The sequence below is a fragment of the Varanus komodoensis genome, unplaced genomic scaffold (assembly GCF_004798865.1).
Source record: "Varanus komodoensis strain SLA01 unplaced genomic scaffold, ASM479886v1 scaffold20_3, whole genome shotgun sequence".
Classification (NCBI taxonomy): domain Eukaryota; kingdom Metazoa; phylum Chordata; class Lepidosauria; order Squamata; family Varanidae; genus Varanus; species Varanus komodoensis.
Genome location: NW_025335588.1, coordinates 744,881 through 811,035, shown reverse-complemented (window position 1 = coordinate 811,035; position 66,155 = coordinate 744,881). Strand labels below are relative to the sequence as shown.

General features: G+C 56.1%; 5 protein-coding genes across 8 annotated transcripts in view; 4 read left to right on the top strand and 1 right to left on the bottom strand.

The window, feature by feature from the left end:
* WDR81 (WD repeat domain 81) overlaps positions 1-9,067 on the top strand; it is a 14,521-nt gene extending 5,454 nt beyond the window's left edge. The window contains exons 3-11 of the mRNA XM_044430557.1: positions 301-408; positions 559-749; positions 1,720-1,910; positions 2,008-2,167; positions 3,174-3,306; positions 4,099-4,785; positions 5,468-5,613; positions 6,166-6,345; positions 7,973-9,067. Coding sequence (XP_044286492.1) covers positions 301-408; positions 559-749; positions 1,720-1,910; positions 2,008-2,167; positions 3,174-3,306; positions 4,099-4,785; positions 5,468-5,613; positions 6,166-6,345; positions 7,973-8,293 — 2,117 coding nt within the window. The 3' untranslated portion in view covers positions 8,294-9,067. The remainder of the gene's footprint in view (positions 1-300; positions 409-558; positions 750-1,719; positions 1,911-2,007; positions 2,168-3,173; positions 3,307-4,098; positions 4,786-5,467; positions 5,614-6,165; positions 6,346-7,972) is intronic.
* A 793-nt stretch (positions 9,068-9,860) lies between these two features.
* Positions 9,861-18,184, top strand: SERPINF2 (serpin family F member 2). Of its 3 annotated transcripts, none has more exons than XM_044430561.1 (9): positions 9,861-9,876; positions 11,291-11,380; positions 11,796-11,852; positions 12,679-13,099; positions 13,810-13,953; positions 14,850-15,053; positions 15,646-15,785; positions 16,238-16,442; positions 17,673-18,184. In XM_044430561.1, the coding sequence occupies exons 2-9, from the start codon at positions 11,324-11,326 to the stop codon at positions 18,008-18,010; spliced, it is 1,566 nt and encodes a 521-aa protein (XP_044286496.1). In that variant the 5' UTR covers positions 9,861-9,876; positions 11,291-11,323; the 3' UTR covers positions 18,011-18,184. The 3 variants fall into 3 exon arrangements, with proteins under 3 accessions (XP_044286496.1, XP_044286495.1, XP_044286494.1); XM_044430560.1 differs by lacking the exon at positions 9,861-9,876 and adding an exon at positions 10,400-10,512 and having other exon boundaries at positions 11,294-11,380; XM_044430559.1 differs by lacking the exon at positions 9,861-9,876 and adding an exon at positions 10,400-10,512.
* Positions 18,185-19,831: 1,647 nt separating this feature from the next.
* Positions 19,832-27,547, top strand: SERPINF1 (serpin family F member 1). The gene is made up of 8 exons (XM_044430610.1): positions 19,832-19,925; positions 22,908-23,002; positions 23,641-23,833; positions 23,918-24,073; positions 24,640-24,843; positions 25,175-25,317; positions 26,467-26,677; positions 27,167-27,547. The coding sequence occupies exons 2-8, from the start codon at positions 22,916-22,918 to the stop codon at positions 27,424-27,426; spliced, it is 1,254 nt and encodes a 417-aa protein (XP_044286545.1). The 5' UTR covers positions 19,832-19,925; positions 22,908-22,915; the 3' UTR covers positions 27,427-27,547.
* SMYD4 (SET and MYND domain containing 4) lies at positions 27,527-37,699 on the bottom strand. Of its 2 annotated transcripts, none has more exons than XM_044430608.1 (12): positions 37,316-37,699; positions 36,239-36,339; positions 36,017-36,151; positions 35,742-35,886; positions 35,117-35,206; positions 33,052-34,177; positions 32,598-32,780; positions 31,758-31,933; positions 30,818-30,953; positions 29,935-30,051; positions 29,394-29,517; positions 27,527-28,766 (listed from the first exon to the last, which is right to left on the bottom strand). In XM_044430608.1, exons 3-12 carry the CDS (start codon positions 36,148-36,150, stop codon positions 28,604-28,606), a joined length of 2,394 nt encoding a protein of 797 aa, XP_044286543.1. In that variant the 5' UTR covers position 36,151; positions 36,239-36,339; positions 37,316-37,699; the 3' UTR covers positions 27,527-28,603. The 2 variants fall into 2 exon arrangements, with proteins under 2 accessions (XP_044286543.1, XP_044286544.1); XM_044430609.1 differs by having other exon boundaries at positions 37,457-37,699.
* Positions 37,700-37,979: 280 nt separating this feature from the next.
* Positions 37,980-62,518, top strand: RPA1 (replication protein A1). Its single transcript, XM_044430605.1, has 17 exons — positions 37,980-38,056; positions 39,570-39,617; positions 40,886-40,964; positions 41,887-41,995; positions 44,281-44,369; positions 45,837-45,932; positions 46,895-47,024; positions 47,828-47,930; positions 49,978-50,046; positions 50,666-50,858; positions 51,759-51,898; positions 52,793-52,941; positions 55,839-55,971; positions 56,923-57,099; positions 59,130-59,237; positions 60,956-61,042; positions 61,516-62,518. The coding sequence occupies exons 1-17, from the start codon at positions 38,024-38,026 to the stop codon at positions 61,624-61,626; spliced, it is 1,854 nt and encodes a 617-aa protein (XP_044286540.1). The 5' UTR covers positions 37,980-38,023; the 3' UTR covers positions 61,627-62,518.
* Positions 62,519-66,155: the final 3,637 nt, after the last annotated feature.

Below are 66,155 nucleotides of genomic sequence, written 5' to 3'. Positions count from 1 at the left end.
AGGGCGAGTTTTAGTGATACGATCCAGACATTCCCTCTGCACTGGATGTGGATTCCAGCCAGGGAGTGGCCCGTGGAGCCTCCAGCCCCAGGAAGCCGCCTGGGGAAGGGAGTGGGGGGCGCAGTGCCTGCCGCCAGGACGCTGTACAGGGGGTGGGAAGAGGGACTTGGCCTGGCCCGCGGTGGGCCTGCCCCGGGGGGAACGGAGCAGGGTGGACTCCGCAGTGCGGGGCTGGGAGAGGCTGCATCTCCCTGGGGTGCGGCCAGGGTGCTGGCTTATCTCGGTGCCTCTGCTCTCCAGACACGGCCTGCAAGATGGTGCGGTGGCTGTCGGCCAAGCTGGGCCCCACCACCACCTCCCGCTACGTCGCCAGGAACCTTCTCCGGCTGCTGACTTCCTGCTACATTGGTAATGCCCGACTCTTTGGGGAGACGGGGTGGGAGAGGGCAGGGGACTGGGGTGGGCGTGTGGGCCAGGCCTCCTGAGGGGCCCGGAGGCAAGAAAAGCCAGCGAGGCCCCCCACCGCCCCAGGGCTCAACCTTGCTGCTTCTCTGGCAGGTCCCAGCAGGCAGCAGTTGGTGGCCGGCGCGGAAGAGACCAGTCCTCTGACCTCTGCGGCCATTTACCAGAAGCGACTGGTGCTGGGCGACGTGGTGTCCGAACCGGTGCTGGCCTGCCTCATCCATGTGGCACACCTGTATGGGGAGCCAGTCCTGACCTACCTGTACTTGCCCTACGTCAGCTACCTGGTCAGTGTCCCAGCACCCCTGAGCCGGCGAGGCCCGGCGAGCGGGGAGGAGGGCCCTCTCTCAGCTCTTCCTAGGGTAGCTCACGCCTCCAACTACTCAGCCCCTTGCCGTGCCCCCACTGCAGCATAGTTCTCAAACTCACTCCCCCAAGTTTCTAGGCCTCATGGCTGCCAGGAGATAGACAAAGGCCTGGCCAAGTCCCAGGAGCCAAAATGGGGGCTTCCTACAGCTACCGGAGCAGAGGGAGCAAGACGGTGTGAGCTACGATCACAGGACTTGGCCTCTGTTGGCACATGATGCGCGTCGTTCTTGGAAAGCGGAGTGTGCCTGCCTGTTCTCCAGGGCTCCACCTCTCCGGAAAGGGCCTCCTCAGGAGCTGGCCCGCCAGGCCACAAGGGCAGTCCTCCTCCTGCCCCCGTGTCGGACCAGCTGGTTCCCCACTCCTGTCCCCGTCGTCCAAATCCCAGCTGGTCGAGGGCCCCATGCCCCCAGTGGCCAGGGAAACCCGCTGGCACTCCTGTGGGAGGGCAGAGGGAGGAGGCAGAGGCCGGTCGGCCGGGGGCTTCCACCCCGTGCCTGCATTTCCCGGCTGCAGGAAGGGCCTTCGGCTTGTCACGCGATGTCAGCTGAACGGGGAGTTTCATTTCCTCCAGTGGACGCTTCCTCTCAAGAGAGAGAGAGGCTGACTCAATGTTCCTCCCAAGGCTTCTCGGAGGACTGCCTCCCTCCTGCTCTGGGCACAATCCCAGCAGACGAAGCCTCTTCACCGGCCCCCACGCCTCTGTATGGAGAAGCATTTATGCTCCTCTGGTTCAGCCTTATTGATGCTGATGGACGGCCAGCTCTCGGGGTTTCAGGCGGGGGGCGTCCTCAGCCCCACCTGGAGATGCGACCAGGGCTTGAATAAGCACTTCTCGCAGCGCGAGGATGCCGACACCGAGACACGTGTCGTCTCTCCCCATTGCTTTAGGTGGCTCCCAGCAGCGGGCCGGCTGCCGGCCGGCTCAACAGCCGCGAGGAGGCTGGCCTGCTGGCTGCAGTGACGCTCACGCAGCAGATCGCCATCTATCTCTCCGACACCACTCTGATGGACATCCTCCCCAAGATCAGCCAGGAGGTCTTGCTGCCCGTTCTGGGGTTCCTCACTTCTCCCTCCATCAGGTGAATTTGGGGGGGGTGCGGGATCCCATGGCAGCCTGCCTTGGGGCTTGGTCACGAGTGGGGCAGGCAGGTGGGTGACCCTGGTGTCTCCCTCCAGCTTCCCCAGCGGGGTCCAGGCCCGGGTCGTCTTGTGCCTCAAGACCATCAGCCTCATGGCACTGGTGTGCTTGCGGATCGGCTCTGAGATGGCGCAGCAGCACCTCAGCAACACCCTCAGGATGTTCTTTGAGACGTTTTCGTTGTCGCCGCCGGAGCAGGTGAGCGGCAGAAGCGAAGATTGGGGGGGGGGGGGGCTTCTTTGCTTCATGTAACTGGGCGCCTGAAGGGCGGGGGGCTCAGATCCATGCCGGATCACTGGGTTGGATGGAGAAGGACGGTCTCTGGCTCCCACGTGGCATCTGGCCGATCCAAGGCACTTGCTTTGGGTAAAGACGTTTTGTTCCTTTGCTGGGCCAAAGGCAGCCGAGCGATCCTGGGGCCTCTCTGTGGGCTGTTATGGAGAATGGTGGCGGCGGCGGCGGCGGCCGTGCGGGCTGGGGAGAGATCAGCAGCCAGCTGCGAGCGTGCAAGTGGCGTCAGGCCCTCGTTCTTGTAAGAGACAGACCGAAGGAGCATTTTGGAGGTTGAGCTGGGCCAGAAACGCCTCTTCAGAAATGCCCTGTGCACAACGGTTGTGCGGAGGTGGATTCACGCAGAGTCCTCACCTGGAGTCCTGTGTCCTGTTCTGGGCACCCAAGTTTTCAAAAGGTGCAGAAATGTTGGAAAGGTACTGAGGAGGGCAACAAGGTGGATTCAGGGACTGGAGGCAAAGCCCTGCGAAGAAAGATTGAGAGGACTGGGCCTGTTCGGCCTCAAGAAGGGGAGAGATGATAGCACTAAGCAAGTACCTCAAAGGCGGAAGAAGGCCAAGCTCTCCTCTTGTTCATTCTGGAATGCAATTCGCAGAATAACTGACTTAAGTTTAAAAAAAACAGATTTAAACTGAACACCAGGAAGAATTTGCTCACTGTCAGAGCAATACGATAATGGAACCTATCAGCTGGCGGGGTTGTGGCCCTTCCTTACTCTAGACATTCAGAAACCATCTGGACAGCTCTCTAAAGGGGATGGTGCAGTTTAGTGTCCTGCAACAGCTGCGGGTTGCCACGACGGCCTCCTGACCGTTTCCAGCGCTCCCATGCTGCGACTGCGAGCGTAGCAGAGGGTTCTAGGCGACTGACTCCCTCCCTCCTTCCCTTCCTCCCTCCTTTGCTGCTCATCCAGGGCACAATGCCGGAGCCGCCTGCCCTCCAGACAAAGTCGCTGCCTCCAGACCCCTCTGCTCTTCTGGAACTGCAGAAGGTTTTCACTCCAGAGATGGCTTACATCACCTTCGTCCCCTTCTCCTGCTTGCTAGGTATGATATGGCTGCCTCCATTCTGCCCACTTCCAGTCCCTTCTCTTCCCTGACCTTGCCTGATGAATTAGTTTCTGGTCTCTGCCAGAATAGGGAAGCTCCACAAATCCCTTTAGCTAACATGTCAGCCTCCAGGGAGGCTCCACTAACACTTAGGATGCCTGTTGGTTTTCCCAAGCCCTGCAGCTTGCTCCGGGTTAAGCCACTTTTACCTTTGCTACTTGTTTTTCTGCCACTCAGACAGAGAGACAGAGAGAGACAGAGAGAGACAGAGAGACAGAGAGAGAGAGAGAGAGAGAGAGAGAGAGAGAGAGAGATTAATTGGCTTTTATTCTGGTAAGCCTCCTTGAGAACAGGATGGCAGGACAGCATATCGGTGCCTTAAATAGATAGATTTTTCCTCCTCCTTGGATTCATCTAATCCCCTTTAAAGGCCAGCTAAGCTTGTGGCACTTGTCATCGCGTGTAGCAATGAGCCCCATAAATTATGATGTCTGCGGTGAAGAATTCATTTTGGCCTCTCCTGACTCCTGCTCATCCGCTTCTCTGGGTGACCTCGAGTGCGAACATTTTGTGGGGGGACACGTCCCTTGGCCCGTGCTCTTCCCATCACACCTGCCTTCAGGAATTTGCCATGATATTTCTCTCCCAGGTTGTCTCTTTAAGCTCACAAGCCCCCGCACGTCTCGCCTTTCTGGTGCCCGGACCCTGCCTGGGCAGGGAAAGCCACGGGCCTCGGCTGGGGACAGCCTGTTCCTCCAACAGCCGCCCCTTCCCTTCTCTTCCCTGCAGGTGACGTCATCCATAGCATCATCCCGAATCATGCCTTGGTGGGGCGGCTGGCGAACCTCCACCTGGACAGCATGAACAACCGGGGCCTGGCCTCATACAGCCAGGGGGCAGCTGGGCCCGGCCCAGCCGTGTCTGAGCAGGATGCCCCAGGCACAGCGGCTGCCGTCGGCCCGGGCGAGGACACCCCCTCGGGCACCTTTGGGAGCGTGCTGGTGGGCAACCGCATCCAGGTTCCCGCGGAAGCCCGGCAGGAGGCATCGTGCGGCCCCAGCAGCTCCTGCCCCACCGCAAGCAGCCCGGGGGAGAACCCGCTGAGGCAGGAGCTGCGGCGGAGCGCCCACCTGCTCTGCGGCAACTGGCTGGCCTACTGGCAGTACGAGATCGGGGTGAGCCAGCACGACCCCCGCTTCCACTTCCACCAGATCAAGCTGCAGAGCTTTGTGGGCCACACGGGGGCCATCAAGTGCGTGGCCCCCCTGAGCGGGGAGGACTTCTTCATCAGTGGAAGCAAGGACAAGACCGTCCGCCTCTGGCCCCTCTACAACCGGGGCGACGGCACCCACGAGACGGAGCCACGTCTGACCTACACCCAGCACAAGAGGTCTGTCTTCTACGTCGGCACTCTGGAAGGCCCCCAGCACGTGGTCAGCGCGGACGGAGCAGTCCACCTCTGGGACCCCTTCACAGGTAAGGCTGCAGAAGGGGGGAGCGAGAGGAGAAGGCTGCCCCCTCCCACAGAGGAGCCACGAGGGGCCCCCCGTTCTGCGGCAGAGGCTTTTGAGAACGCTCCCTTGCCGTGCGTGACTGCACAGGGAGCTCTGATGGGGTCCGGAGTGCGGCTGTCTCAGCTCCCAAAGGAGGTCCGAGGAAGTTCGTTCCGTGGCCACCTCGGAGCAAGGCAGCGCAGCACTGGACCCGGCCCGACCTGGCCTCCAACTCTGAGAGCCAGGCAGCTGCTGCGAGTGCATGTGCTAGGCGAGGTGGCGGGGGGGCGGCCAGGAACGTGGCCATGGAGCTCCCTGGGAGACTTTGGGCCGGTTGCAGACTCTGCCCATCCTGCCTCACAGAGTTCTTGTTGTGAGGATAAAATGGAGCTAGACGAGCCGCCCAGGGCTCCTAACGAGAGGGAAAGGGCTGGATATAAATGCAGCAGCAGCAGCAGCAACCTGCTCTGCACGGTTCCACTGAGCTGCTGTGATTAACAGCCGACGGCAGCCTCGGCCTCTGCTTCCCGCTGGCTGCGCCGGCATCCTCCAGACACTGCAGTCCCACCCCACCAGACACAGCCAGCAGCTCCCTCGCCCTCGCCTTCCGCTGGAGCCCGAGGCGAGCCCACAGCTCTCCCATCGGCTCTGCTCTCCCCTTGCAGGCCAGCCCGTCCGCACATTCGAGGCGCTGGACTGCAAAGTGCCCATCACAGCCGTGAGCACCATGCCAGCCCCGCACGGAAGCATCTGCATGGCCAGTGCCGACTCGGTGCTGCGCTTCATCGACCATCGCAAGCCGGGGCTGCAGGTACCGTACCGGGCGGCTCCTGCCTCAGCGTTGCCACCTGGCTCGCCTGCGACGGGTGGGGGGGGTGTCATGCTGCGCTTTGGCACTTGTGGCGCCGGGCGCGCACACGGGGGTCGCGGTTCAGCTCCCGACATCTTCAGGCAGGGCGAGGCGAGATGCCTGCCTGCAACCGCGGGGAGCCGTCGCTGCCAGTCAGTGCCAGATGGACCATGCCTCTGACTCCGTAAACGTAAGAATACAGGGCACTACCGTATATGAAGCGCCACGAAGACTGGAGCCCTGCTTTCTCTTTAGAGGACGGGCTTAAGCTTGGCATGCATAAAGTCCTGTTTGCTCTCCGGTTCTACGCAGGAGAACTCCTACCTGACGCTGCCAGTCGGTGCAATCAGTACCAAGTTAAACGGACCATGGTTCTGGCTCGGCATAAGGCAGTGTCTTATTTAGATCCCTTTGCTCAGAACCGTGTCACTACAGAGCTAGTCGGAGCAGAGGCCCGGCCCCGGCCCTTCAGCCTCCCGGGATGTCCCAACCATGCCCGTTTTGCATCTGCAGCATGAATTCCGGCTGGCCAGTGGGCCAAATGCCGGCCTCATCCGTTGCCTGGCTGTCAGTCCGAGTGGGCGAAGCGTGGTGGCCGGCTTCTCCTCTGGATTCATGGTCCTGCTGGATACCAGGACGGGCCTGGTCCTGAGGGGGTGGCCCGCACACGAAGGAGACATCCTACAAATCAAGGTAAGGCGCTTGTCGGGATGTCTGTGCCACCTCATCTCGCAGGCTTGTCCAGCAAATTGATCTTTAGCCGGATTTAAATGGTGGCAGAACGATTTAGATGCCTGCATCCTCCCAGAGTAGCACAGGCAAAGCTGCCTGCCAGAGCCACCAGAGTTCCCTTCTTGGTTCTTCAGTAAGAACAGGCGTTGGGGCGCCTGAAGCCTCCTTTGAAACCGATCAGGTTGATGCTGGGCCTTCAAAGCGTTTCCAGCCCCTTTTGCTAGGACTGGAGGACTCTGGATGTGTTGGACTCAGACTCCCAAAGGCCACGCTCGCTGAGAAGGACGAGTCTTGCCATTCAACGTATCTAGAGGGCACGGGTCAGAGGCGGCTAATTTACAAGCTAAAACCTGACACGGAAGAATGATGTTGCCGCGGCCGGTCTGTGTGCACACGTGGCTGGTGCAGCCTGGATAGCACTCGGTGAGCTGGGAAACCTGGGAGGACAAAATGTCACCCCCACGCCCCCCAAGCAGCTTGCGTGTAACAAGTGCCCAGAAGGTTGGTTTTATGGTGGTGGAGAGAAGCTTTGCAACCTGCAAGCAGGATCTTGCCTGATCTGAGGAGGTGATCCGGTCACCAACTGGCCGGTACGGCATGGGTGGGTTTGGGGATTTGGCGTGCAGCCCCCGCTTTCCTGGCAAGGTTTGCTCTGTAAGCCAGGCAGAAGGGCAAAGGTCGATGTACTGGCTGGACAGGATGTGTGTACAGCACTCTTCTCCGCATCTGGCGCTGGCAGGCTGCATGCGGAGCCTCGTCCTAATAAGTAACCCGTGCCCTTTTGGTCTGCCCCCGGAAGCGGTGACGGGCTGCTCCGGTCCATCGCCAGCCCCACCGCAGGGCGCTTAGCAGTCCTGCTGCTGACAGGAAGGCCCTGGCCAGAGCTCAGGGCCCAGCTGTCAGCATCTCCTGCCACAGCTCCGGGTTGCCAGCTTGGAAAGAGCCTGGCCCTGGGCGAGGTCCCTGCCTCCTGTGCCGCTGAGGCAGCGAGAGGCCCGCGTGCGGTGGGGCCGTGCCACTTTTCCCGGGAAATGCCGAGGGCGGCCGAAAAGGCGGCATTCGATAATGACGCACGGTGCCTGAATGCACCATGCAGCGGCCCTGGGCTAGCTGTGGCTTCACGTCAGTTAGCACATGCCCTGTGAACTTGTCTTTCGGCTCGGAGCATGACCCGGATGATGGAGAAGAGCCTGAGGCAAGCGCTAAGTGCCTTTCCCCCACCACTTTATAGGCTCACCCATTCACAAAGGCGGTCTGGAGGCAGCGTCTGGGCTCCGGCACCCCTCCAGAAGGTGGTGCGCTGGTTGGTGTTGGGCCTCAGAGCCCAGGAGAGCCGGGGGCTCGTCGCCACCAGGCCAGAAGCACCTGGCTGACTGTGCGCCAGCCCCTCGCTGACAGCTTGACCTGCGTCAGAGGTCTTCATGAGCCACCCCGGCTCCTCACATGAAGCAAAAAGCTGGCGTGTGGTTGTGCTGCTGCTTAGCCGCTGCTCCCCCGCCTTGGCTCCTGAGGGGGCCACTGGTGGGGCGACCGTTTGGGACGGGACGGGAAAGCACTGGGCTCCCCTGCCGCTTTCTTCTCCCCACAGGCCACAGAAGGCAACGTGCTCATCAGCTCCTCCTCCGACCACTCGCTGGCCATTTGGAAGGAGCTGGAGCAGAAGCCGCTGCAGACATACAAGTCGGCCTCCGAGCCGATCCACGCCTTTGACCTCTACGGCCACGAGGTGGTGGCCGGCACCGTGGGCAACAAGATCAGCGTCTATGCCCTGCAGGAGCCGCTGACCCCCAGCGTCACCAAGCTGAGCTCGGAGAACTTCCGGGGGACCCTCACCAGCCTGGCCGTCCTTCCGACCAAGTGCCACCTGCTGCTAGGCTCAGACAACAGCACCATCCGGCTCTTGGCATAGCCGTGCCCTTCAGACTCCGTGCGCTTGCTTCCAGGGCCGTGGCTGAGCTGGTGGCCACTGGCCCCCTTCCGAGGAACGGGGGAACGGGTATGGCCGGGGAAGGGGGAGAAGCCACCTTCCTGGCTCCCCCACTCTGCACAGGCTGCTGGGCAGTCATAGTCCTGAACCGCTACTGACACCTTATGTGCCTGACTTTCTTTGGGAAGTGGAGTGCTTCCCAAAGACTTCTCTTGGGGAGGGGGCTCCCTCTTCCCCACCACATGGCATTCCTGTTCTCTCCTGTCTCTCCCACCCCACACCCTGGCTGGTGGAGAACAATCCCTTGGGTGCTGCCTCCGTCTCCCGCTGAAGGTCTGTCTTCGCCTCTTCCTCTCCTGACCATCGCAACTCATGGCACCCTCTCCTTGCGGCCCATGGCGGCCGAGTCCTCGGTCCAGGAAATGGAGAGGGCCTCGCTCACAGTCAAAATGTCCCTCCCCAGGACATCCATTTTCTGCCAGAGTTCCAGCCAGGTCCACTTTGTTACTGGTTAAGACAGTCTTCAGTTCTGGCCAGCTCTTAAGTCCCACCCCGGATGGGGGGTGGGGGTGGGGGTTGCATAGGCTGTGGGCAGATTTCTGCCTTCGGCTCGCCCAAGGAGTCTGGGGGCACTACACCTCTGTAAGCACTTCACTTTCTTTCCCTGAGGTTGAGGACAAGGGGCAAGCCCTCCCTCCCGATTAGCTAATTGCAATAGACAGTATATCTATCTCCTAATAAATGCTCTGGAGCTCATGAAAGACTTTTCTCTGTGGGTGCAGATGGGAACTACGGGTGTGTGGCTCTTGCCCTGAGTCTGGGCAGATTTTGTGTGGCGTTGTGTGGTGTGCGTGTGCATGGAGCAAGCGGTAGTGCTGGATCCTACAAGCTTTCGAGGCTGTGCCTGTGTGCCCGGGAGTGGGGAAGTGGCGCATTACAAGGGCACGGTGGACTTCCTGGTCCCCAGATCCTTTTTATTCAACGCTGCCTGAAAAGGGATTTAATGAAAAGGGCAGACTCTACCGTGAAGCAGGAACACAGTTCCATCAAACGGACTTTTAACTGATTGGGACTTGCCTGGCTACTTATTAATTCCCTTGGTGAAGCAGTTCCATTTCTACAGCCACGCTGCAGTAGAAACTTGCCTTTCTTTTAAAAGTTTCTTTTATGTTTATTTTAAATATTCTAGCCCACCTTTGGTATTCAGGGTGGCTTACAAGGAAACAAGTCAATTTATTCGAAGAACAACGATAAGCGCGATTTAGTTTGGAGGTTCCCTGCCCTGATGAGACGTGACGGACGGCAGCAGCTCTGCAGGCAGCTTGCTTAACTTAACCGGGAGGCAAACAGCCCTCACTTTCACACTCCTACAGAGAGCAGGATTGGGGCAGGGGTGGAAGGACCGGGGAAGCAGGTTTGGCGAAACATCGGGAGGAGTGGCTGAATGCCTGAGCTGCTGGGCAGTGCAGCCGGCTGCTTCAAGGACGGTGGAATGAGAGCAGGCGGCCACCTGTCGGGGATGCTGTAGCGACAAGATACCTGCATGGAGCAGGGGGCTCGGGGAGGTGAGCTCAGGGGCCTCCCATCCTTGGTGGTGAGAGTCATGACGGGCTCGTCCTGGTTCCATCTGTCTCGGCTGCCTTTTCCCGAGATGGACTGTGGGCCCATTTAGTGCAGCGGCCCCGGTTGTGCTGGGGACTCGGGCTTTTGAAGGGGAGAAGCCAGGGTCGATTGTTCCTGGGACCTCTTGCACATGGATCTAGGAGCCTTCCCCACTCCTCTTCCAAATGCTTATGGTTAGGATCTACTGGCACGGAACCGGAGGGCTTGATCCCAGCTGGGGCGGATGTTCCCGCTCAGAGGCTCAGCCCTGTCGCTCATTTCTTCCTGCAACTAGGCTAGGCCCCAAAGCGAAAGTCTTGCCCCACAGCCCCCTCCTCGTTTCTCCATTTTAGAAGAGCGGGGGAGGTTGTTTGGCTGCTAGGGTTTCCTCCTGCCCTGACAGGTCCTGGACAAATGTTTAACTGCATGCAGAAAAAGTCAATATTTGCCTGTGGAGGGGAAGAATTACACAAATAGGCGTTGCTGCTAGTCCTTGGGGAGGCTTGGGGGGCACTGCTGTCCCCTCCTCCATGGAGACAGAGTGGGTGGCAGCAGCGGCAACAACGGCGGCACAAGGAAGAGCCACGCCAAGGATCAAGGTGAAAAGGGGTGGGGGAGCCTCGGTGCCTGCGGAAGGGGCACACGGCACAGGCACCAAGCGAGGAGGAGCTGCCGCGCCAGTTCTCGTGGTGGAGGGGGTGCCCCCTTCAGTGGTGTTGGGGAGACTCCTGGGCTATGGGGGGCCTGAGGCGGCGGGCGGGCGGGCGGGTGGGGGCTGTGAAGGGTGGCCCTACTTTTCCGGGGTAGTGGAGGAAGCGGGATCACACACCAAGGATGGAGGACTCTGGTCAGCAGCTGGGTGCAAGGCTCCAGAGGAGCTGGATGTCCTCCGGGAGACGATTCCTTCTCACCGCCACCCCCCCCTTTCAAAGCTGAGACCCCAAAAGCAGCAGGATGAGCTGCGAAGAGGGTGCAGTTGGGAAGGGGTGGGGAACGGAAGGCGCTGCCTAACAAACCGTCCCCCCACGTAAACGACCCGCAGGATGAAAGCTCTGAATGCCGCAACCCCTCGTCTGGTGTGCCTCTGGAATGGGGAGGGGGCGGGAGGAAAGGGGCTCTCCTCCTCCGTGTTCACAGGCAACGAATGCAGCGGGGGCTTGTCCGGGAGACCGGAGGAGGTGTGGGGCGCACGAGTTGCAGTTGGGACTGAGCTGCATGGGTGGGCGGGGGGCCAACAGCCTGATTTGCGAGTGTGAGCAGGCCGCTGTCCCCACCGAGGGCTTTCCCCGCTCTCGCATGGGCTTCCTCAGCCGTGTTGCGTGTGGGCCCCTCGTGGGGTGCGGAGGGGTCCCCAACTGTTGTTCTCCTCCCCTCCAGCAGCAGCACCCCCACCCTTTGGACCATTAAAAGATGGCTGCCCAGCCCTGGGTCCTGCTGCTTGCCTGCCTGTACACTGCGCATCAGGGGGTAAGTCATGGGGGGGGCGCCCTGCCCTGCCCTGCCCACCCCAGCTGTGCTTGCTCTGTGGAGGCTCTTGACCCGCGGGGTGGGGAGGGGCAGGCACAGCATGGAAAGGCCCTCCGAACAGGGTCTGCCGTTTCCCTGGCACATCCCGGGGTCCGTGAGCAGGTGGGAATGGCCGGCAGCCTCCCGCCAGCCCTGCCTCCCGGGTGCTCGAAGGGTCCTCCCCCTGCGGCGGCAAAGGAGCCCCCTGCTGGGGCTCGGCTGGGCTCTGCGGCGAGCAGGGCCAGCTCCTCACTGCCAGTCTCCGGTCCTGCACCTGTCCTCCCCCTGCGCCGAGCCCTGGCCCTCCGTGCGCATGGGTGCCTTGGGACAGGGGGGCGCTACCCTAGCGAGCTCACTCTGGCCGGTTCTCTCCTAGGATCGTGTAGTGGGTGCCACCAATTTTGAAGAAATTGGTCAGAGGAACATTCTGCAGGTAAGAAGCGGCAAATTCCAGGGCTTTTCCTTGTAAAGTTGCAGAAGGGGGAAATGCGATTTGGGGCTGCGTCGACGGAAATGTCATGTTCAAGAGTGGAAATGGTGACAGTGGCGAATCTACCAGGCTACATACAGTGGCCAGCACCAGTGATATGGGAAAAGTGGTCTGTCCTGAAAGCCAAGCTTAGACTGCAGGGCAGGGAGCTGAAATCTGGGCCGTCTGAGGCAGTTTTAAAGTATAACTAGAGGAAAGAAGGCTTCCTTCAGAAAATGGAAGTCTGTTCCCAACGAGGAGGATGAAAAGGAACACAGACAAAGAACATGCAAGCTAAAATAGAGCTCTATAGATGATCTCTATTTTAGAGAACAATGGGAAAATGACTGAAACACAGAAAAAGCAGAGAACTAGCTGGATGCTGACAGAGTGAAGGAAGATAAGGAGATTGTAGACACTGGACCAATCCTTTGTATCTGTCTTCACTGCACACAGCGGAGGTCATTTTTGTCTTCTGACCGTTCTAGGAAGGGTGGCTGACTGGACCCAGAGCCACGTCTCAGGCAGGAAAGGGTGTTCCCCCGCACCTTCCACCTGATCCTTCTCTAATCGGGGCCACCGCCTAGGACTGAGCCAGGGACCTCCTGCCTGGGCACTGTGTCCTGATGTAACAGGAGCCTCTTCCCAAGGCCAAGCGTCGATGGGCAGCTTGTCCCTGGCCTGGCACATGAGATGCTCTCAGCCAGAGATCTGGCGCACAACCGGGAAGCAGAACCGTCCAGCCTGCCCCGCTTTCTTCTCCCAGCAATAGCTGTCCGTGTCTTTGCAGGCCTACAATGATGAACCTGTGACAGTCAGTCCACAGCTGGCGCATGCTCTGCTCGTAGCGACCACTGCTGGGCCAGGCTCAGACCCTGAGACCCTGGAGGGCCCTCTGGGCTCCACCGTCCTGCCTGCTACAGGGCCCCCCAGAGAAGTGCTGCAGCCAGAGGACGAGGGTTCAGATGGGGCTGAGGGGGAGCCAGCCAAGCAGCTGCTGGAGGAGCAGGAAAGCTCTTTGGGGGCCGAGGAGGAAGACCACGGGCAAGGCTGCAGCATGGATGTCCCTCCCAGGAACATGTCTGAAATAGCCCACGCCATGATGATGTTCGCCACTAACCTCATGCGAGAGGTGGAGCTGGAGCATAGCCAAGACAACGTTTTCTACTCTCCCCTCAGCATTCTCCTGACACTGGCTCATGTGTCTTTAGGTCAGTGCTCCCAAATCTCCCGGCAACTCGGGCAGCTCTTCCTCAGCCACAGAATCCAAAGGGCAGGCGCAGCATTTCATGGTGACGACCACCCCGGGCTTTGCTGTCGGAGGGCGGTGGGGCGGAGGACTGCCCCCCCCCCCCGAGCAGGCTCTCTTGGGTGCTCCCAGAGGAAGCAGCCTGCAGATCCCAGCCTCTCCTGGCAACCAGCGCCCTGGCTGCTCTGCAAGTGCCTGCTCCTGCCACGGGAGGGCTGCAGGCCCGCATGGCCAACGTTCGGCCGTGCGACAGGCAGCCATATGGGGGCCCCGGGCGCCTGGGGCCTGAGGAGCCCCTCTGCACAGCACGCAAACTGTCTTGGGGTGACGCCCAGAAAATGCCGTAACTGGGAGGACCACGGCACAAAGATGGCCCTTTGGCGCTCTGACCAGGGGCCTCCTCCTCCTCCCTCGTGCAGTGGGGGAAGAGCCGCTCCCTGCGGTGGGCCTGGCCCCTTCCTGTCTGCACGTGGGGCTGCTTGCGGTGCCTCTCCTCCCGCTGGCTGATGGGAGCAGAGCTTGGGAAGAGGCAGCCCAGGCACGAGGAGGGAACGTCCCCTTTCCCAGCCTCTCCTCTCTACCCGCTACGAAGGGCTTGGTGGTGCGGAGTCCGCAGGAGCACGCTCCCACCCCACCTGGCAAGAGCGTTCACTGCACCCGTGTCTCTCGCAGGAGCCGCCAACGAGACGGAGAGGCAGATCCTGGAGGTCCTGCAAATGCAGTCAGTGCCCTGCATCCAGCAGGCTTTGCATGCCATTTCCCAGAAGCTCAGCAAGACGGCGCTGACGATCGCTGCCCGCATCTTCCTGGAAAAAAGTGAGGGGGCTCAGCAGAAATGAACTGTGGGTGGAAATACGCAGCCGCCGGGCCAGCGTGGGGGAGGGATCTGGATTTGGCCTGCAACAAAGAGGGTCTTGAACCTCCCCCTCCCTTCGGGCACCTTAGACGCTGCTTGCAGGAGCAGAAAAGCGCGATCCACGCACAGCGAGCCTCACAGCTGTCGGGGGCGGGGGAGTAGCCCCTTCCCTCAGACTCTCATCTGGGCTGAGACTCCTGAGGGCTGCCACAGGCCAAACAGTCTGCGAGGAGCAGACCTGCTTCTCCGAACTCTCAACGTGCCACTGAGCTTCTCTCGACAAGAAGAGAAAGCAGGAGCGTGTTGCGTGGTGTGAAGAGGGCACTGTGGCCGGTGCAGGATTAATACCGAGAGCACTGCAAACCCGGCAGAAGCACATGCGACGATGCGATGTAGCCCTCGGCAAGGAGGCAACATCCAACCGCTCCCTGGAAAAGGGATTTTCTTCCCAGGCGGCTGGGCCATTTCATATGCTGCTGCCACCACCCAAAGGGGAGATGCATCTCTGTATAGTAGGAAGGGGTAGCATGTAAGTAGCCCAGAGCAAATCAATGAGAACCAGCCCACAGAAGAGGAGGAGGGGGCAAAGCTGGCCGGGGTTGCTGCAGGGCAGCCTGTCCTCACGTGGGGCCCTCCAGGCATCCTGACTACAACTCCCAGCATTCTAGAGCACTGGCCGTGGCTCCGTTCGCTCCTCCTCCCGATGGTTCGCCCGGATCGTCTTCCCCACAAATGCCTTAAGCGCCTTAGCCGCAGGCAATCGGCAGCCTTCCCCCTGGAACCGGGCCGGGGGGATTCCTGCCCGCAAGCTGGCTCAACCTGCCACGTGCAGCCTCTCATGCTGAGCTCTTCTCAGGTTTCGCAGTTAAAAAGAAATTCCTGGAGGACTCAGAGAAGTTCTATGGGGCTAAGCCGGCCACCCTGTCAGGAAACAGCAAAGCGGACCTGGCCACCATCAACAACTGGGTCAAAGAAGCCACGGGGGGCCAAATCTCCACCATGCTGTCCGACCTGCCGGAAAACGTCATGATGATCCTGCTGAATGCGGTACATTTTCGAGGTGAGTTCCACACCCCAACCGGGATTGCGTATTGTAAGAGCTGGGGGTGGCCATGAGCTGCTTCTACAAAAGGCCCCAAGACTGGAGCTATAAATGGGATCATGTTTAAGCAATGTGAAGCCCCTTGGGCTGGGCCAGGCCGACCTGAGCTGCTGAACCAGTTACATCACGAAACGTCTCACCTATCTAAAAGGTACAACAGTCAGGATGCAAACAACCTTTTAATGCCTGTCATGATCAAAATTGCAGGAGGTGACAGCTATCCTAAGGATGCAGTCTCTTTTTGGATGCCTCTTTTAAAACTATACCCATGATAACAGATGCATGCATCTTCCAAAATCCAATAAAGTAGGCTTTTTGTTTGAAGAAATATTTTTGTCTCCATGCAAATTTAATCAGCTGCATGACTATAACTCGGCCGCCACTTAACATAACTATTGCTGTAAATTTTATGGGTGGTTATTCCAGTTGCAACTTCCAATCCATGACTACCTGGTTAAAAATATGGACTGCGGAAGCAACAACTTCCCAGAGTCTGCGGCTGAGACACAGCTCTCTTTTTCTGATGGGTTCCTCCTTTGCTTTTGGGCAGGATTTTGGGAGACCAAGTTTGACCCCCTCCTCACTGCGCCTAGAACGTTCCACCTGAATGAAGAGTTTACAGTCTCTGTGGAGACCATGAAGGCACAGATGCACCTTAGCTGGTTTCTCATGGATTCCCTGGACACCGCGGTGAGTGCTCACAGCATGGGGTGGAGGGGGGAATACAGGGCTTTTCTCTGGGGCCTGTGAAAGAACCCCACGTTGGCTGTGAGGCAAGTGTCTGGGCCTGGGCGTACTTCCACTTGGTTATCCGCCCAGGATTATGGGTGTCCATGGGAAATGGATGACGCAAGGCCCTCAAGGCTCACCCCTCCACTCTGACGGCTCCTTTCCCCCCACCCCCAAATGAGTGAGCCAGGCCTAAGTTCAGTGGGGGCCCCTTGCTATGCATGCCTCTCCAGGCAGGGCTGGAAAAACTCCTGCCTGAGACACTGGACGGCTGGTGCCAGGCAGGGCTGGCAGTCCTGGCCTAGGTGGACCAAGGCTCAGACTTGATATAGGTATCTAGCCCTAACCCAGTGCTCCCACCCCTGGTGCCCTGTGCTGCTGTCCTGGTTTGATCCTCGTTGCGGTTTGTGCAGGTGGCCCGGTTCCCTTTCAAGGGCAACACAAGTTTCGTGGTCCTGGCTCCAAACTACTTTGAGAGAAACTTTTCCCGACTGCTGCTGGAATTCTACAAGGCCAACAGCCAATTCCACTTCCCCAAGGAGAGACCCACCACTGTGATGATGCCAAAGCTGAACTTGCAATATCACCTGAACCTCAACCAAGCTCTCAGCCGATTAGGTGAGAAGGGGGCTGGCTTCTTCTGCCGAAAGATTTCTCAGGACATTCAAAGCAATCTCACAGAGGGCCCGCTGGACACCAGCAGCCAAGTACAACAACTCTGCAGCCCATAACATGAAAGGGAGACCGGCAACAAAATGCAGCCGTGCTGCAATTCCAAAACACTAATAGCTCGAAATGTGTGGGAGACTAAACATGCCTCCATCCTGGGCCAGAGAGAGCAGAATGTAGGCTTCCGATGAGCCTGGCTTTATCTTGTTCCACAGATGAAGCACCACCACCAGAAAGGCCCTTTCTCTCCCAGGGTATTTTCCACGCCCACACTCGTTCTGCTCCGCAACTGAGCATACTCCATTTGCAACAGTGCAGTACTGGCAGGCAGCCTGCAGAACCCTGTCATACGCTCCACCTTTTCCTCTTGCAATCGTTTGTCTATTGTCAGGGTGGGGGAATAAGATGTATATCATGCTCATTTTTAAAAACCTAACAAGTGCCAGGATAAAAGAATAAAAATAAGAATAAAAACGGGAGGGGGTGTAGCTCTGCATGGGAAAGGTCCCAGATCCGGTCCCAGTGGCATCGGTTAAAAGGAGTGCGTGGCCTGTGAGAGGGAGGGGCCTTCTCTGCCCGAAGGCCTGGAGAACCACTGCCTGTCAGAGCGCGCCAGATGGCAGCCTGACCTGGAGTCCGACCACTTCACATGTCACTAAGACTCATCCCTGCCTGCTGCTTGTGACCCAAGCAAGATCTGGGGAGAGAACAGAAGCTGCTGTGCCCTCTGAGCCTCCGTCTTCAGATACGCTCAAAGCGCTTCGCGTTCTTCCAACCAGGTGAGGGTTGTGCCAAGGGTTTGCAGCAGAGGAGAGTTGGAAAGATCTTCCAGTCGGAGCATGTTGGGCTGAGTGTGCCCCGGGTCTCCCGGGTCTTCCTCCTTCCATGTTGGCCCTTCCCTGCTGCCCCACCCCAGATGTCCAGATTCTCTTGGAAACTTGGATCTTGGAAGCGCTAGCAGTTTATGTCCTCTTGGCAAAAGCACGCACACTTTAGCTGAGATTTTAAAAACTGCAGTTGCAGCTTCAGAGTAGGGTGGAGAGCTCCCCACATCCAAGTAAGCAAAGTCCCGAAAACATCCTTACATAAGCAATGCTCCTGCCTTCTACATCCATGATGTGCCCCCTCCGGGTGCCTGGAGCCCCCTTCCTGAACACGCTCTCATTCCTTTCTCTGTAGGCCTGGGCGAGCTGTTTTCTTCCCCGAATCTTCGGCCCATTGCAGAGGGCCCCCTCTTCGTTTCCAGCATCCAGCACCGGGCTGCCGTGGAGCTTGGGGAGGACGGGGTCGAAGCATCAGCCGCGACCAGTGTGGTCATGTCTCGTTCACGCTCGGATTTTGACCTTAACCGGCCTTACGTCTTCGTGATCTATGACGACATCACAGAGATGCCCCTCTTCTTTGGCATCATCCAGAACCCCAGCCCCAGCGCTCCCCAGCAGAGAAAGACAAAGGACTGTGTGCAAAAGGATGGGGAGCTGCCACAGCCCTGCCTGAAGGACTCCGGAAAGCACTGACCAGACGTGCATGGAACCCAAGGCCATCACATCACAATCGATTCTCCAGGGACCGTCCCCCAAGTGCCCTCCCCCCCACACACTCTTTACCTCCTGCGTAGCCAGCCAGGCTTGGAATAGGTGGCAATTCTGCAACCAGTTCTAAAAGCTTCAGAGTAAAGTCCTCTGAATTTATCTGCCTCCAAACGGCTACTGAAATGCATTTGGATGGATGGAGGGATGGGTGGGGACCCTGAGCTTTGATTTGGTGTGAGACTCTGCCTCAGTTGGAAGAGAGAAATAAAATGCTTGTTTCCGGGTTCTGCCCTCTGCATGGCCATCAGCTGAGGCTTCTTCACTGCCGCTGGAACACCCTGGGCAGGCTGAACCGTGCCCTACAGCAAAGAGCAGGAGCCTCTCCTGACACAGCTCTGACAGGGACTCCACACCCCTCCGGCCCTCTCCCCACTTATCACTTTGCTTCTTCTTGGCATATGTGATCGTAGGTGTCTTTACACCAACCCCGCAGGTACTGCAGCTCTGGGACAGAGCCGGCTCGAAGCCTGTCCTTCCAAGTGGCCATAGACGCATAAAGAGATAGGCTGAGATCCGGCACGATGGCGGAGCTGCAGTCGAGAAGTAAGACTTGGTGGGAATCATTACTGACATGGAGTCCACCTGCACCGCAATGCCTTCAGGTGGATCTGCTGTGCAGCCGCATAGCCAGAGGCATGGCTTCTAGATCGAGAGAGATATTACCGCCACTCTATACTGCTTTGGTGAGCCCGCAGCTGGAGAACTGTGTTCAGTTCTGGGCCCCACATTACAAGAGGGATATAGCCAGGTTGGAATCAGTGCCGCGAAGGGCCACATGGATGGTGGCCGGATTGCAGAGAAAGCCATATGAGGCGAGATTGAGGGAACTGGGTCTTTTCAGCCTGGAGAAGAGGAGACTTCGAGGGGATCTGTTGGCGACATATAGGTGCGTGAGGGTTTGTCACGTGGAGATGGCTCAAGACCTGTTCTCCCCCGCAGAGGAAGGCAGGATGCGCTCCACAGGAGCCAAGCTCAGGGAACCCAGGTTCCATTTGGATGCCAGGAAGCACTTCCTGACAGTCAGGACCCCGAGGGTGTGGAATGGGCTTCCATGAGAGGTGGTTGAGGCCTCATCGGTGCGGGTGTTCAAGGACAGGCTGGACATGCACATGATAGGCATGTCATGAGTGGAGCCGGCTGCAGCCGGGGGTCAGACTAGATGGCTCGGGAGCTCCCTTCCGACTCGCTCTGTTTCTGTGTTTCTAATACTGTCTGTCGAACTCTGGCAGTGCATCACAGAAGGGATACCGAAAAGCCAGGAAGGTGCAGAAGGCGTTTGAGGAGGTTAGAGCAGCTCTGCTCTCAGGAAAGGGCAGAGTGCCTGGGACTTCACCGCCTGGGGGAAAAGGGAGAGCAGCATGGTCCAGATGCTTGCCAAAGTCCTGCCCGACCCCGATACTGTGCTTAGGCTTCTTCCACAAAACCCTTGGCGGCAAGGGCGAGAAATCAAACAGAACCGTGAAGCCTCTGTTCCCTGGATCCCCTCTTGCCGATGCTGAAGCTCACCCACCCCACCTCCTCTAATCCTGGGAACTCCGGGCCTTGTCAAGCGCCAGTGGGGCCAGCGCTTGCCCAGCGAGTGCTGCGGAGGCGGCGGCTGCAAAACGGGAGGATGCTGCTTTAAGAGCATCTCCCCCCCCTCCTCCTCTGGGGAAGCTGTAACCTGAAACCTGCAGATGGGATGGCGGGGCTGGGAGAGTCTGCTGGCTGGCTGCAGCAAGCAGATGTGGCCCATTATAAGTCCCGCCACCTCCTCCTCCTGCTCTCTTCCACCAGAGAACTGCGCCGGAGGAGGAGAGCGGACCCAGGCGAGGAAAGCCTTCCTAGCTGCACCGCTCTGGTAAGCTGAGGCAGCGGGGCAAGGAGAGGCACGGAAGCAGCGCTGGTGCGCGGGGGGCACTGCTTGGGGCAGGCAGCCGATCTGAGCCCTCCTGGGCAAGCTGTGGTGGGAAGCGCCGCCGGGGAGTCCTGCGGGGGTGGGAGTGTGCCTTCCTGGCAGGAGTCTTGGCTAAGTATTGTTTGCTTCTCTTACGAACTTATTCACACTGAAGTGCCCTCTTCATAGCAGAAACACACACACACGCGCCTAAAAGGGGGCAGGCGATCCGGCTCTGCCGGCTCAAAGGCGCAGCATCAGTTGCGGCCACGCAGCTTCTACGCTTGGCACGAGGAGAAAAGGGCCCCGTGTGGAGCATGATCAAAGCCGGCGCTATGGGTCTGCTATGCAAACAGAGGCACCTCTGCCACCTTGGAGAATTTCACCGCTGTACAACAGAACCGTGGTCCATCTTTCAGATATGCGTGATCCAAACTATTCTAGTTATATCCCGCCTTTTCTCCTGTTAAGGCAATCAAGGCAGCTCACATCATTCTCTTCCTCACCCCGCTATCCGTACAACAACCCTGTGAGGGAGGCTGGGCTGTCTGCGATGGGGCCAAAGTCACCCGGTGGGCTCCATGGCTAAGCGACACTTTCCACGTCTTGCCCAGCAATTCACTATGCTTTGTTGAGGATTTTTGCTCTTCAGAACTGTATTGTCGGCTCTCTGGTCCTAGGCGCTTTCTCATTTATAGAAACAATTGGGATGGGGGAAAGCAATAGCCCAGGCGCCACCCAGCTTTGGCTGCTGCCTCCTCATTGCTTTGTTGGCTGGATGCTTCAAGCGCTGCACCAAATAGGATCCAGATGTGTGCGTGCACTCAAGTATCGCAGGGTTTCAACAGAGCTTCTTGGCAAAACCTGGGAATTCTGGTGAGCATGAAACCAGAACCGCAAAATCTGCGGTCCCTGCCCCACACTGAAACCACGGCTGTGCCTAGAGCAGCATGCCCCAGCCTGCTGACCTTGGATGGACTGGAATATGACTCCCAGCATCCCCAGCCAGCCACGGGCACCTGGGCTGGGCAGGGCTGGGCTACAGCACAGCAGTACTCTTTTACAGTGAACGTGGACTTAACAGAAACTCCTGGTTAGTTCTCTCCGCTATCTTTTGGACGACCCTCAGACAGGCACTATAGGTCACTGTGGGGCGGGCTCCTCTAGGCCATTCTGCTGGGGGTCTCGGTGGCTCTCCCAGCAGTGCTGGCCCAGAAAACGTGCCACTGCCCGCTGGATGGCGCTTCTGTCCACTCGCAACCACGAGCAACATTGCCTGAAGATAAACACAGAAAAAGCTCTTGCCCAACAGAGTTTATATTCCAGGTTACAACCATTGGGAAGAAGAAAGTAATACGCACACAAGAGAAAGCAGGCAAAGATAAGTGAACGTGGAACGAACTTGAGAAAACAAAGCCAGGTCTAAGGTTTCGAGGGACACCTGGAGCTTGAAGTGGTAACATCGGTTGCTCATCTCGGCTGCAGGGAGCAAACCGGAATGGGCTGTGTGGCTTCCCTGTGTGAAGGGCTTTCTGGGTGCAAAGCTCTGGTGGGTTTGCCCTGTTGTCGTCTGACACACACGCTTTAGGGCTCCACTGGCATGATCTCTTTGTGCCAACTTGCTGACTTGGCTGCTCCAGGGAAGGCCTTCCCTTTAATTGTAGGGCTTCTAGGACAAAGCTGTCATTTCCAGGCAGCCCGCCTGGCGCCAGCTTTTGGGGCATGCTTTTGTGTCTGCTGGGGTTACGGGCTACCCTTTGGACTGGATGCGGCATCATCCAAGCCTGTCCTCTGCAAACAGTGACGCAGAGCTAATGCCAGCGATCTGCAAAATAGCTACTCTGCTATGTTTCTCCCGCAGGCCTTCTCTTAGCCTGGTGGGTCCATCAGGGCTCAAGGTGGGAACACCAGGTGCACGACTCCAAGAACTGACTGGTCCAGAGAGCAAGCCTGGACACCATGGACCGATTGTGCATATGCTTCCTTTGAACCCCTGAACAAGGGAGGGACCAATGACAAGACATAATATTTATGACAAAAATGCTGTTTCCCTGCCTCTCTGGCAAGAAGTTAATGTTGTACTGCTGGTACAATGACTCAGGCAAGGATGCATGAACTCACCTCTTCCCTCACACACCCAAGTCCAAAGCTTACAGCACCACAAACCAAATTCTGCACCATAACTGCTCATAGTACAGTGAAGGAATGTATATGAAACTTCACTGCATTTTACTGTATTCATTCCGACACATAACAAAAATTTAAATAAATGGAACACTCACACACAAGTATTAAAACTAAAAGAGCATCATACAACAACTTAAACCCAGACAAGCTACGGAAAACAGAATATAAAATGAGAGGGGTCTAAAAAACCCATCCTAACATCATTAACTGAGAGTGCACTGAATTTTAACAAAGTATAGAGAAAGTTCCACAAAGACAAGACCCCTGCTGAGAAGACACCACCCTCTTGTGCCCTCCAAACTGACTGACCTTCATTGCAAGCTGAATTATAATAATTCTGTAACTTAGACAGTACACATGAAAGCAATGTGCCACTTAATTGGTTTCTGGAACACTTTGGCGGGCTGTCCCCTGGCAAATTGATGGGAACTTCTGATTTGCATTTTAAGTCAAGTCTAGTGCTGGACTTGAAAATGACAATAGTCGCACTCTTTTGTTTTTTTGCTTACAATAGTCACAAGGAAGAAACGGTAAATTCCTGTTCTAGAGTTGTTCGGATCTCTGCAAAGCACCTACGTTTGAGCCTATTCCTTTCTTTGCGACAAGAGATTTGCTTCTTCTAAACCCCTCCCTGTCACAGAAGCGTCAAGTCCTGGGACAAGAAACCCATTGCCTCGTTACCCTGCACCACACACACAACTCCAGCTATACAGAGCAAGAGCTGAAGTGCACTGTTACACCTTGTTCTTCTCCCTGCAGGCCCTACCATGCGGCATCTGGTAGCTCTTCTGTGCCTGGGACTCCTCGCTGTCTCCTGCAGAAGCCAGGACACAGGTACTGGGAGCCGCCCGCAGGTCAGTCTTTTTGGATTTACTCATTTACTTTCTGTACTAGCCAATGGCTGAAGCTCTGAGAAGTGAACAGTAATCAATGCAATGCAATACATCGTACTATTTTGGGGCGTTGCAGCCTCCCGCACTGCTGAACACAGTCCTAAAGCATACTAAGAGTCACCTTAGGCTTAAAAAGAGTTAACATTAGTTAGCAAGAAGAGGCTGGGAACCAGGTGGATAACCTAACCCGTCAAACACAAGGTAAGGACTCCCAAGCTGTTACCTTCTCACTTTTATAATTGATATCTTATGGCAGCCTCTCCAGGCAAGGAGTCTTGGAAAGGTTACTCCCCTTCTGCTTCCATTGCATCTCTCAAATAGATGGAAGGCAGTGTGGTGCCATGGTTGAAAGTGCGGGACAGGGACTCAGGTGACCAGATTTCTAGCCCCTGCTTGGCCGTGGAGCCAATCACAGACTCTCAGCCCATCCTCCCTCACATTGTTGGGGTGGGGATAAGATTGAGGGCAAGAGGAGGAGAATGGTGTCAGCTGCTTTGAGTTCGTAAGAAAAAAGGGGGATGTAGATCAACAAACAAGCAAGCAGACAAGCAAGCAAACAAACAGGACCATTAGAAGCAAGCACATTCTGTCTCCCAAAGGACCCCGAGGCTGACACCACAGCAGAACCCGAAGAGGAAGACCCCTTCTATAAGATTCCCGTGAACCAGCTAGCCGCTGCTGTCTCCAACTTTGGATATGACTTGTACCGCCAGCAATCCAGCCAGATGCCCACCGCCAATGTCCTGCTGTCCCCGTTCAGTATAGCCACTGCTCTCTCGGGCCTTTCCCTCGGTGAGCATCTGCTCCTGTTCCATCCTGTCCCAAGAGCGCCGGCCCGAGAGATAAGCTTCACAGTCCTTTCTTTGTGGTTGGCAGGTGCGGGAGAACGGACGGAAGACGTCATATCTCGCGCGCTCTTCTACGACATGCTCAACAAGGCCGAGATCCACAGCACATACAAGGAGCTCCTGGCGGGCATCACGGCACGCAATAAAGGCCTGAAGAGCACCTCCCGCCTCATTATGGAGAGAAGTAAGCCTTGGGCTTGTGCCCCACAAGGTTTCGGGGAGCGGCTGCAGCAGGCACCCAAGAGCATAGGAGAACGCCCCTATGGGTTGGCGATAGCAAACACCACCTCCCGCTCTTCAAATCACAGTATATACACTTAAAACCGCCACCACAAGGAAGGACTGCCACCTTCAGAATGTCTGCTTTGATAAGGCACCTGAGCTGGCTATCCCGAGGCCATCAGCCCCGAGCGATGGTGCCCAGGCTACCGGTAGCTCGTCAGCACCATCCCTGCCTCAAAACGGAAGACCTTCAGAAAGAACTTGCGTACAGTGCGCGCTGCATGTTTATCCTCAGCAAATCCCAAGCAGAGACTGGGCACGTTGGCACATCCTACCAGGCGTGCAGAACAAAGAGGGCACCTCCCGGCGGCTCTCCTCCCCTCTGCCTGGCAACGGCTGCGGCCTGGATGGTGCAGGCCAGCCTTGCTGCGTGGCCTCTTTCGGCTTCCAAAACGGAGGCCGGCGTGGCTGTGAACTTTGCCGCCAAGCACTTCTTGGCATAACGGGATCTTTCTGGTGTCCCCGCAGAACTGAAGATGAAACTTTGGTTCGTGACTGAGCTGGAGAAATCCTACGGATTCCGCCCCAGAGTACTCAGCGGAAATGCCCGTGGAGACCTGCAGGAGATAAACAGCTGGGTGCACCAGAGGACGGGCGGGAAGGTTGGCAGGTTCCTGGCAGAGATCCCCTCTGCAATCAGCATCTTCCTCCTTGGGGCAGCGCATTTCAAAGGTAAGGGAAGGTGGGGGAGCTCCCGAGACGGGTAGGACACCGCGGAGCCACGGTCCTCGACTTGGGGCTTCCCTCCCAGTAAGTATAACCGCAGCCCCAGTATTCCCACGCTGACTGGGAGCTGCAGCCCCAGGCATAGGAGCACACAAGCCAGGGGAGGCTGCCAGGGAGTGACAGCCGACGCCCCCGACTCCTTTGGGTAGGATCAAAGAAGGTGACAGAGCTGGCAGGTGTCTTCTGCTTCCTCGCAGGAGGAGGAGCTGCCACTCCAGTGGCAACTTTTGGAGAAGGAAATGGGGCACTCACTTCCCCTTTCCTTTCCCCGAAACAGGGCAGTGGGTGACCAGATTCGACCCCAAGCTGACTAAGCTGCAGGACTTCCACCTGGATGAGGAGAGGACGGTGCGGGTGCCCATGATGTCATCCCCCCAAACCATCCTGAAGTATGGCTTTGATTCGGAGCTCAACTGCAAGGTAAGGCAAGGCAAGGCGGAGGGACGAAGGGACTCTGGCCGAGTGGGAGCCGGCAGCTCCCCTCCTTCAGGGCCACTTCCCCCTCCTCTCCCCTGAACTGGGGTCCACTTGAACCAATGATGCTTGTGCCTTTAGTGCTCAAATTATGCTTGTCCAGACCACCTTCCTCTTTGCAACAATTTCTTCGAAAGAAACAAGGTTCTTTCAAAACATTTAGCAATGTTCCCACTGACAAGTAGCCGGGGCTGGTTGTCTGCCCCAGACTGGCCATAGCAGCTTCAGCACAAGTTCGAACACGGTGTTGCCCTGAATAGTTTCACACAGGGGTTTCCGGAGGAGGTGGGATATAATGCAGAGTGTCTTCCCCGTCAAATTGAAACAGGCCAAGGCATTTTCTCTCATTATGACCAGATGAGCAATAAATGCAAATGGCAGATATGCCTGGAAAGACATTTTTTCAGTACCCTATGACAGAGGTCCAAAGCTCAAGTAGCTGAGTCTTCCGGAAATACATCAAGAGCCTCTCTGCTTACAATGCCAACAATGATGAGAACTAGGCTAGATAATTTATTTTATTTATATCTCACCGTTCTTCCAAAGAATAGTAACCAGGGAAGCCAACTGTAAGCATTTTAGATAATCCCATTTTCCTCAACAGGTTCACAAGCTAAACTAGCAAGGGATGAACAAGACTAAAAAACTTATTCCAAAGAAAAGTTAAGATTAGTATAAGTAAGTGCGACCGACACCCTGATCAGACTTGTTTTAAAACTGTCCTCACTTGAACTGATTTTATACCTAGACTTCACCTGCCGCCCAGGCCCCAGGTACCTGCTGTGCTCACTGACCAGCCATCGCGCCTTTGCTTTGCTTCCCAGTTCTCTCCACAAGCCAACACAACCCTGTGATGTGCATAATTCTTAGCATACAGTGGCAGAAGACGGGACCCCCTGCCTCGACCCACACTGTGCTTCTGGGGTTGCTGGATATAGGACAATTAATTCTCACTGCAGCGAGAGGGAATGGTTCAGAGTACAGGGGATTCTTCTGGGGGAGCGTGGGTAGAAGGGAGGCCCGAAGCCTTGAAGGAGCACAGGAAGAAAAGTCCCGCAGAACTTCGGTGCCTCATCTTTGGTTTCTCCCATTCAGATTGCTCAGCTGCCCCTGACAGGAAGTGTCAGCATCATGTTCTTCCTGCCCGAAAGTGTGACCCAGAATATGACGCTGATTGAGGAAAGCCTCACCTCCGAGTTCATGCACGACATCGACAAGCAGCTGAAGAACGTCCACGCCGTGCTGAGCGTGCCCCGGCTCAAGCTGATGGCTGAGGCAGGGCTGGCCGACACACTCCGGGACATGCGTACGTACCCAGCCCAGTTCTGCAGCGGGGCCAGGGCACGGGACAAGGCCACCGCTCCGCGTGTGCTGGCCAGACGCAGGGCCAGGAAGCTCATGAGTCGAGCCGAGGATGCATTTCAGGTGGCTAGGCGTTCAGGTCCCCTGTGTCCGCTCCTGCAGCCAGCCAGTGCAGCCACCTTGCTTCCTCTCTCCATGAACTGGAGCTAGACTGCTCTTGCACTTGGAGGGTTGTTTCCAGCTGCCCAGGACCACCCTAGCAGTCTACTCCTTTGAGGAACTAACTGTGCCGATGGCAACCACAGCATCCTTTTCAATGCACTGGGCAACTCCTGGAGCACTTCCTTAGGTCCATCCCGGACAGTTGCACTGAACTACCACATAACATCTGAGCTTGCTCCAGGGAAGAGCCCACTGGGGCCTCTCCTGGCTCAGTCCGCCGGCCCATTCCCCCCCCCCCCCGCTAACAAGGCACCTTCCTTCTCCCTCACAGGGCTCCAGGGACTCTTCTCAACACCCGACTTCAGCAAGATCACTGCGAAGCCCATCAAGCTCACCCACGTGCAGCACAAGGTTGCCCTGGAGCTCAGCGAGGATGGGGAAGGCTCCACGTTTACCCCCGACACGGAGGCCGCGCGCCTGAACTTCCCCATCACCTACAACCTGAACAGGCCCTTCCTGCTTGTGCTTCGGGACAATGAGACGGGAGCACTTCTCCTTCTGGGGAAAATTCTGGACCCCCGGAGTTCTTAGATCACTTGCCAACCACCAGGGTAGCCTGCAGTCAGCCGTGAAGCGCATGCCGGGGGCAAAGGGGCATCGTAGCAAACACCCGTTTCGCTTATGTGCTGCAATAAAAGTGCTTCTGCCATAATGAGCAGCTCTCGCATTGGGTCAGAGGACTCTCCCGAGAACAACTCTCACACTGGGTCAGAACATCTTTTACCAAGGCTCCCGACAGAGGAAGTGCCAAGGGAGGTAGCCACTGAGAGGAAGCCGAGAAGAGGCAGGCCACCCCCCTTCCTTGCTGCCCTGTTCAGGGGGACTCTCGGGGCAGGAAACACAACACAGTGTCCTCACAACTAACTGGCAATGTTGTCCCCTTGTGGGGAGCAGTGGAGCAACCAGCCAATGTTCTTGTAGCCTAGATGAGCCGGCACGAGGGGCCACTTCACCTGCCGACCACAGCTGCCCCTCGCAGCGTGAGGCCCTCTTTTGGGGGGCTCCTAGGGGTGCAAACAGGTGTGTCCTCCGTTTGCTCACCAGCATCTCTGCTACCCAGCTTTGCAGACCAATAAGTAGCTTCTAATTTTGTTACTCGGTGAGGTTACTTCTTCTGTCCTCAGAGAAGGAAGAGGAAGTCACTGAAGGAAAGGAGCCGGAAATGCCCTACCTCTTTGCAACGCACAGTGCTCAAGACCCCCATGAATTCCAGAAGCAGAGTGGGTCCCCTTCTCCCATTCACGAATACCTGCTCCCCCTCCCCCCTTTCTGGGCTCCTCTACCAGTTTCAGGTCTCCATCACCTTATACACACGCAACCTTGGCAAAGATGGCAGCAGCTTCATGGGAGGGGTGGGGAGAATGTGGAGAGAGTGTGCTGTGCGTGCGGAAGGCATCAGTTTCCACCCCGGGCATCTTTGCTCAAAACATGTGGTGATAAGAAGGCTCCACAAAACTTCCTGCAAAGGAAGACAGTGTTGAATGTGCCAGATGGTTATCGGGAGGCTTCCTGGTGCCCCGACAAACAGTAAACAGAGATAGGGATGTTTTTTTCAAGCCTAAAGGGATGACCACAATGATCTGAACGCATGATTTTCTCTCCAAACTGTCCAATGTGTGAGAGGTATGTGCCCCATCGTTTCGACTTCACCTCCCGGCAAGGGCAAAGCTGAGCAGCAGCCTAGCTGGTGGGGGTCTGTGAATTCCACTTACGCCATCTTGGCTGCTGCTGCAGTGGAGGCTCCGAGCAGCTCTTCCAGGCAAGCCTTCATCTCTTGCAGTTCTTGGACCTGGGAGCTCCGGGAACCCAAGTGCGTGGATAAGATCGCCTCGGCCTTCCGGATGGTGTGCAGGGCTTCCGACACGGCACGCCTGGTCACGGGAGGAGGCGACTAGTCAAAGAGGGTTTGACCCTGAACCCAGAGGGGCTTTAAAGAGCCTCTCGGCCACATTTCCCAGAAGCAAGATGAGACAAGGACCCAGCAGGAGACGTTGCAATTGTATCGTGAGGGGTGGGGTGGGGTGGCATTTAGAAGGGCCTCAGGAAGGAGGAAGGAGAGCAAACTGGGGTTCTGGCAGACGACCACCGAGAAGAAAGTCCCAACAACTGGGGACCAAACCAGAGGTGAGGTCAATGGTGTTGCCCCTGCACCTGTTTTGTAACATCGGCGCAGGAGGGACACGGGCTGTGGCTCGCTTTGCACGAAGGAGGTCCGAGCTTTGATTCCTGGCAGCATCTCTAGGCAGGGCAGGCAAAAACTCCCGCCAGAAATCTGGATTGCCACTGCCAGTCAGTGTCAACAATGCCGGGCTAGATGGATCGATGATCTGATTCAGTATATGGAAGCTTCCAGGTGCCAGTGGGAAGGGGGTGGGGGTGCCTGTGCGTGCAGGAGGGGAAAAGGAGGACTGTGACACAAAATTCAGCAGCTCCTGTTGGATGCCTGCCTGCTGCCCTTCCAAAACTCACACTTCTGTGCCTTCGCAGGGTTCTCTTACCCATTAAAGAGGATCTGTGCCAGTTTGAAGAGTTCCTGTCCTGCTTCTATGCTGGAAGGCCCGTAATGGGCTTCCACGGCCTGCACACTGCGACGCACATGCCCTGCGGCTTCAGGCCACTTCCCTGGGGAAGAAGAAGACGACGACAGTGGCACTTGTGCATCGGTCTGGTGGGCGAGTGGTTTACGTGTGCCCCCCACAGCAACTGCCTCAGCGCTTTCATTATCTTAAACAGTATGCTCTGCTTGTTTTATGGATTATGCGACGTGAAACCGGCAGGTTCTCTGACCATTAGAATCTGGGGACAAGCAAGTGGGGGAGGCAGAACTAGCCTTCCGACCAGGCTGTTGCTGGGCTTCGCAGAGACAATTGGCTGTCCTCTGTTGGAAACAGTACGCTGGGCCCAACTGACCTACTCTGGTCCTATGCACTTAATCCAGAGAATTCAGCCGTCACACAGACATGAGGGGAGGTGTAGCAGAATAAACCCGGACCAGGCGTGTGGGGCCCACCCCAGCCCTTTTCTACCAGGATGCCTTACCCATGGTAACGTATGCCTGGGCCAGACGATCCTCAATCTCACCCATGGCCAGGTGCGCCGGAGAGAGGAATCGCTTGGCATCCAGCCTGCATTTCTGCAGCAACTCCACTGACTGCCCTGAGAATGTGGAAGGGGCATGAGATCAGCAAAAGCATGTGGCAAGCACGACATCACCCTCAGCATCTCAGCAAGCCTTACAGCAGGCCCAGTAGAGAAGGTCCTTATCAGCATCTCCACGCTGAAGGCACAACAATGTGGGAAGGCCAGGCCAGAGGTACCGGCTCCTTCGCATCTTTCTTTTTAAAGGTTTGATGTGTGGTGAAGCCCCGAGTCCCCCAGTTTGGGTCAAGAAGGCAAGACAAATGTTTTAATCAAATAAGCCAACAGGCAGAGCCCAAGCTGCCTAGTCCGTGCTGCTGCCTGCTAGGCTTCACGGTGCAACCCTATCGCTGCCACCGCTGCTTCCCTGGCTCTCCACTGCCCACGTTTTGCATTTCCTGGAAAGCTGCTCCTTATACCAAGCCAAGTCTTCAGGGAGAGCCCTGTTCTGATAGCACAAACAACATCCCTGGGTGGTTGCTGCCACCACGTGGTCAGGATGGCAGCGTCCTTGTGAAGGCCCCTTCTACTTATGTCACCTGACAGACGGCATCCAGGCCCGTGTGAGCGGTAGGCTCACACTGATTTATGTTCAGTGTTTCTATATCGCCTTTCCGTAAAAGCCACAGATGTGGTTTATGGCACATCAAGCTAGTGCCGGATGGGTTAGAAAAGCTTGTAATTAATTAATTAGAGTAAAAACATCATAAAGCCATTTACCCCACATTTCAAAACAATAACCGCACGCCAAATTAAACGGGTTTTAACAGGATGCCGCTCATACCTGGCTCCCCGTGCTCCAAAAGCTCCAAGGCTGTCTCAGTCCGCTGCTTAAGATCCCGCAGCTGGTGCTGGACGTCGTCCTCGGGGACGAGTGCTTCGCAGGCCCCGCTGGAGCAACGGAGGAGGCCTCCTTCTTCCTGGAAAAGCCACCTCACCGTCACCTCTGCACAGGCACAGCATGCAACAGACTCGCCTGTGGCGGTGCCACATCGCAGCCATGCCCACCCGACCGCGCGCCTCTTCCCACCGACAGAACTTCCCCGAGCTGACAAAAGCTCAGCCTAACCGATGCCACGGGGGAAGAGCTCCTCGTAGCGAGTGGCAGAACATGACGCCATCTCCCCGTGCCATGGGCACTTTCTGCCCCCCATGCAAGGTACTGCGAAGAGCACAGCTGGGGGCAAAAGGTTATTGCAGGGGTCAGGGAGCTGCTAAACTACTGGGCAGAACGTCCACAACCAAGCACGCGCTCCGGGGAAATCCAGCGAAGCCGCCAGAAAGCGCAAGAAAGGGACATTCCAAAAGGAAACTTTGGGTCGCAAGAGGAGTCCCAGGGAAAGGCCTATGCAGATGCGTCCAAGCAAGTGCACAGAGATCCACGGCGACCTGGTAAAAGGGCCCCGGGGAACTTCCACATGGCGTTCAGAGGCAGCCTGTTGCAGCGCGCACGGGGAAGGACGGTGCCTTCGTGCCCAGCTGGTGAAGGTCCCGGAGGCATGTGGGGAGGGCACTCTGGGAAGCAAGGGGAGGCGCCAGAGGGACTCCCCTGGGGAAGGCCAAGCAGTGGGAGCCCTGCCAAGGCGCAGAGGACTGCACGTGCGTCAGCTGAGGGCCCCTTGCAGCACAGCCCAAGATGAGCCGCTGCCGCTGCTGCTGCTGCCGACACTGCTCCCCTCCGTCCCGGGTCCAGTGTGGGCAGCAGCACCCTGCTGGGGCTTTACCTGCATGGGCATCCGGCAGTCAGGGCAGCGAAAGAGGCAGCCTTGGGCGGGGGAGGCTCTGTTCCCGAAACCGGGCCGCAGCTCCTCCAAGCAGGCTGGGCAGCGACATTCGAAGAAATACTGAGCAAGGAGCCGCCTGCGTCGCTCGGCGGCCCCCATTCTGCGCCTGTGAGGCCCTGTGAAAAGCACGCGGGAACAGCGGTCAGCGGCCCCGACCGAGCGAGGGAGACCGTTCAGAGCGAGGTGCTTGCTAGCAGCACCAGTGTTACCTTAGCCCTCCCCCCTGACCCCCTTTTGCTGCTGGTCCTCAAAAAAAAAATTAGAACACGTGCTGCTCCTTCATTCAGCTCAACTTTAACTGGTTGTCCTTGAAAAAATACAAAAACGAATCATATTTTTTTTAGGGTTGAAAAATGGCTTTGGGGAGACAACACTGTGGTTCTATAGCTGAGCAGAGACCTGCGCAGCCGGCCAGCTTTGCCTGCAGAATCCAGCACCTGGCTGTGCCTGAGCACGGCCTTGAAGAGACGCAGGTGTGCCCGGTCTGTGTGCGGCTGTGCTTGCTCTTTCGTGCCTTCTCACAGAGTCTGTTTTCGCTGGTGGTCTCCTGGAGCCGCAGCTTCCCTGCACTTGGCCACCCAGTGAAGCAATGCTGATCGCTATTTAGCACTGTACTTCTCGCTTGCTAGGCCCTTGAGCCCCCTCACAATCCAGACAGGGTAACTGAAACCCAGATTGTTGTCAACTGTCAAGAGAGTCTCTAGATTTTTTTATTCCTACTCTCAAGGACAGAGCGTACTAGCATCAGGCAACCTGGCTTCCCCCTTGGAAGCTGCTCACCATAGCAGTGGAGAATCTCCTGCCCTCTGGCGATCGGCTGCAGAGCCCGGACTTCGGCAGTGCTGCAGCTGAAGGTCACGCTGGTGTTCGGATCACAGGAATGGTTCAGAAGACTAACCACTGGGAAGATGGCTGTGGCCAGGCGCACCTGCTCACTGCTAGCGACCAGCTTGTCTTCAGATCCTGAGTTGAAATGAAAACAGAAGATTTTTTTCATTTTGTTGGAGATCCAGGGAAGTCTTTGAGCTGCATTTCCCAAGCTGGAGTCTTCCAGAGGTCCCAGTATTCCCGGCCAGCACAGCCAACGCCCATGGGAGTTGTTGTCCGGTGCCTCCAGAGAGCATCAAGTTGGAGAAGACTGCCAACGAAGCCCTTAGGCAACAGTAGGTCCCCTCTGTATAATAACTACATAGTCCACGCAAGGGAAGGACCCGCCCCAGCTAAACCCACTGACCTGACGCGCGGAGAACGGTCACCGCCTGCGCATTGCACTGCAGCTGCAGCATGTGTCTCAGCATGGCCTCCCCCAAGACGCTCAAGGCAGGAGGCACCAGAGCAGCGCTCGGTTCTTCTTGGTCCTCCGACATGTCTTTCCCGGGAATCGAAGCCTCCAGACCAACATCTCCGAGTCTCCTGCACAAGGCAGCGACGCTCAGGCCGCAGAGGAACCTGAACTCCGGGCTGTGCTTCTCGGTGTGCGTCAGAAGGCTGAAGGCAGCTTTGTAGGCGCTGCAGTATCGTCCGTCGGCATCACATCCGGGAATGGGGGCGGGAGCCCTCTCCGTGGCAGCCCGGGGAGCGTGCGCCTCGGCCCCGGGCTCCACCGTGCCCTCCTCGCGTGACTGCGCCACTAAAGCGCTGAGCTCTGCGCAGTCGGCCACCAGAACGGCTCTGAGGGAGGCATGGCAGAAGACGCCCAGGGCAAGGAGCAGCCCGCCGAGGGGACACTCCTTCCTGTGGTAGCTCTCCCATGCCAGCCGGGCACACCCGGGGCTGCAGTACTTGGCGTAGCTGCATCCCTGGCAGGGAACAAGCGCCAGCGCTCCCTTCAGGCAGCGGTGGCAGTGCAGGTCTTTGCTAGCAAGCTGCCAGCATAGCACGGCCTCGGCGCTGCCTCGGAGCAGGAAGCTTTCTCCTGGATGCAGCACGCTCACAAAAGCCTCTTCCCTCACGAGGATCTCGCCGGGAAGGATCTCCCTGGCGGCAACTAACTGGCGCCCTTTGCGGGTGGAAAAGCTCAAGCAGACTGAGGGCGAAGCACACGGAATCCGGTCACTTTTCTCCCAGGGCTCCAGGGGCCTCTGGGCCTGGCCAGGCACGGCAGGCCGGCAGACTGAGCTACTGTTCTCCTTGCCGGCTTTGACTTTCAGCTGATTGAGCTTACTAAGCAGCAACTGGTGGCCGGTAGCTTTCAGGCTCTGGTCTACAGACATCTTGTTCTCCACAAAGCTGAGGGCGTCTGCCGCTTCCTTAAATTTTCCTAGAGAAAGGAGACACTCAGCCTTCCGCAGCAAAATCTTCGTGTATAACCTGTCTGGGTAGCCCTCTTCCTCTGCCCATCTAATGTCTTCCAAAGAATCCTGCAAAGAAGAGAATAAGACCTTCTAAATTCTTGGAAAGGCCTGAAACACCGCAGTGTTCCAGACCCCAGTGAGCCCGTCACTCGATGCAATGCTGACATTCATAGCTAGGAATGGACATTCAGTGCTTGCACTAGGCTATCACGAGTAAGCTGCACATATGCCACGTCAGGCTCTCGCTGCCTTTCAGGCCATCCAACTGGAGCACAGAACTGCTTTTTTGGTGATGCTATTCCCTTGTTGGGAGGACTGCAAACTTGTGAGAATCAATTTGACTTCTGGAGTTTTACTCAGATAAAATTCCTGCTAATTTCATCTAATTTAGTTTAATCTATTTTAACTCCAAAAATATCTAATCTGCAGGCATTACAGCCTACCTCAAAGTAGTGTCTGGAATTTTAGGAACACTGCAAGCCGCTTTAGGGCTGGGCCAGACTATCTCATAATCTGGCTCAAAACTGCCTGCTTTTCTCCTGCTTAAATATGCAAGGGATTACATCTTCAAAACCTGCTTTGATCAAGGCAAGAGTCAGCGCCGTCCCTGGTTCAATTAGAGTTTTAGCCATGAACACTCCAACTGCCCATAGGGAAGCCACTGTTGCCTCAGCCTCTCCCCCACAACCTCATGAAGAATGGACATAGCCCTGATTGAAGTAAGGAGCTCCCGACCCTTCAAAAGGTGAGATAGGCAACATCTAATCAAAAATCCAGTGCTTCATTCTACAGTCAATCCGTGCCACACAAGGTAAACTGCAAGGGCTATTTTGGAGAGCTAGAGACTTTGAAATCAGAGATTGTACTGTAGTGCTGCAGTATTGACAATGTCCATACCAGCAACAACAGAAGCAAACCGTTCCACGCCCAGGAGAACACAAAGTTCTAAAGGCAGGCTTTCCCCCGCCTTGCGACAATGCTCAAACACGTTTTACTCAAACTCACCTCAAACTGGCCCAGGTGAAAAAGGGCCGCAGAGCGGTTAGCATAACATATGGCCATTTCTGGACTGCCAGTCTCTGTGTGGGACAAAGCCTGGAGGGGTGAAAGAAAGAGGAGCTGGAAGACACATCGTGACTACAGGACGGCAAGTTTCCAGATCAGAGCTCATTCCAGGTGTATTATACAGGCTCAAATGGGAACTCACTCCTGTGAGCCAAAAAGAATCGGGAAAGGGCCTTCTCTGCAGCAGCACATACACTGTGGAACTCCCTGCCCTGTGGGATTCACCTGGTTCTTCCACTTAGTGTTTTGCACTGCCAAATTATGTGAATTTGGGAGCTGAGGGTGGCCTTGCCTTTTGTTTGATAGTTTAGTTTCTACCAGGATATTGATTCTGTTTTGCCATGGCTTAATTTCATTTGTAATTTTCACGTTTGTGCTATACAGGAAGCCCTCAGAATGGAAAGATGGCAAGGAGGATAAAAACATACTTCATCAAATTATTTGATGGCACAATATGATGCTTATTTAGGCAGAAAGAAATCCTATGGTTCCCAGCATTCCTCAGCCAACATATTCTTTCCATCTGAGCATGCATGGAATTGCACCCTTGTCCCTATTTCCGTACCCTGGAATACAGCACTGCTGCTGTCCTGTACTCCTTTTTCCGAAACATTTCATTCCCAGCCTCCTTGCAAGAAAGCGCCAAGGCAGGATCTTTTTTCACAGAGTAGTATCTGGACAGGCTGAGCAAATATTCTTCATCTTCAGGCCTATGTGAGACGAGAGAGGCAAGAGGGAGAACGAGAGTGAGCACATTTAGTTTGTTGGGCAGAAGATGCAACGCACAAGCTTCTCAGCAACATGCCTATACTTCTCTGCTGCACTTCAGAAATCACTTACTGGAGGAGAGTCAAGAACGCAAGGAAGTTGTCCTTGAGTGACGTGGGACAAAGCAGCTTCTCCTTCAGTGAAGGCTCCAGGGAAGTCCATTTCTGACTAACGTAAACCTTCCATTTTTCCACAGGCAGGTCCATGCTAAGTTGCAGAGAAAAGCCCAGTTATTCTTCAGACAGAAACAATTAATTCATATCTTGATTTACCAGCCCATGTAGTTCATTTTACCTTTTGGAACTCTAGGAATCATGCCTCACAAGCATCCAATGGCCCTCTTTTTAGACAGAATACCATTTCTCTATCTTCTGTATTGTAAGCTGAATCCAGATCTAGGATGAAAAATAGCAATAGCAGCTAAAGGCACAATTCTATGTATACTTACACAGGAAAAAAAGGCTTGCAACTGTGTATTATTTATTTAAAGTTGTTATGTGCAGCTGTTTACTAAAGTCTGTGGACGGCTTACAAAAAACAACAGCCAAACAAGCACAGACAACAAACAACACACTGTATCCAGCCATTAATAATAAAAGCAAAAATAAAAGCAATTAACTGTTAAAATATTGGGAGAATAAAACCTGACACCTGACACCAAAAAGAATAAAGCGACAGTGCAGGTGAACCTCCAGAATGTCCCAAGGAGGAGGAGGAGTTATTAATAATTTCATTTCTATACTACTCAATACCTGAAGCTCTCTAGGTGTTCTAGAACAGTAAATGCTGGGTGTTGTAGCCAGAACTATATCATTTTTTAGCTAACAGCCTACAGCTAACAGAACTAGTAACCATGGATAGTTTTATCTTCCCCTATTTAGTGAATCTGCATATACAGCTGTTCATTGTTAGTACAGTGGTACCTTGGCTCACAAATGCCTCAGTTCATGACCAAATTGGGCACGAACAGAAATTTCTGAAAAATTTTGCCTCAGGTTGCAAACTCCACATTGGGTGGTGATCACGATCGCACCCATCTCCCCCCTCAGCGTGCATGCTTCAAATTTTTGTAATAATTTTTTATTACAAAATGGATTCACCTTATTTACATTGAACCTTATGGGGAAATTTGGCTTGGCTCATGACCAATTTGGGTCACAACCGGAGTCCTGGAACGGATTAAGTTCGTGAGCCGAGGTAGCACTGTAAATTCCACAGTTTCACTCTGCACCGGGCCAAGAAGTCCTTCATTTTCTGCCCCGAATTTCCCTCCATTTAGTTCCATGGGATGCCCTTCCCAGCACTGGGAGACTGCTAGGCTCTCCCCATCATTTCCTCCATCTCATGTCCGGGTTGAGATCCCAGCCCGACCTGCGTGCTGCTCGCTATGCAACCGTGGGCCATGTTCCTCTTTGCTTAGCCTGCTTTGCAGGGCTGTTGCGAGGGTGAAAAGGGGTCCGCGCATGCGCCCTTGAGCTCCTCGAGGGGAAGTGGGCTCCACACCTGGCCCACCTCACAGGGCTGTTGGGAGGAGAACAGCGAGGGGAAGGCGCTTGGACACGCCGTGCCAGGAAAGAACGTGCATTTCTTTCCGGAGAAAAGCTGCCTCTGAGGGCCGCGGAGGAGCGATGAGCCGCCGGCTTGAATGGCGCTGGCCGCCGCCGCCTCCTCCACTCCGTGAGCAGCCCGTTCACGCAATGAGTAGGCGGCCGCCCGCCACGCACGTCCTCCGGCCCCGCAAGCGGCGGAGGCGGAGCGGCGTTTGCCTCAGCGGCGGAAAAGGCGCGAAACACCGAGCGGGAACCGAAAGGCGGAAGCGCTGAAGCCGGCAGACGGCCCGGGGCATCACTTCCGCCCTCACGCGGCGCTCTCGCCCAATGGGGCCGCCGCGGCCGCCGCACGTGACGAGGGGAAGGGGCGGTGCCGGCGGCTGGGCGCGCGCGCGCGCGCGAGGGCGGCCCGCCAGAGGCGCCAGGAGTCGTCGCGTTGCGTCTCGTCGCGTCGCGTCGCGTCGCGTCCCGCGCGTGCAGCTGCGTCTCGGGCCACTTCGCGCGGCGGCGGCGGCGGGCCTCGTCCAGGATGGCGGCTCGGCTGAGCGAGGGGGCCATCGCGGTGAGGCGCGGCCGAGGGGGCGCGGGGCCGGGCTGGCGGGAGGGAGGCAGCGGCGCGGCGCTCGCGGGCGCAGCCGGGGGAAGGCGCTCTGCACATGCTCGCGCTCCCCTCGTCTGCATCTGCCTGCAGGTCCCAGGGGGGCGCGGTGCGGCGCTCGCGGGCGCAGCCGGGGGAAGGCGCTCTGCACATGCTCGCGCTCCCCTCGTCTGCATCTGCCTGCAGGTCCCAGGGGGGCGCGGCGCGGCGCTCGCGGGCGCAGCCGGGGGAAGGCGCTCTGCACATGCTCGCGTTCCCCTCGTCTGCATCTGCTTGCGGGCCCCAGCTGCAGCACGCTGCGAGGCGCAGCCCCCTTTCTGCCTGATCACGCCCTGGATCGCGGGACGCTTTTTTGCCCGTTAAAGTTTTCGAAAGGCAGATTTATGCCGAGAAAGTGCGGCAGGTGCACTGCGTGGTGCGAGGTTGCTGTAGTTCTAGCGGGGGCGAATTATTTTCTGTCCAGGTACTGATGTGCCCCCAAGGTGAGGCCAGAGCAATGATGAGGAACTAATTAGAGAGCTTTGGCAATCCGCAATGCAATCAGTATTTATTTATTTACTTATCTATTTGCATGTATTTGTAGGCCACCTATGATTGCCCAGGCCTTCCTAGGCGGCTTACAATGCATATGCAGTGAAAACAAAAGACTCTTGAAAAGATTTTTTTTCTACCATAAGTTCTCTCTATTTGATGAGGTTCTCTGTAGTTCATGAAAGTTTAAGCATGTTCACCTTTAATGAGTATTTTATGTAGTTTGCTATAGACATAATTTATTCCTAAAGAGTGATTCCCCCTGCAACTGTTGCTCCATCCTTTCCTTGCCTATTATCAATTATTCACACTTCACTAAAAACTTCTTTCTCTGTTTGCTTCCCATTTCATTGTTACTTTCATTTGGCCTCCTATCTCCCCTCCTCTCAGTCTTTAGATAGTGGCAGAGATACACAAAAGTAGACTCAGAAGGAAATGCAATGCAATCTGCAGCAGTTTATACATCAGAGGCTTATTTTGCATACACGACAGCTGCAATGTAATTGTCACAAGCTGTTCTTGTTTGTATTTCATGTTAATGGTCTCAACTGTTCACTTTTTTTGTCTTCATCTATGCCTCTGTGTATGCAGAGGGATGATATCATAAACCTTGGAAAGAGTAGATTGGAGTAGGCTGGAAGGAGAAATACTAGAAGGCATTGTCATTGATTCCTCCTTTAATTATCCTCAAAAGCTATCAGATTCTGGGAAAGCATTGTCTCGCAGTGACAAGATGGCCCTCCCTTCTAGGAATATGTGCTTTTGACAGCATGGGCAAGCCAAAATGACCTCCTTTGTGTATAGTCTGAAAACTAGTTGTTCTCTGAGCCATCAAAAGGAATAAGGGTAACTTATTCATTTTCAGAAAAGCTTATCTAGGCAACCCCTGTTCTGTGCGGCTCAAAGGAATTAATAAACATCCCCATCTCTTCATTCTTCCTTACAGGGCCTCATGCAAGGAGAGAAGGTTATAAAGCCCGTTCTTCAAGTCATTGTGAGTATTATAAGTAACAATTACATACTATCTTATCTACTAAAAACCAGGTAAATGTGCACAGTAAAGCATTACAGCATATACTTTTAAAAAGCAGATTAAATATGTCTTTGCATTCTTCCTAAGAGCTAAGAAGGTGGTCGCTTGTTCTTGAGGGAGTGCTTTGCACAGTTTGGGAGTGACGCAGAAGAAAGCTCCCCAGCCGTGCCAGACAAAGGGGTTTCTGGGAGTAATAGTGTCCTCTGAAAAGCATCGCCTGCAAGTCTTAGGACCTGGCGGGTTCGTAACTGGACCGGTGCTCAGTCCTTTTTATAGCCAGGTGTTAGGCCACTCTGGTCTGTAAAAATGAGAAACAACACCTTCTGTTGACTCCCAGAAGCAGCCGGCAGCCGGCGCAGGCCTTTCTAGCCCAGTTTGCCCAGATCCATGTATGTTGCACCACAGAGAAGCGGAACTGCCACAAGTCACACCAGTTGGAGCTTGCGGTGGACGTGCGGCAGGCCCAGGTGGAGTACTGTGCAAGAGGCGTGCATAAGTCCTGTGAAGACACACTGACTCAGAAAGCTCGCGCACCACGCACAATTGCGTGAATGCGCTCCTTGCTGCCGCCTAATATTCCACGGACGGCGTAGGAGTGAGGTTTATATTCCCAGTCTCCAGACTGGAACCTTGCTTGGGAATGCAGCCCGTTTCAGAACAAGGTGAATCCTGGTCGCCAAGACAGGTTTTCTGCTCGCCCATCTCGCCTCTGTCTTGTCTGGCTTCCTTGATGTTAGGATCCAAAAGCAGGAGAGTCGGGTGTCGTCAGTATATGGGGGCACCATGCTCTGGCACTCAGAGGGCCTGACTCGGTGGTCTCCTGTAAATGCTAAATGACATGGGGGTAGAATCTGGTGGAACCCAAGAGGTCAGTGAACAGCCCTCCCCAGGCACCAGCTGCTGGGCCCCATCTGACGACAAGGGCTGAAGCTACCACAGGGCAGTAGCTGCTCCCCAGAGTTGCTTTCTCGCACACCCTGGGGTTGTTTGATTGTTTGTGCTTTTTGCTTTTCTTAAAGTGGTAAGCCAGACATCAAAAGTGGCCAGTTCTGCAACCTCCCCTTGGATAGCAGGATGGTGGAAATACTGTGTGTTAGCTGAGCAGCCTCTAAAGATTCAAAAGGCATTTATTCTTCAACTTGGCACTGTTGCTTCTCCGGCTGTGCTTATCTTAAGCTGGCCTTCCTCCTTGGCTAAAAACCTGGCTAAGTGCTTCTGTTTTCACCCAGAGCATCCGTCCCATCTCCTCTGGAAGTGGCCCGCCACGCTACCGATTGCTGATGAGTGATGGCGTGAACACGCTTTCCTGTAAGCATCTGTGTGGGGAGAGGGTGGCTGCAGGAAGGCTGGCCGAGGCACTCCCAGGCAGAGGCAGTGCGGCTTGGTGGCAGGAGCCGTACTTCATGTATCACAGATCCCTGGTCCAGCGGATGGCTCTTTAGAAAGGGGGAGGAAGCTTCTTGGGTGGTACGGCTGGGGAAGTCATCTGCCTGAGGCTCCAGGGAGCAGGGCCAAGCTAAATAGATCCAAGAACACCAGAAGGGCCCCAGAGAGGGGTGTAATTTGACAGGAAGCAATGTGAACGTGGCCTTCCTCAGTTAGAGCCTTGAGGCTGACCCTCAAGGCAAGCTGCACAAGGCGTCTTGGGCTTCGCCTTGAGCCTGCTGAGCCTCGTGTGTAACTTGTGTTCAGCTTGGAGCCTCGAGGGAGGCAGGAGCTGGGCAGGTGGACATAGTTCTGGGTCCTCAGATGGGGGGGACTTTTTGTTTGCATGGGGGCTGGTGTCTTGGGGAGTGGAGATCCCCCCACAAAGGTCAGAGTCTGAGAAAACGGTGAGGTCTGCCTAGCAGGTGGAACGTTCGCCTTGAAACCGTCTGGAAGGCCTGACTGAGCCACGGATGCACGGGGCAGATTTCACGGGAAGGGGCCTCCAGTGACTTCCAGCGGCGTTCCGCTTTGGTGCGTGTCGTGGACTGCAAGGGAGTGGGGTCACTGGACAGCCTCGTGTAAATACAGGGAACAGGCATGAAACGACGTGGTGGCCATCATGGTCAGATGTATAATTTGGAACTGGAATGCTGGTTTGTGTGCAAACCGTTTCTCTCATCCCGGGAGCTTGTTGCTTACGTCCCCCCGGTGTTCCGCTATCTGAGCATTAATCTCCTCCTGCCCCTTTCGCCTCATAAAGGCTGTTCAGCACCGCTCCCCCCGTTTTTTGTTTTGCACGTAGCTTTCATGCTGGCAACGCAGCTGAACCCGATGGTTGATGACCAGCGCCTGTCTGCCAATGCCGTTTGCCAGATAAACCGGTTCATCGTTAATACCCTGAAGGATGGAAGGTAATTGCTTGATACACAATGTAGGTCGTACAACTGCGCGATCCTGTATCGGAGCCTGGTCCCCCTCAGGGCGGCCTTAGGCACTGGGAAGGCGTCGGTCCCTCTGCTCGTGGTGGTTTTGGTCTTTTCTTAAGGGCTGCAGCTGGAAAGTCTGCTCCCCACGGCAACTTGCCCGTGAGCCTGGTAGTCTTACCTGCCTACACCTGCCACTTGTGGCCAATTTGGAATAAATTAAAAACAAAGACCCGGCCCTCTCCCACTTTGTTGTTCGATATTGTCTGAGGTTTGAGACTAGCTGCATTAGCACAAAGCAGAGAGGCTGAGCAAGTCTGTAGTGTTCACACATTACTCCTGTTTGGGTCCTCCTCCAAGTCGGAGCACCTGAAGCAACCACCAAAGTTATCAGCCGTAGAAACCTTAGCTTTGCAAACCCCTGGCTTGTCTCTCCTCTATCAGGCCAGGGTTTGAGGCCAGGGTTTGCTCTTTGCTGCTGTACCCCAGCCCTATCTCTGCATCCTGGCTTGTCAAAGGAGTAAAAAGTTGCACATGTAACACCGACCTTTCTGTGGCTGGTAAGCTGCCCAGGAACAGGTAGCCTTTCTGGGCCGATACACACCTGGGAATCCGATAAAATGTCCTTGGCGCTATAAAATGGCTGCCGTGGGTGTGTAGCTACTTAAAAAGGGCAGTTCAGCCCAAGGCAGAAGTGGGGTTTGAGCTTCCGCACACCAAACAACTCCTTTGAAACCATCGTTTCCTTTCAAGTGGCTGCCGCGTTCTTTTCCCGAGAATGCTGCTAGGTCCTGTGTACAGCTCCGAGTTCCTCGTGGGAAATTGAGGTGCCTGCAGCAGAGCACCCCCCTTCGCTGTGAGCCTCTCCCGGCTCCCATTAAGAAAATGTAAACCTTCCCTTTCAAGACAGGAAGGGAGTAGCAGGGTCCTCGGGGACACAGAGGAAGCTCCTGGGGTCAAGTGGGTTGATTGGGCAGTGTGTGCCGGCGCCCTCTGCTTGTTCCCAAGGAAAAGAGCAAGCTCAGCTACCAGATCGATCAGAAAATAACATGGCTCAGTTCTTGAAATACTGTCATCGAGGCGTTCCGCGGGGACAAAGAATTCACGTAAACGCAAGCATGTTTCCATGCAGTGAAGGGTGTATCTTGAACACACGTGCTAATTTCAGGCACAAACCAGGCAGCCAAAGAAAAGCTTGGAGTTCCAGCTCCAAGCACGGAAATAGGTTGCAAGGTTGTCGTTGCCACGTCGAGTGCAGAGTGCTCCCCGCCGGCCTTCACATTTGTTGTCGTTCGTTCCATACCAGTTGTAGCTTCAGCTTCACAAGACTGGTGGGGGCTGTCATGGGGTGGGGGGTCAGGGTGTCCCGGGAATGAGAGGAGTGAGGCTCTGCTGGGGTGCTGTGTGTCTGGGGTGCAGTCCCAGCAGCCTCAACCTCTTCGCATGAGCACTTGGCTGAAATTGGCTGTTTCGGAGGGTGGGGGAAGCCTCTTGGCAGTCCTTGCCCTGCATTCTGTGTCCCAAAACTTCCCAAGTTCAGAAAGTTATAGCCAGGCATATTAATGATTAACGATCCCTTAACGATTCAACTTATTGGCTTGTTCAGGACTAAAGAGGGAGAATCAGAGGATAGTAGAGTTGGAGGCGTCCAGTGAGGCCACTGGGGCCAACTCCCTTTTGTGCCATGTCCAAATTAAACCACCCTAAATTGTTTCCATCCTTGGCCTTTTATATCCACGAGGAAAACTAAAAACTGCATTTGAACGGCAGTAATACTTCTGTGGATCTGTTGAGGCCTGGGCTGCTTCTGCAGGAGAAAACAGCGGTCTCTTCCATCGTCTGTGTGCAGTCCTGGCGCACAATTTTGGACTGTAAAAGCAGCGAGCCGGGGCTTGGATGACATGCTGAGCCGGGGTGGGCAACGTCCAGCTTTCCATGAGCCCCAGGTAGCAGGCTGGGTGGTGAGGGATGATGGGATTGTAGGCCAAAATATCTGGAAGGCTGCAGGTTGGCCACCTGGGCGCTAGACAGACCGTTTGGCGCAAGGGGTCATGTTGGAGTGAAGGCTGCAGCAGGACACGGCTGATGACCAGCATGGCAGAATTTGCCGGGATCCCGGTGTGCTGTTCTGCTCAAACGCAGCTGGGTTCCCCCTCCCTGTGGGCCGCCAGGCAGGCAGTGTGAGGGATCCCGCAGGTGCCTGCTCGCCCTCCCAGCTCGTGGTCTCTGACACGTCAAGCAGGCACCGCCAGTCAAAGACTTTGTCTTTGCAGGAGGGTGGTTATCCTGATGGAGTTGGAGGTCGTGAGAGCGGCTGATGCGGCGGCTGCTAAGATCGGCAATCCGGTGCAGTACACCGAAGGTAAGAAGCTTTCTGCAGTGGCGGCGGCCCTGCGGCTTGTTCAAGCACCTTAGTTGCCTCGTGGCCTTTTCCGCTTCCTGTTTTGTTGAGAAATCGGGGTTTTGCGTTTTGACTTAAGGGCCCCAACAGATGAACTCTGAGCTGGGTTAATGGCTTGTTTTCCTGATGTCTCCTGCCCGCTGACATCACTTTTCACACTTGTTCCCCTCTTGCAACTGCTTTGGGGTCCTTGCAAGAGGAAAAGGACGTGGTGCAGTGGCAAATTAAGTGCACTAGGGCAGTGAGTTCAAAGAGAATTCCTTTTCCCGACCGTCTGATAAGAGGACACGCGTGGTTCCAGGAGAGCCTGTTCCTGTTCCCCACTTCCCTCTTTATTCCTAAAGAAATACTCAGTAATCCAGAGCTCAGTTCCACTGTTCGGTTTCTCCCCTAGCGGCTTTTTTGCACCTCCGCAAGCCCAGGGGTTCTTTGGAGCCCACGCGTCTTCCCTCTTGTGTTTGGCCACAGTCCTGTTGGCACTTGGCATGCCAGCCACCGAGTCTGCCGTGGAGGCAGCGATGCTTCTAGTGAGCTGTAGGTGTCACTTCTGGTACTGCCTTTGTAGGCTGGTATGAATGGCAGATGGTGATCCGGAATCCTTCAGGGGTGCCTCTCTGGGTCGCAGAATGATTAACCATAGAATAGTAGGGTCGGAAGGGGCCGTGACGCCATCGCGTCCGACCCCCTGCTGTTGCCGGACGCCTCGTTACACCGTCATTTAGAGTTGCTCAACATTCTGCCTTGAGCATCCATTGCCGCCACATTTAAAAATGAGGTTGTAGCTCTTGTTCCCATAAACAGTTCTGCTCCTTCCTCTTGCTTCAGCCTGGAAGCCGGCCTTGGTCCGCCTGCCTGGTGCCAGCTTCCCCTCTTCTCCGTGGCTGGCATTGCATTGTGTTTGCTTCCTGCCTTTCCTTCTGTCCCTGGCATCAACAAGGGTATCTTCTTTAAGTCTGTTCAAAAGTATAGAATTCTTTTAAAAAGACTTTTCGGCCAGCGTCACACCAGTCATCAAAATACGGAGAATTGGGTAGGTTTTGCTTCTAGGTACAGAAGAGCAGAGAGGTGCAGCAGCCTCCTTGAGTTCTGGCTTGCTCGCGGGCCTTCACGGTGCTGAGCAGAGGGCCAGAGAACTGGAGCATCTGCTGTGCCACCGTGGGAGCCCAGAGCCTCCCTCCCTCTCCTGTCGGCACTCGCCGTCAGTTCGGCAGCTCCTTGGACGCCCTGGGTTACTTTGACTGCCTGAAAAAGCTTCACAGCGTGCCACGTCAGTTCCGCGTGCAGCCCTCCCTGGCCCAGCACCCTCCGGGAATGTCGGACTGTGGCGGACCGTGGATGCTGGGATCCAAGGCACACTGGCTCAGGGAAGGCTGCGGTGAGTGCTTTGGGTGCACGGTGGAACGGCCCTTTTCTTTCTTGGATCGCCAGGAGCCGGGCAGGAGGTGAAGCAGCCACAGGCCGCAGCTGCAGCAGCCAACCAATGGCCAGGCAAGCCCCTGCAGCAGAACGGGAGCCCAGGAGCGGGTGAGGAACCTGGAGGGCCCGAGGCTGGGGAAGGGGCTGCAGAGTTGGGTGGACAGGGAAAATACATCCACGTATCTGCAGGGATGAAGGTGGGGGAGAGGGAGCGGCTCTCGGTTGACAGCCAGAAGTTCCTCCCGACAGCGTCCATGTCTCCAAATGCTTTTGCTTTGGATCCCAGCTTATTGGCAATAAAGGTTTATAATTAAAGTGCCTTTTGTTTCTGAGGCCTGAGTAAGAGGATGACGTGCAATTGAAAATCAAATCGAAAAGGGAAACTGACAGAGAATAGGAACTGGAAAATAATTTTTAGGTCCTGTCAGGTTATAGTGGAGCTTCATTAATAATGATAGATCCAGTCGGTTTTTGTAGCTTGTGGGAAATTATTATGGGCACACACAGTAATAGTTAGCTAAATGAGGAGGTGAAACTTTGTGTTGCCAAGTGACGGGCAGCTTAAACTCTCTCTCTCTCTCTCTCTCTTTCTCCTTGCTGGGGAGTTTAGCTTTTTATTAAAGCTCTGTTCAAAACAAAGAAACAAATTGCTGTGCAATATAAATTATTCAATGCACACAGAAAGATACGCTATTTATCAGGAATGTACGTATTTCAGTAATGTGTGTATATAGCTAGTATTATAAACCTGCAAACACGTTAGTCCATTCAAACAAAAGCCACATAGAGTCCCGTTGCACTTTAAAGGTGGAACCGCCTTATAATGGCAAAGCTTGGCCTTCCGTGTACTCCAAGACTCTGCTTCACAGGGTCGTTGTGGGGGTAAGATTGGAGAACAGCAGCAGGAGAAGGATGCAAACTGCCTTGAGTTCTTGTAAGGAAAAAGGCGAGCTAGAAATCCAACGTACATAAATCCCGCCTTTGCTGGTGGCGGCAGGGTTGGCTCCTGCATGTTACCGCTTTCCTTTTGCTGAGTCCTGCAGAGCTGACTGTGGGCTCTCATACCCCAGGTCCCGTTGGGAAATACGGTGGCCCTTCGAAGGTGCTTGGGAAAGCGGACAGCTCCAGTGTTCTGAGCACCCCTGGGCGCTCACAGGTCAAAGTGGTGCCCATTATCAGTTTGAACCCGTACCAGTCCAGGTAAGTGGGTTCGCTCGCGCCACCCGCCCGCAGCCCTGCTGCTTAGCACGTGGGTCTCCACCATGCTTTCCTCTTGCGGTGTGGCGGCGGCCATGCTGTTTTAATTGCGTATCACCGCAGCAGTGGGATTACCCTCCAGAGGATTGGCTGTGGATTAATTTCTGAGAAGCTGATGCTGAGGCACGCTAGTTTGGGGAAGTTGTTGCATCGGTGTGGAATCTGGGGAGCTGGCACAGGCTGCGTTGTCGACGTGTCTGCCTTTGCCAGCAAAGCAAAGCTGTCTCCTTTGCCTCCTTAGCAGGTGGCTTCGGCATGGCAAGCTTCCATAGGAAATGCTCAGAATCCTTGTTGGCAGCCTGAGTTCCTCCCATGTGCCGTGCCTGCAGAAGCCCAGAGAACAGGCCCCTTCCCTCTCCACTGCTCCATGATCCTATGAGGCCATCGAGTCCAGGCCTCTGCTTAGGGCGGGCCTCCAGGTGGCGTCGTGGGACGGTGATGAGGGGCCCACTCTTAGAGCCGCTGAGCTTTTGGGCTGTGTGTGGATGAAATAGGACTAGTTCCGTCGGACGCTGTTGCCGGTGGAGGTGTGTGCCAGGCATGCTCCTCTGGCCCCGCCTGGCGGGAAGCTGCTCAGTTCAGGAGATGGTTTGAGGGTTCATCAGGCAGCTCCGAGGGCCTGCAGCTCTTTGGCGCCGCTCTTTAGGGACCTTTCCGATTCCGCATTCTGGATCAAGGAGAGCTCTTGGCGAGCGTCGGCAAGCTGTGCCTGTCGGTGAAGCTGCTTTCTCACCGTATCTTTCCAGGTGGACCATTTGTGCCCGAGTGACTCAGAAAGGCCAGATCCGCACATGGAGCAACTCGCGCGGGGAAGGGAAGCTGTTCTCCATCGAACTGGTGGATGAAAGCGTAAGTGCTGGCGTGACCGGGGCGTCGCGAGGTTAGAATATGCCCGCGCTCGAGTGTGGGGAGCATCCACGGGACAACTGGGCAGCTGACTGAGCGGGGTGGCACAGACCGGTCTGCAGCAGCAGGGGGCTGGACCGGTGGCCGCCATGGCCCCTTCCGACTCTGCCGGTCTCTGAGGGAGCCCTTTGCCGACAGCTCTCCATCAGGCCAGTTGTAGGCTCCCTGCTTGTGCTGCTGCTCATCTCGGCTCTTCACGTTTATATAATCGCACGGAGGAGGAGAAGTCAGCTCTGGAAGGGCTGTTGCTCAGTGGTAGAGTCCCTTCTTGGTATACAAACAGTCCCAGGTTCGCTCCCCAATATCCTCAGGTAAAGTAAGGAAAGGACCCTAACCGTTGCTGCCAGTCAGTGTAAGAAATACTGGGCTAGACGGACTGGGCTGCTTATTTCAGTATAGGCAGCCTCTAATTTAGTCTTGGAAGGAGCTGCGCTTGGCAAGATGTGCTCAGAGAGGTCCCCTTCTTGCCACCGTTGCTGGACCGCTCCTTGTTGCCCAGCTTCAGTGGGGCTTGCTCTTTCCCCTCCTTGTCCATCTGGACCCCCAAACCTGCTTCACCCCCCCCCCCGGCATCACATCTGTCACAGCAGGCCGTGCTTCACCTGGGCTCTGTAGCCAAACTAGCCCCAGCAGAAGACAGGATGATTCTGGGGTGAACCAGTCAGCTGCCGGGCCGGGCTTTCGTGCAGACCGTGTGGGAGCTGGATGGCCCAGAGCCTGTGATAAGCAGGAAGGAAAGCGGGGGTGGGGGGGAGTCATTTCTCAGCCACTTGCTTCCTGTCTTTTCACAGTTCTTTTACTTGCTAATACCTGATTCTTCTCAGATTTAGAGTCAAGCTTTATCTGGGCCACCTACGGGTTGCCTGTGAAAGCGGCGTCTGTCAGAACCTTGTTGTCTGTATGGGTGGACTTGGGGCAGAGAAACCTGGTTTTCTTGGGCAGTTGGCTCTTCTGGTGCAGAGTGGATGGCAAGTCCCGCTGTGGAAGCCGGGAGGCAAGGAGCATCCTTTAATTAGAAAATAAAATAATTACGCATCTCGAGGACAACGCCTGCCTTCAGTTTGTTTTGGGAGGAATAAAGCTTGATTAGTCAAGCCCCTGTACTTAGCGCTTGCAATTCAACACTCTTGCTCAAATTACGGAAGGGGGCTGGTGGGGGGCTTGTTGCTCATTTGTACGTGGAAATATTTTTAGGGTGGAAAGGTGTGGTGCTGAACTCCGGCACATCCTCATCAGCTGTTCATTTTGATTCTCCTCTCTGCTGTCAGGTGTCTGACTGACAGTTTTTATTACAATTTTAATGCTCCTCTTGCATAAACATCTGAGCTGCTGGTGCTTTTAATTATCACTTCGGGAACGGCCTGTCACAACACTCTGGGTGCTGCTGTTCTGTGTGTGATGTCATCCGCTAATTTGTACCGCTAGGAGCAGGCAATAGCGAGCTTGTGGTGCGACAGTGTTCAGGCTGCCTGTCCCAGCGGTGTGGGGGCAGCACCCGGGCCCTGCTCTGGAATCTCTTCCAGGAAATGAAGCAGGGCGTTCAGCACATCTTACTGCAGCCTGGTCCAGCCTGGTTGCTGCCTGGGGGATTCTGGGAGTTATAGTCCGACTCATTGGGGAGGGTACCAGGTTGAGGAAGGGAGTGTTCTAATGTCTTGGTGTGGAGGGACCTGGGCATGGGCATTTGTTAAGGTTGTTAATTGACCAGCCGGGAAGTATTTGAACAACTGCTTTTTAACAAATTTATTCAAATTCAAATGTATTTGCATGCTACCACAACCTTTCTTTCTGAGATAAGGAATGCTGTCGTAATTATGCATGGATAAGCAACATCTGTGAGAGCTCATGGGTGGAGCATAATTCACATATGCACAGGTGCACACCCCTTTCCTGCTACAGGAACAAATGGCGCTGGGGTGGCGGGGCTGAGGTGTTGTCACTCTGGCCTTGGAATCCCTTTCGACTGGGCTTTCCGGATTTCTTCCTTCAGGGTGAAATTAGAGCAACTGCCTTCAATAGCGAAGTGGACAAGTTTTACCCTCTCATTGAGCTGAACAAGGTACTGGGCCCCCATTGCAGGTTGGCTAACCGGGTTGGGCATGTGAGCTGGATGTGGCTTGGGTAGAGCCCCGGACTGGCATGCAGAGGTACCCAGGATCCCTCAGGTCGGGCTGGAAAAACCCTCTTACCTGCAGCCCTGTGTGAGATGGGCCTCCATCTGGGTCAGCTTTCACCTCAACTTTAGGGCTGAAGTTCCATTGAAAAGGGGGCGATTCAGAAAAAGCCCTCCTTGAGTAGCTTTTTCTGTGCAGCTCATCATTTCTGCCCACTCTAAACACATTCCAACCATCAGAATCACTCCAGGACCCCTCCTTTTTCTAACCCTAACCCTAACCTGGTGCCCACCCCTAACCCTAATATGGGGGTAAAGTTGCATTGGAAAGAGGGTGATTTTGAAAAAGCCCTCCTTGAGTAGCTTTTTCTGCGCAGCTCATCATTTCTGCCCATTGTAAACACATTCCACCTGTCAGAACCACGCCAGGACCCCTCGTTCCTGCAACCCTAACCCTGAGCCTGAGCCTGGCTTGTCGGGCAGGAAGCAGGGGGTGAGGCGCTGCCTCGAGCAGCCCGTGGCTGCAGCCGCGGGAGGCCTCTGATCCCCCTTCTCTCTGCTGCAGGTGTACTACTTCTCCAAGGGGAATCTCAAGGCGGCCAACAAGCAGTACACCACGGTGAAAAATGACTACGAGATCACGTTCGTTAGCGACACATCTGTCGTCCCCTGTGAGGACGCAGAGCACCTCCCGTCAGTCAAGTTTGACTTCGTGTCCATTGGAGATTTGGAGAAAATAAACAAGGACTCCATTGTGGGTTAGCTGGGCCGGTCGGGGAGGGACTTGGAGGACTGGGGTGGTGGAGAAGACCAGTCCCGGCCCGTGAGGTCTGGGCGCTGGCACGCTCGTCCTCCTTTCTGTCCTTTGGAACATTGCTCCGGCCAGTGCTCGGCGCTGCTTTTTGCTGCCGAGGAGCCGGCGGCCCCTCGCTCACAGGCCCAGCCCCAGGCAGCGTGCGGTGCCGCTTGTGTTTTCGACTAGGAATTCCGAGCGCCGTGCCTTTGGCCCCTGAAGCCACCTCCCGTGCTTTGCTCAGACAGCACAGCAGCCAAGGTTTGGGGTTTGGCGTGTGCTTACCTGCTTTTCTCACCTCACCACGCTCCTGTTCAGAAAGTGGACACCAAATGCTACACCCAGCTGAGCACGGCCGCAGATGACCAAAACATTTCACAGTTATTAGATAGAAGGGGCTGCCTGAGCACCGTGGAGCTGGTCGGTGCTGGTCCATTAGCAGGCTGGGATGAAGCACAGCCATGCGTGTTGAAAACATCTGGAGACATCTGTAGGTGAAGCAGGGGCCTGGGTGAACCCTGATGAACACTGGATGCTTGCTTCCTGACTGCTCCAATTTAAAGCACTCCCTTCTCCTCATCTTTGCGAGTTGCTGTCACTCTGGCGGCAGATTTAGCTAAATCAATAATGAAAAGAGCACCTAATGAATTAGAAAGCTAGCAGTGTTCCCCTTTCTCAGGGTCAGGATTCAGTAGGTCGTAGCAAGTGGACCACGTGTGTTGGATCCAGAGGGGGGAGGACCCAGATGTTTCCCCCCTGCTTGCAGAAGCAGAGGCCCAAGGACTTTTTGGGGGCTCCACAGGACCTTTGCCCGGAGAGCTGCCCCAGCCAGGCTCTGGTAACCGATTGCCTGCTTGCCTTTCAGATGTGATTGGAGTCTGCAAGAGCTTTGAGGATGCCGCAAAAATTACAGTGAAATCTTCCAACCGAGAGGTTTGCAAGCGGGATCTGCACTTGATGGACATGTCTGGCAAGCTGGTGACAGTCACTCTGTGGGGAGCTGATGTAAGTGACACGCTGAGGTGGCTGGCTGAGGGATGTTGGGAGTTGTAGTGCGGTGCCTCTGGAGGCCACTGGTTTGGAGAAGGCAGACTCCACCGTTGTCAAGACGGGGGGTTGGCCACCGGGAACGGAAGGCCGGACAAGACGAATCCTTGCTCTGATCTGGCGGGGCTTCCCATGTTTCTGGCTGTGGGGAGGCCATGAGGGTGTGCCTGCCCTTGTTCTGGCTGCAGTGCTGATTGGCTTCCGTGCTCTGAGAGGCCAGCAGCTTGACATTCCTACTTTGGGCAAGGAAGCAGCTTGGGCAGAAGCCCCAGTGCAGTACAAACATCCTTGAGAGCACCTCTAGGTATTTTCGGGCCATGGGGAAGACCCTTCTCTTTTCCCCGGAAGCCCCAGAGAGACACTGCCCGTCACGGCAGGCCGCACTGGGCCAACTGGACAAAGGACCTGCTGGCCAGGCCCCTCTCCCATGTCCCTGCATCTTTCCGTGGCCCATGATCTCATGCCAGGGTTCGTTACTCTCGAAGTTCTCTCCCCAGACCCCTGATTTAAGACGGGCGTTGTGGCGATTGGGCTTACAGATCTCTTGTCTTGTCATGAGCAATTTCCACAGCACTTAGAAAATCCGTAACGGTTGACGGGCAGGGGGCTGTGCTCCCCCACTCATTTCGGAACACTGTGTTGGCACCCCACCTGCAGGACTTGGCATGTGACAGACCCCGGAGAGCCCCCTCTCTGCCACTTGCACAGAAACGCAAGGACGGGGGTGCCCAGTGCTTTTCTCGGCCGCTCCCGGCTTTTCTTTCTTGCCTTGGAGGACTGGGGTCTGTCTGCATGAGCCTCCTCTCAGCCCTTGGCTCTGTGCAGTGAGCACTTTGCTTCTTTGTCCGACAGGCTGAGCAATTTGACGGCTCTCGGCAGCCTGTGGTGGCCATCAAAGGGGCCCGGGTCTCGGATTTTAGTGGCCGCAGTCTGTCTGCCCTCACGTCGAGCACCATCATCATAAATCCCGACATCCCGGAGTCCTTCAAGTTGCGTGGATGGTATGCTTGCTTCTCCTATGATCTTGTTTATTGTTGCTGTTGCTGTTTTTGCCAATTGCTTGTGCGAAAAGAGACTCGTGCTGCCTTTCTTCTTCTCCATCCCCTGAGTAATCGGCTTGCAAGCCAAGGTTGGGTCAGGGAAGGAGAGGCACCGGGCCTTTGGAGGGGCAGATGCGACACCCCTGTTACTGTATGACAAACCATGAAGAATTAGCTGTTGAAGCAGACAGATTTTGGCATGGGGGAAAGAATTCTTGCTGCCCAGGAGAACCCGAAATGAGATTGTGCTGTAGGAGCTAAGGCATGAGGCAGCCAGCTAAGGTGGCGGGTTTGGGGTCCAACGGAGGGCAAGGCAGGTTGGACCCACAGGGCACAGTCTGGGGGCGGCTGCAGCCGTCGGAGCTCTCGGCAGCCCATCTTGCTGAACTGAGGTTGGGGCTGTGCCCAGGGCTAGCGTGAGGGCTGACCAGCCGGCTATTCCTAGAAGCCCTCTCTCTGGGCCCGCGAGTTCTCTGCCTGCTTCTCCTTTCCCGCCCTGCTTTGCTGCAGGTTCTGCAGGTGCGGCAGGGTTCCGTTCCGCCGTCCGGGGAACGGGGGTGCTCTGTGGCAGCCGCTGCGCCCAGTGCCTGGGTGCGGCACGTGCCAACGGGGGATTTCGTTGTTGGCCGCAATTGGTCCCACTGGAGTTCGGCGACCTTCAGTGGCGGCACAGAGCGCAGCTCCCAGGGGTCCCTTGGCGAACGCAGGTGTGCCAGCCACGTGCTCGGTGGGCTCGTCTTTGTTCCTAATTCGCCAGAACAGTTTGGGCGAGCCCTTGATCCTCGAGTCCCCGGTCTCAGAATCAGGGTGCACACAATTCCTCCGCTGTGCCTGTTGTGAGGACGAGAATCCATTAGCGAGGAAGGCTCTTTAATGCACTCTGTTCCAGTCGGTGCATTGTTCTTCTTAAGTGCTCTTGGCGCACTCAAGGCTGTGCCAGAGACGGGGGCTGCGGCAGCCGCCCATCTCCTTTGACAGAGTGTTTTGTTGGAAGGGTGGCCCCTCTGAAAAGCAGCCGAGAGACAGAGGAGGGTGCGGGTGGCCACACTCTTTCGCTGGGCATCTGCGGTGTGCTTTGAGTGTCAGTGTGTGGGCTGGCGTGTGTTCCGCAGGCCTGGTGAGGCTTGAAGAGGGAGCTGAAAAGAATCCAGGCCTGCCTTGTGTGCGAGGAAAGGGAGCCTGCAAGGGAGGGGAGTGCAGCTGGGTGGGTGGGCGGCAGGGAGGGAGGGAGGGAGGGAGGAGCCATGGCAGCTTCGGGGACTGAGGGTGCAGAAGTCCGAAGCCCTGGCTGTGTGGGAAGGAGCCTTAACTCACCAAGGACAGCTTTCCTCCACTTGGGCCCTTTGTGCTGGACTGCAGGCCCCATCATTCCCAGCCAGCATGGTCACGAGAATGCTCAGTAGCGCAGCTCAGCTTCTGCACCACTCACCCCAAACTCAGCGGACTTCGGCTTTAAGATCATAACACGATGCTGCTATAAAAGGGCCAGTGCTCTTTTGGACTGCCCTGTTTCCAAATCACCTCGGTGCAGGTTCAGTTCCACTCGGCACCGCCTAGTCTCCTCTTGAGCGCTCCAGTTCTGGGCAGGACAAGGTAAAAGAAATGCAGAGACACTGGAAAATTCTCAGAGGAAGGCAACAGAGATGACCAGGGCAGTGGAAACAAAGCCCCGTGAGAAAAACTTGAAAGAATCGGGCATGTTTAGCTTGGGAAGACTGCAGGGAGAGATGAGAGCACTTCACAAGCACTTGAAAGGTTGTCTCACAGAGAGGACCAAGATCTCTTCTGGAGATGGAATCACAGGCTCCAGTTCCAGGAAGTCGGTTTCCGACAGAACATTGGGGGAGAAATCCTAGGTGTTCGAGCCGTATGCTAACAGCCTCCATAGCCCAGGGAGGCCGTCAGCTCTCCTGCACTGGAGGCATTCAAGATAACAGTTGGACAGCTCTCTGTCATTCCCTACCCCTTTCCAGGGAGAGGTGTGTGTGTGTGTGAGAGAGAGAGAGAGAGAGAGAGAGCGTGCTCATGCTGTGGAACAGCTTCTTCGTGGAAGCCTTTGCTTCCACTTTGTCTGGTGGGGGTGCCACAGGCTCCTTCAGAAGCCAGCCATGTTTGCAAGCACAGAAGCGGCTCCTGCAGCCCCTTTTCCCACAGCCGGGTCAAACCGAAGGGGGTTTTGTGCAGGGATTACAAAGAGCTGTAGAAGCAGCGCCTCCCTGCCTTTCTTTCCTCCCTGCTTTGGCTGCCTCGCTCCTCCGCCGCCAGCAGTACCCAGCAGGTTGTGGCGGAGCCACTCTCCTCCTCCCCGTGCGAGCAGCCATCTCCCGCTCGTTATCCGTGCCCGATGGGTCTGATGAAACAAAGCCAGTGGTTTACTAAAACAAATTGCGTTGCCACGCTGCTTTGGTGGAGCAGAGGTGGTCATCCCGGCTTATCTGCCAGGCACGAGCTTGCCTGCCGCTCCTCTCTTCCGAAGCTCCATCTCTTCAGTCCACGCTGCATCTCTCTCCGAGCGTCTGTGAAGATAATGGTGGCGTGTAATTTCGCTCTTCCCATGCTGATGTCCCGGTGCCCTCAGCTTCCCAGAGCAGCTGCAGTGCTGAGCCGCAGCCGCTAGCTGGTGTCGGAGCAAAGCCGAGCCTCCTCTCCCAAGATTATAAAATATTACACTAATTAAAATGGAACATTAGCTTATCCTGAAATGCTATTTTAGTGACTAATATACACAACTTACTGTAATTGTTTCCTGTGTGAGCCATTGATAGAAACGGAGCCCTCGTGCGTTCAGATGGGGATGCCTCCCCCCCGCCAGCATGTTTCTGTTTCCTGGAACTAGGGCACGGCTCTCTTTGTTCCAGGTTCGACTCCGAGGGGCAGCTTCTGGAAGCCACCTCCATTTCTAACACGCGGGGTGGGGCTGCAGCAGGCGGGAACGTGAACTGGAAGACTTTGCACCAGGTTAAATCAGAAAACCTGGGTCAAGGAGAGAAGGTAACTCGGGGACTGCCTAGCACTGCCGTCTTTGCGGGAGGCCTCTGCACAGGCAGGGAAACGGGGCCAGGCAGCCCGGGACGCCTCTTTGGAGAGGCCCAGCACGGTTCCACATCTGGAGTGATGTGGAGTTCTGGGCTTGTGTTCCTTCAGAGCTCATCTGCATAGCCTTTTTCCCTTCTCTAGAATGAGAGCAGTAACAGCCTGCCTTGCAGGGTTGTCACCAGGACAAAAAAAAATGGTTAGAAGTTACCTTTTCCTGCATTTTATTTTAAAATGTATCATAAACCTTGCAGTCCCCAATCAGTTAAAAGCAGCAGCACAATCAACCCACATGCAATATTTAGAAACAACTCAGTTTCCATGTAGCAGGAAGATGAGACATCAATACAGCCTAAATGTTAGTCTTAACAATTATTCCTTTCCTTAAATAGGAATTAACAGTAACCCTTCCGTTACTAGAGCGCAAGCCCTCTTTGAACAGAGGGGGGCGTTCACACCAGGGCTGCTCGGATCCCTCAGCCCGTCATTCAGTTCATTCCCCGAATGGCCGACCCGTTCGTCCGTCAGTTAATCCACAGGCTCACTCTAAAATATCCCAGTCCGGGTAATGTGCTGAGGCTATTTAATGCAGGCCGGTCTTTGTCTGCGTCCGAAAGCAAGGCAGGCACACCACTCCGCTCACTGCTGGGAGTCGGTGTGGCCATGTAGCTCGTGAACGTTTTTGAGGCGACGTGGGTACGCCTGCCGGCTGAGAACGGGGGTGCGGGGAGGACGGCTTAACTTCGCACCATGAGATCGACGAGTGTGGCTGGAGTCGTGCCGCTTGTCCCCGGGGACTCCGGCTGGGTCCCAGAGGCCTGCCTGTGACGGCCTCGTGCCTGTCTGGTTTGCAAGGCGCACCCGGCTGCCCCAGAGGTGTGCCCTGATGCCTGCCGTCCGTCCCTGCAGCCCGACTATTTCAGCTGCGTGGGCACGGTGGTCTACCTGCGCAAGGAGAACTGCATGTACAAGGCGTGCCCTTCCCAGGACTGCAACAAGAAGCTGATCGACGAGCAGAACGGGCTCTATCGCTGCGAGAAGTGCGACCAGGAGTTCCCCAACTTCAAGTACCGCATGATTCTCTTGGTGAGTCCTGGGCGGGCCGTTTCAGAGACCCGGCACAGCCGGAGAGCCCTGTGCGTGGGTACGTGCGCACGGGTGCAGAGTGAGGGCGCAGAGGTGAGCGCGCACATGCTGGTCTGCCTGAGCTCCAGCGTCTCTGCCTGTCGGAGTTGCTGCCGGGCCTCGTGGGCAGCCGAGTCGCGGTGTGAGGCAGAGCCGTGCTCAGCCCCTGCACCCCCCATGCACAGAAATGTGAGCCACGCAGAGGGGCAGAACCGCCCCTTGCTGCTTTTTAAAAGCGGAGTCTTGGCGCGTCCCTCGTGCAAAGTCTGCTCCTCCCCCTTTGGGCAAGAACAGTCAAACTCTGGAAACCCGGGCCGCTTCCAAGGGGGGATTTCTCTCTCTCTGCGTCGCGTCACTGCGGAATGTGTATGAACGCGCCGAACTGCCTGCCACCCTCCTGCACTTGCTGCGGCTTTCTTTGGAAGGCCCGCGTCTGCCACTGAGCGGTGCTTCATGGCCCCGGCGGCTTGGTGCCACCCACCCACTTCATTCCCGTGCCGAGCTGGGCCTGGGAGATGGAGGTCCCGCCGTCGGACGGCCTCATCCGCGCTTCTGTGGGCTGCGCTTCGGCCACTGGCTTTCCTTGTGCTGGAGTGTTCTTCAAGGGTCCGGCGAGGCAGCGGGGAGTGAACCCTTTGCTCCCCCCTGGGAGGGAGGGAGGCAGGCCCCGGCCATGTGCTTCAGAGCCTGGCCTTTCGGGCCTCACATTCGCCAAGGTGCCTCCTCCCCCCCTTGCTTTGAGAGCTTTGCCGCCTTTGCAGAGGCTCCGTCGGCCCGTGTTCCTTTGTTAGGCAGATAAGCGAATGCAGAACGGTATTTCTGGAGAGTGGTAATTGCACTTATACAGCCGCTCCCTATATTTAGTTCCCTCTTTTGTGGCTAATGTTCTGTGTCTCCTGCATTAGCGGAACCTGCTCCTGCGCTGGATGTCTGAGGGCTGCCATTGTGACGCCCGCTCGCACCCCTGGCGCACGCAGCCGCCTCTCCATCCCTCGGCTTGCGAAAGTGCCCTCAAATTAGGGCCCTCTGGCTTGCCCTTACAAGCTCCCACACAGGGAGCCCGTTAAAGGCTGCCGCCCAAGGCTTCGGCTTGGCTAATCGAATGACTAACCAAGCAGCCTCTCCAAATAGACGTTCTCACCTTATTAGCATGTTTGAGAATATCAAAACTCTCCCCCGGGGAAAGGACTTATTGTGTGGGATGGAGTGGCGGGGCCGGGCCGTGCGAGAGACGAGGAGCCGCCGTTAAAAATCACAGGCTACTCAGGTTTCCCTCGGTGGTTCTGCCGTCCCCGTGGTGGCAAAGAGGCTTCACCCCACGATAATGGGGGCCCATCTGTTCTTTCCGCTACCCCCTTCCTGAATAGCGGAAACTGCGGGGGAGAGAATCTGTGCAGGCTCGGCTTGGTGGTGCCGCCCAGGCACGATGCGGGTCCCGCCAGCCCGTTTGCGTTGCCATCGTCCCCGCAGCTGCGCCGCCGCCGCGAACGAGCCAGTCCAGAGCAAAGCAGAGAGGCCTGCCCTGCCTGCGCCCACAAAGCGGATTTGGGCGGCTTCTCCTTCAGTTGTTTGGCGCGCCCGGCCCTCTGCCAACAGCGTTGTGTGCCCCGGATCTGCCGGGAGAAGTGTCTCGATGTATCGCGGAGGGAAAGCAAAGAGGCCCGGCAGAGGGTCCTCCGGGAGGATTCCACGGTGGGAGCTGGATGGGGGGAAGTGCGTCCACGTTGCCTCTGGGGCCGGTCCCCCACCCCACGGTTTTTCCGGCCCTCCTTCAGGACAGGCCTGCTGCAGCTCTGTCACTGCTGCGCTCGGTCACCCTGCCCAGCTCCACCACCAGCACCATGTCAGGAATTTTCCAGGCGTGCCAGCAATGGCCAGCAGGAGAGGGCGAGGGGCCGGGCCGTGGGCCTCACCGGGGCTCTAAAGGGGGTCTTGCCCTCCTCTTCCACCCAGCCGTGGTGGAACGTTTGCCATCTTCCTTCTGCCTCCAGGTGAACGTCGCCGACTTCCAGGACAACCAGTGGGTCACCTGCTTCCAGGAGGTGGCAGAGACCATTCTTGGGCAGAGCGCGGCCTACCTGGGCGAACTGAGGGAGAAGGTCGGTCAGCTCCTGCGGCACCTTCGTCCGAAAGGCGGGCGGGGGCGCCGGGGCTTCTCCCTCCCCATTCACCCGGGCGCCGTGAGTCCGGCGGTGGTGGCTCCCGTGTCACAACGAGGCTTGCAAAGACCTCTTGGGCGCCTCGACAAGAACGAGCTCCCTGGGAGACGGAGCTGTGCGCTCGCCAGGGAACCGCTGGAACTGCTGCGGAAGGTGGTGGTGGTGGCCGGGAGCCTGCTGCGATTCCTCTAAGAGGAGGGAAGTGCGGGAGAGGCCCTTGGTCCCTTGGTCCCGTGCGTGGAAGGGCAGTGCCCACAACTGTGGAGTAGCTTTTTCGGAGCACGTGGTTGGTTTTCCTAGAGCCCACGATTACCAGGTGCTCTAACGAGCTTTTCTCACGTGGTGATTATTTGGAAGATACATGCCTCACGCCTCAGTCATGATAGCCACCACAAGTAGCAATACAGGCTCCCACGGGGTGGGGGGCCCTCAAAGCCCCTTGCGGCCTGGCAGCCCTCTGGCTCCTGGGCATATGCAGAGTGCGCTGCCCCAGCAGGCGACCGGCCGTTGGATCTGGGTGCTCTTTCCGGCAGGGGCTGCAAGCTGCCTCTTCTCTGGCCGAGGCTGGGCTGCCTCCCTAGCGGCCTTTGGTCCCTCGAAGGACGGCGGAAATCGGGCCCTGTCAGAGCAGCTTTCCGCCGTCTGCCGTGAGAGCAGGAGGAGGAGGAGGTCTTAAGAACGCAAGAGCAGCCCTGCGGGAGCAGACCCGCAGCCCCTCCGGCCCTCTCCCGCAAGATGGGGCAGGACCTCTGCCCGCCCAGTGCCTCGGCAGCGTGCAAGCCGGCACACCGGCGCTGGCAGAGCGGGGAGCGCAGAGCCAGCCGGGCCAGTGGCCACAGATGGCCTCCCGCGGGAATGCGCGCCTTGCGTTGCTTTCCACACCCAGGTGTAAGAGTGCACCCCCCCCCCCCCCGCAAAACACCCGGAGCCCTGCGATCCCCACTGGGTTCCGGCTGGTGTTTGGCCAAGTGGCGGGTTTAATCAGGTCCGTGGGAGGGGGTCTGTGGCTCCTGGCCATGATGGCTCTGTCTTGCCCCCGGGGTCGGGGCAGTTTGCCATTGGAGCAGCAGCCACAGGGGAGCACGAGTGTGTGGGTACTTCCCCCCTCCTGGGCTGCGTGTGGCCTTCCTCTCAGGGCCTCGGTGCTGGGCCGGCCAGGCCTCGGGTCTCACCCTGCTTCAGGGCTCCGAAGACCAGTGTGGGCAGTCGCTCCAGCCCACGTCCCCCTAACTGGAGCCAAGGGCCCCCAAAGCTTCCTGCACCTGTTCCTGTTGTAACAACTGTGGCTTCTGGACGTGGCACGCAAGATAAGCAGGGAAGCTGACTGCCACTGATAAGACTCCCTGGCAGTGAAGTGGCCGTCCACATTGGTCTTTGAAGGGCTCATAATTAAGTGTCTGCTTTAATCGCAGTCGAGAAGCTTTGCACCTTCCGCTGATGCAGCCTCAGTTTAGCTTCCTGGGGAGCGGCTCAGCGCAGGATTGCGGCTCTCCCTTTGTGCTGCCGGATCCGACTGTGGGGATGAAGCCCACTTGTGGGGGGATCGTCTGACGGGGCCGTTCCGTGCCTTTTGTCCTCTTCCGTGTCCCCACTCCTGCAGCTGGGGCAGCCCCGGACTGACAGGGGTGTTGACGCCTGTCCATCCTGTTCTTCCACAGGATGATTACGCTTTTGGCGAGGTACTTCAGAAGGCCATGTTCAGCACCTACGAATTCCGGATCAGAGTCAAAGTGGAAACGTTCAATGTAAGCCCGACAGACACACCTGGACACCTGTCCCTGCCGCCCACACGCCCAGCCCCTTGTGGCTTCGCTCGCGAATCATGGTGCCTAGGTCAGCTTCCAGGGGCCTGGGCTCTCCCAGGGATTGCACCTCTTTTGGAAAAACTGATAGGACCTAGATTATATTTTAAAGGCTGGAAAAAATGGCTTACCCAGCAACACAGCAGAATTAGTGGCTGCCCAGTGGAACTTCACCCAGTGAGTTCAAACAAAACCAAAGGTTTTTAAAAATGCAGTGAGGATGCTGTGCTGGACACTAGTCCCAAGGAGACTTCGCCCCATGTTCGCCATCCAGGATGGGCCTTCCCAGTCCCCCACCCCCCGGGTTTGCGTTCAGTGCTAAGAGCCCCGCAACCAGGCCAGGCGCTTGCCTGCGGTGCCCCAGCAGAGCTCCCGATCTGTGTCCTCACCCGAGGCATTCTCTCTCTCCTCCCAAGGACGAGTCCCGCCTGAAGGCCACCATGATGGACGTGAGTCCCGTCAACCACAAGGAATATGGCAAGAGGCTGATCATGAACATCCGGAAGAACGCGGCGCTGCTGGGCTGAGGAGGGTCTGCCCCGCCCCAGCCCACCTCCAGGCCAGACGGGTCTTCCTTTCCGTAGAAGAGCAGCAGACCAAGGTTTCCGTGGGCTCCCCCCACCCCGCCCAGCCGTCTCCTTTGGCACAAATTCCGGAATGTTTTGTGGCTTCCTCTTCTGGCTCACGTTGTTTCTCTCCTGTGTTTTCGGTGGTGCGGCTGCAGGAAGGAAGTCGGGGTCAGGTTGGGGTGTCCTTCAGCAGAGAGCCTGTGGGAAGGCAGGAGTCTCACCTGGGCCCAGGTCCTACGAGGGCCCATAGGACCTCGTGCAGGGTGGGCAGAGAAGGTGCCGCTTCATCCCCTTCCCTTCACCCCAAAACTCCGAGAGGCTTGGACGCCTCAGTCCCGGGGGGAGCGGGAGGGCCCGAGTGGCGTTGCGGCTGCCCTGGTGGGAACGACACAGCGAGGCCCTTCCTCCCCCTCCCCTCCCTTCACGTTCAAAGACTTCCTTCCTGCCACAGGTGCCAGACAGTTGCTAATGCCTCGAAAGGCAACATGGTAGAATTATTAATCAAAGTCGTATCTCTTATATCTGAAGAATATCCTTTCTTCAGGGTTTAATAGACTGAGTCAGATGGGCCTGATATTAATCAAAATTGTCTCTTCTGAGAGAAGCTGATAAGCATTGACTCTTCATCCCCCTGGGAAATCTAGGCGACTACAAAGCAGTGCGTTAGTTTTTCACGTCAATTAATATTGCATTTTTGGGGGGCTGCGGACTGCAGCGCTTGCCACCGGTCCAGGCTTCTTCTGTTCGTATTTCAGCAGCTCTCGATTTGTTTATCTCGAAGGGGACGGAGCCTCCAAATTGGGAGATGCGTTTCTTTTGTCTCTCAATAAAGCAGCATTCGGTTCTTGTGTTTCGTGGCTTCTGCCGTTTGCCAACGCCAGCAGTTTCTCATTACTGGAAAGCAATTAATTAGTTTTCATAATCCATTTTCGGCGATGTTACCTCATTACTGGTGCAAAAGTTGGCTCTGTTGGGAAGCGGAGATGTTCCAGCCTTGTGTTGCCAAGCGCTCGCGCATGATCCTTTTGCTGGTGAAGGTGGACAATCTGGCATTCATGTTTGCAAACCAGGCGCCGAGACCTGTGTGTGCTCGCTCACTTGTGCACACTCTTGCACGCACGGGCACGCCCCCGTGCTCCCCCCGCCCCCGAACTGGTATCAGGAACAGAAGCTGCGCTGTCGGGCTTTCCAGTTAACAGAGCAGAAGGGCTCCTTGTACCTCTGATCGCATTAATTATGCATTCTTCGGCTGCCGCAGAAACGAGCATGGCGGTATGGCTCTCGGCAGCAGGCAGCGTTGCAGTCCTGCGCCGGGGAAGCAGGCAGCTACTTGGGCGCAGGCGGAAAGCTGCCCAGCCCCTGTGGAGCAGAGGGGCCCCGTGTGTGCTTCCGCCGGTGATGGCCATAGGGGGACCTCCCTCCACCGTGACCTCTTGCCCCCGCCTGTGCCCCCCTTTGTGATGACCAGAAGGCCACCTTTCAGCCGCTCTGGATTAACCCCTGGGCACTTCTGTGCTTCCGCCGCTCATTATTGTAGGCGTTTGTTCCTTCTGACCTTGCTTATGAAGTGTTGGCTGGAAAATTACGGTCTTCCACCTGCTTCGCAGTTGACAAATTGCAGGCTTGGAGTGATCATCTTTCTTTCTGCTCTGCTAACCAGTCTTTTGCGTTTCTCGCCTCCCATTGACTTTTTCCACCCCCAAAATTTGGAGAGGCGGAGGCCAGGCAGGCAGGCCAGAGGAGCATCCAGGACCGAGGGCCCTTTGAACTGGTCAGCTTGGCGTCAGGGTATAGGCAGCCTGCAGCCCAAGGCCTCTCCCAGGCTTGGCCATCCCCGGCCCTGGAGCCATGGCCGCCCTCTGGGGCAGAGCCAGGCAGGTGGCCCTTGGCTCTTCGAGCACGTGGGGTGGAAAGTCGGTTTTTCCTGGTGCCATCCCAAGTGCGTGTGGGTGGCTGTGTGGGGAGGGGAAGGAGGAGGGAAGAGGCCAAATGATTCCACTTCCAGCCCCTCATCGTCCATGCGTTCCCTGGGGCCTTGTCACTCAAGGGACTTTTTAAAAAGATAGCTATCATCTGATTCCTGTCTCCTTCCAATGCTTTATGTTCCCCTTTAAAGCCCCCGACGGCCTCGGGGAGTGGGGGCTTGCTGACTTTGTGAGTTTCGTGGGTCCAAAATGCCCCGGTATCCTCCCCGCCTCCCACCTCCACACCCACTTAAGCCTGTCTCCAAATAGTAGAAATATTATTGATCTGGGTATTTAATACACTAATGAAACGGACTGATATTGACTACGTAATTAATACACTCCTTAAAAGTGAAGTTTGGCAGCGTTGATGGAGAAAGCCGTATTGATGGCTGCTGTTCTGGCAACGCGCCTGCTGGGGTGGGCTTATTTATAGCCGCAGAAGCCGGTTCCTCCCCGTTCCCTGAGTCGGGACCACTTGCCGTACGCCAGCAAGCTGCTCTCCCTCTCACCTGCTCGAAGTTTTCCATTTATCTGCGGGGGTGCAAATTCTCCGGCAGCTAGCTTCTCCACCTATTGTTCTCCTCAGCTGGCAACACGCGTCCCTCTGCGTGTGTGTTAATGGCTTTATTGCGTGGCCCTGCTCTGGCAGCAGCTTCTCTGCCGCGGCACGTGCGCCCGGGTTTGCGTCTTGTGGCTCAGGTGCCGAACCCGCGCCGTCCCCCTTGTCTCCGCCTCGGGGGGGGCAAGGGCCAAGGTGGAGGGGAGGAGGATGTGTATTAATTTTTTGTCTTTATTTATTGGACGGATTTCTGTGCTGCTCCTTCGTGAAAAGGACTCCCTGCATACAAACGGTCAGTTAAACGAGGCTGCCGCTGCCTGCCGACCGACAGTCAGAAAAGACAGGATACACAAGGAAGAAGGACGGGGAGGGGGCCCAGTCTTGCAGCAGGGCTGACGGGGAGCCCCTGCTGCCTCCCGAGCTCCCTGCCTGTGCTGATGGGACACTTGCGCCCCTCTTTGTGTGGATCCTGGGGACCTTTGTCCGTCAGGCTGGGCTTGCTTGCGTTGCTACAGTAACAATGGAGGGAGCCGGGACTGGATTCTGCCTGGCATCAGCCCAGAGGCCATCCAGCTCCACTCCACCTGCACGGAGTGGGAGTGGCAGCTCTTCCCAGGCCCCAGCTGGAACTTCTGCCGAGGCACGGAAAGGACATATCATGGTTCATCCATGAGATGCCCCAGTTACGGAAGGTACAGTGGTCCATCCAGCCCGGCACTGCGCTCTCAGGGCCCCTCACGCAGGATGAGTCCAAGAGTCCGGCCTGGCCCACGCAAGCTCCGTAGCCAGTGTATGCGGGCATTCAGCCTCTGGTCATGGAGGTGGCGCTTAGCCAGCAAGGCTGGTAGCCATGGACTGCTTTCTCCAGGAATTTGACCAGCCCCCTTTCAAAGCCATCCAGATCGGTGGCCACACGGCAGTGGATTCCCCATCTAACTAGGTGCCGGGTGACGCAGGCCTCCTTTTCCTCCGACTTCAGTTTGCCACCAGGCAGGATCGACCACCTGATCTGGTCCAGAGTTGCTTCATGGGCTGCAGTTGGGTTCCATGTGCAGGGCCCAAGCGGGGCCTTCTCGGCTTCTCCAGGCCGCCATGGCCGCCAGCGCTGTCTCCGGCTGGAGCCGCTTGCTTGGCAGGCCTTGGAAGGAGGCAAGGTTGGGCCGCTACACAGCCGAGCCGAGGCTCTTGAAGCAGCTGGAGAGGCAGTTGAGTGCCTTAAGACCCGGTAGAGCTATTTCCGTCTAATTCAGAAGCTGGCATCGTGGTGCTGCACTCTTTCCCACCCCCAATTTCAAGCAAATCGGGGTGGGGGTGAATAAAGCCTTCCAACTCCCAAGGGTATTGGTTTTCCAGTAATTGGAGCTTGTGCTGTCATTAAAAATGACAGCTTTCTCTGGATAATATTCCTACCTAGCACTTGTAAAAATGCAGTGAACATAACCTATATTTAACTTGCAGTGTCTCGAGTTCTCTCGGGGGCTGCTTCCTACAGAATCCCTGGCTGAAGAACAGGGTGCGGCCTTGTCCTGAGAGCGGCCGAGGTTCCACCGGGCCCCGTCCCTTCTCGGGTCGCCCGAGGCCGGGGGACCCACTTGTGGAAGATTCTGCTGGTGGATTGAAACGAGGCCATCCTGCGTGCTTCGCCAAAGCATTTCTAGAAAACCTCTCGCTGGGGACCAACCTCCTCTCGCCGACCGCAAGTTTCCTTACGGCGGCTGTTCTCTTGAGTGCTTTGGCATTTGCACCAAGCTCTGCGAGGCAGCGACTTTCATCCGTCCCAGGGTGTCCTTCAACTGTGAATGGCAACGGCTCCAGAAAGGAGAAAGCCGTTTTCCTGGGCTGGCTGGATCTCATCTCTGGCCTGTGGCTTTTGCAGTTGTTGCTTGCCGTGTCTTCCATCCATGCAGTGAACGTTTGATGGTTTCCCCCTTCTGTCTGATGCCAGCCAGGATAGCCGCCAG

What these genes read in the sequence shown, in the direction of transcription:
- RPA1 (XM_044430605.1), top strand. Translation starts at nt 38,024, where the DNA reads ATGGCGGCTCGGCTGAGCGAGGGGGCCATCGCG. An exon ending in AATACCCTGAAGGATGGAAG is followed by an intron (nt 41,996 to 44,280) that starts GTAATTGCTTGA and finishes TTGTCTTTGCAG; the next exon opens with GAGGGTGGTTATCCTGATGG. An exon ending in TCACTCTGTGGGGAGCTGAT is followed by an intron (nt 51,899 to 52,792) that starts GTAAGTGACACG and finishes TTTGTCCGACAG; the next exon opens with GCTGAGCAATTTGACGGCTC.
- SERPINF2 (XM_044430561.1), top strand. Translation starts at nt 11,324, where the DNA reads ATGGCTGCCCAGCCCTGGGTCCTGCTGCTTGCCTGCCTGTACACTGCG. An exon ending in CCGCATCTTCCTGGAAAAAA is followed by an intron (nt 13,954 to 14,849) that starts GTGAGGGGGCTC and finishes AGCTCTTCTCAG; the next exon opens with GTTTCGCAGTTAAAAAGAAA. An exon ending in TGGATTCCCTGGACACCGCG is followed by an intron (nt 15,786 to 16,237) that starts GTGAGTGCTCAC and finishes CGGTTTGTGCAG; the next exon opens with GTGGCCCGGTTCCCTTTCAA.
- SERPINF1 (XM_044430610.1), top strand. Translation starts at nt 22,916, where the DNA reads ATGCGGCATCTGGTAGCTCTTCTGTGCCTGGGACTCCTCGCTGTCTCC. An exon ending in GTACTGGGAGCCGCCCGCAG is followed by an intron (nt 23,003 to 23,640) that starts GTCAGTCTTTTT and finishes TGTCTCCCAAAG; the next exon opens with GACCCCGAGGCTGACACCAC. An exon ending in CCGCCTCATTATGGAGAGAA is followed by an intron (nt 24,074 to 24,639) that starts GTAAGCCTTGGG and finishes GTGTCCCCGCAG; the next exon opens with AACTGAAGATGAAACTTTGG.
- SMYD4 (XM_044430608.1), bottom strand. Translation starts at nt 36,150, where the DNA reads ATGGACCTGCCTGTGGAAAAATGGAAGGTTTACGTTAGTCAGAAATGG. An exon ending in TTTGGAGCACGGGGAGCCAG is followed by an intron (nt 30,052 to 30,817) that starts GTATGAGCGGCA and finishes CCACATTCTCAG; the next exon opens with GGCAGTCAGTGGAGTTGCTG. An exon ending in GCACAGATCCTCTTTAATGG is followed by an intron (nt 28,767 to 29,393) that starts GTAAGAGAACCC and finishes TCCCGTGACCAG; the next exon opens with GCGTGCCGTGTCGGAAGCCC.